At 40.3% G+C, this 71,593-nt stretch overlaps 4 protein-coding genes and 2 long non-coding RNA genes across 9 annotated transcripts; 4 read left to right on the forward strand and 2 right to left on the reverse strand.

Annotated features, from left to right (window-relative positions):
• Nucleotides 1-18,482: 18,482 nt before the first annotated feature.
• Nucleotides 18,483-22,679, forward strand: LOC121995063. Its single transcript, XM_042548904.1, has 7 exons — nt 18,483-18,884; nt 21,034-21,084; nt 21,277-21,381; nt 21,424-21,466; nt 21,573-21,631; nt 21,796-21,897; nt 22,626-22,679. Exons 1-7 carry the CDS (start codon nt 18,483-18,485, stop codon nt 22,677-22,679), a joined length of 816 nt encoding a protein of 271 aa, XP_042404838.1.
• A 2,494-nt stretch (nt 22,680-25,173) lies between these two features.
• Nucleotides 25,174-25,891, forward strand: LOC121994204. Its single transcript, XR_006115635.1, has 3 exons — nt 25,174-25,500; nt 25,577-25,678; nt 25,835-25,891. It is a non-coding gene; the product is annotated as an uncharacterized LOC121994204 (long non-coding RNA).
• A 4,421-nt stretch (nt 25,892-30,312) lies between these two features.
• On the reverse strand, nt 30,313-31,748 carry LOC121994205. The gene is made up of 3 exons (XR_006115636.1): nt 31,293-31,748; nt 30,622-30,669; nt 30,313-30,555 (listed from the first exon to the last, which is right to left on the reverse strand). It is a non-coding gene; the product is annotated as an uncharacterized LOC121994205 (long non-coding RNA).
• Nucleotides 31,749-31,938: 190 nt separating this feature from the next.
• LOC121996972 (RHOMBOID-like protein 9, chloroplastic) lies at nt 31,939-38,161 on the forward strand. Of its 3 annotated transcripts, none has more exons than XM_042551160.1 (7): nt 31,939-32,335; nt 33,010-33,769; nt 35,344-35,572; nt 35,819-35,981; nt 36,446-36,616; nt 37,559-37,713; nt 37,808-38,161. In XM_042551160.1, exons 2-7 carry the CDS (start codon nt 33,172-33,174, stop codon nt 38,025-38,027), a joined length of 1,536 nt encoding a protein of 511 aa, XP_042407094.1. In that variant the 5' UTR covers nt 31,939-32,335; nt 33,010-33,171; the 3' UTR covers nt 38,028-38,161. The 3 variants fall into 3 exon arrangements, with proteins under 3 accessions (XP_042407094.1, XP_042407093.1, XP_042407092.1); XM_042551159.1 differs by having other exon boundaries at nt 31,940-32,335; nt 32,999-33,769; nt 35,335-35,572; XM_042551158.1 differs by having other exon boundaries at nt 31,940-32,335; nt 35,335-35,572.
• Nucleotides 38,162-38,823: 662 nt separating this feature from the next.
• LOC121996973 lies at nt 38,824-48,946 on the forward strand. 2 transcript variants are annotated; one of them, XM_042551162.1, is made up of 15 exons: nt 38,824-39,291; nt 40,447-40,537; nt 40,654-40,738; nt 40,815-40,899; nt 42,945-43,014; nt 43,537-43,606; nt 44,445-44,490; nt 44,566-44,806; nt 46,146-46,212; nt 46,292-46,351; nt 46,438-46,519; nt 47,201-47,270; nt 47,402-47,482; nt 48,361-48,440; nt 48,541-48,946. In XM_042551162.1, the coding sequence occupies exons 1-15, from the start codon at nt 39,158-39,160 to the stop codon at nt 48,617-48,619; spliced, it is 1,341 nt and encodes a 446-aa protein (XP_042407096.1). In that variant the 5' UTR covers nt 38,824-39,157; the 3' UTR covers nt 48,620-48,946. The 2 variants fall into 2 exon arrangements, with proteins under 2 accessions (XP_042407096.1, XP_042407095.1); XM_042551161.1 differs by having other exon boundaries at nt 38,830-39,291; nt 46,146-46,351; nt 46,445-46,519.
• An 11,964-nt stretch (nt 48,947-60,910) lies between these two features.
• Nucleotides 60,911-62,680, reverse strand: LOC121996975 (protein FAF-like, chloroplastic). Its single transcript, XM_042551163.1, has one exon. The coding sequence runs from the start codon at nt 62,494-62,496 to the stop codon at nt 61,171-61,173; it is 1,326 nt and encodes a 441-aa protein (XP_042407097.1). The 5' UTR covers nt 62,497-62,680; the 3' UTR covers nt 60,911-61,170.
• Between the last annotated feature and the right edge of the window lie 8,913 nt (nt 62,681-71,593).

Here is a 71,593-nt window from a genome sequence, read left to right on the forward strand (position 1 = left end):
CCGAGCCAAGCTCTCGACGATGAAGGCTCGAGCCGTTCGGCCGGAGGTATAGTATCCGAGCCAAAGGCTCGACAATGAAGGCCCCGAGCTGCTCGGTCGGAGGTAATAGTATCTAAGCCAATCGCTTGATGTCGAAGGCCTCAAGCCGTTCGGCCGGAGGTATAATATTCGAGCCAAACGCTTGACGAGGAAGACCCTGCGCCGTTCGGCAAGGAGTACAGTATATGAGCCAAGCGCTCGACGAAGAAGACCCCGAGCCGTTCGGCCGGGAGTACGTTATCCGAGCTGGGTGAAAGGTGCGCTAAATGTAAATTTATATACATCTCGGTCGCCTATGTCCTTGTAATGCAGGAAGCGAAATTAATTCAAAGGATGGCCAAGGGTTCCGCCGATCGGCAGTAACGAAGTTAGCCGTAAAGGCCGTCGAGCTCCGACGTTAAATATCGAGAGACGAGCCGACGTCTATAAACGTCCAAGCGGAAGACCGTCGAGCTCCGACGTTAAAAATCGAGAGACGAGCCGGCGTCTATAAACGTCCGAGCGGAAGACCGTCGAGCTCCGACGTTAAATATCGAGAAACGAGCCGGCGTCTATAAACGTCCGAGCGGAAAACCGTCGAGCTCCGACGTTAAATATCAAGAGACGAGCCGACGTCTATAAACGTCCGAGCGGAAGACCGTCGAGCTCCGACGTTAAATATCAAGAGACGAGCCGGCGTCTATAACGCCCGAAAGACCGAGCCCGACGTTAAAAATCGAGAGACGAGCCGCTATAAACGCTCGAGCGGAAGACCGCCGAGCTCCGACGTTAAAATCGAGAGACGAGCCGGCGTCTATAAACGCGCCGAGCGGAAGAGACCGTCGAGCTCGGCGTTAAATATCGAGAGACAAGCCGTTTATAAACGCGTCGAGCGGAAGACCGCCGAGCTCGACATTAAATATCGAGACGCAGGCGTTTATAAACGCCCGGAAGACCGCCGAGCCCGACGTTAAAATCAAGAGACGGCGCCGTATAAACGCCGGCGAAGGAAGACCGCCGAGCTCGACGTTAAATATCGAGACGAGCGCGTCTATAAACGCCCGAAGGAAGACCGCCGAGCTCGACGTTAAATATCGAGAGGCGAGCCGGCGTCTATAAACGCTCCGGCGGAAGACCGCCGAGCCCGACGTTAAAAATCGAGACGAGCGGCGCCTATAAACGCCCGGCGGAAGACCGCCGAGCTCCGACGCGTTAAATATCGAGACGAGCCGGCGTCTATAAATGTCCGAGCGGAAGGCGTCGAGCTCCGGCGTTAAATATCGAGAGGCGAGCGGCGTCTAAACCGAGCGGAAGACCGCCGAGCTCGGACGTTAAAAATCGAGAGACGAGCCAACGCCTATAAACGTCCGACGGAAGACCGCCGAGCTCCGGCGTTAAATATCGAGACGAGCCGGTGTTTATAAACGTCCGAGCGAAGACCGTCGAGCTCGACGTTAAATATCGAGAGACGAGCCGGCGTCTATAAATGTCCGAGCGGAAGACCGCCGAGCTCGGCGTTAAAAATCGAGAGACGAGCCGCGTCTATAAACGTCCGAGCGGAAGACCGCCGAGCTCCGACGTTAAATATCGAGACGAGCCGACGTCTATAAACGCTCCGGCGGAAGACCGCCGAGCTCGACGTTAAAAATCGAGACGAGCATAAACGTCCGAAGCGGAAGACCGCCGAGCTCGACGCGTTAAATATCGAGACGAGCCGGCATCTATAAACGTCCGAGTGGAAGACCGCCGAGCTCCGACGTTAAAAATCGAGATGAGCCGGCGTCTATAAACGTCCGAGCGGAAGACCGTCGAGCTCCGACGTTAAAAATCGAGAGACGAGCCGGTGTCTATAAACGTCCGAGCGGAAGACCGTCGAGCTCCGACGTTAAATATCGAGAGACGAGCCGGCGTCTATAAACGTCCGAGCGGAAGACTGTCGAGCTCCGACGTTAAAAATCGAGAGACGAGCCGGCGTCTATAAACGTCTGAGCGGAAGACCGTCGAGCTCCGACGTTAAAAATCGAGAGACGAGCCGGCGTCTATAAACGTCCGAGCGGAAGACCGTCGAGCTCCGACGTTAAATATCGAGAGACGAGCCGGCGTCTATAAACGTCCGAGTGGCTCGCATGCGAAAATCTAGCGAAAACCCCTTTGAGGTAAGGCTCGAAGCAAAAAATGGTTAAGCGGAATTAAAAATGCGAGCAAGTGAACGAGTGATGTTCGCGCGCCGAGTGGCTACTCAGTCGCATAATGGAAGGCATTAAAGACAACCGACTTGTCTGACAGAGCGTAGTGCCGAGCGGAAGAGTTTTAAAGAACACTTCAGTCGTGACGAGAGAAAAATTTCTTGCCGGAACAGAAGGTGAAGGAACAGAAAAGATTATCTATTATACACTGGGTGAACCAAAAAAGTTGGGCCGAACGGCTGGAATGCAAAAAAGTTCATACACAGAAAAAACGCTTATCACGCGTCAAAGTCAAAAAGAGTGTCGAGAATGGCGCCCATCACGGTCGCGAGGTCCTGGGGGGGGATGGCCAGCTCGGTGGGCAGATGACCCTTGGTCTTCAGGTAATCCACCGCCGCCTTGATCGCTTCTTCGAAAGTGAGGGATATCTTGTCGGTAAACTTCTCTCCGAAATCTTCCGAGCGGAGATACGCCTTCCTCACTTCGTCAGAACGGGCCGACTCCCCCTCTTGATATTCTTTGAGCGCGGCATGGGCAGCGTCGCTGGCGGCTTGGAGATCCTTCAAGTCTCCATCAAATCTTTGGAGATCTTCCGAGCGGCCCTCCTTCTCGGTGGCCAGAAGAGCATCCAGATCCTTGATGCGTTGCTCCAGCCCTCTGATATCCACCTTCATTCGATCCATGTCATCGATGGCCTGGCGCTTCCGGGTGATCGCCGTCTTGATCTCCTTATCTCGTTGTTTGACCATCGCTTCAAGCCGAACGACCTTGCTCGCCAGATCGGAAGCCCGTTTCCGTTCGGCTTCCAGTGATTTTTTGGCCTTCTCCAGAGCGACCGTCGATTGTTGATTGTCCCCGGCGGCTTTAAGTTTTCTCAGTTCATCCTCCAGCTCGGCCAACCGATTGCTAATGGCAATCTGCTCCACCCAGTTCTACGAGCAAAGGTGAATAGGTTAACAACTTAATTCAATTACACGAATAAAGAAGAAGAGCATACCCCGGTGGCCTGTTGGAGGTTGCTGTCGCCGAGCTGCCCGGGAGTCATCGCTTTTATGCGGCGCCGAGCGTCCTCCCAAGCTTTTGCAAGAGGGCCCGTCAAGGTGATCTGCTGCTCGGGGACCACTGGCCGATCAGCAGCGGCCATGTATGCCTCTGAGGGGAGGCGCAGAATGGTCTTAATTAAATTCGAGCCGCTCGGCTCGCTCTGAGAGGCATCGGCCTTACCGGTGGACGAGGAGGGAAGCTCGCCCAAACGCCTGATACGGCGCAGAGTTCTAGAAGGGCTGGATGGCGGCACCTCAGAACTGGCCCTCGGAGAGCCATGTGGGGTCGGAGTGCTCTCTAGGGAAACCGTCCTGGACAACACCGGAGCATCCGCGCCCCGCTCGGGCTGTGGTTCATCAAGTGGAGTGGAGGCAGACGCAGATTCCGGTCGTCGGCGCTTCCGAGTGACTAGCGGAACATCGTCGGCTGAACGGCCCTCCACCTCGGCTTGGGTAGAAGGATCTGTGCCGCCCGCTACCTCCTCTTGAGAGGTAGTGGCTGCTAAGGCTTCAGGGGCATCCTGAGTCCCCTCGCCTAACTCGCCGGTCGGAGCGGCTGGACCAAGGCCCTGCTCGGCGACCTCCTTGTTCGTCGCCGCCTCAATTTGAGCGGCTTTCAATTTGAGCTTTTCGGTTGCCTTGGCGCGCCACATGACTTCAGCTGCAGAAGCAAAAAATAAATCAGTTAGAACAAAACAAACGGTAAGATAAGGGAACTTACTCATGCTGCAGGGCAGATCGGCTGTGGTAGAGGACAAGCCGAATATGTGCATTACTCCCGGGAGGAGTAGCTTGTCAATATGATAGCACTGGTCAACTAGTCGTTCGGCTGCATGAAGGTAGGCCGCGTCGCCTCTAAATTTGCCGAGCTCTGGTTGCGCCGACATCGCCGTCTGCCACTTGGTACGAAAGGTTGGCCGTTCGGGAAAACGTATATAGAAAAAGTGCTCCTTCCAATGTTTGTTGGAGCTCGGCATGCTATCGAAGAGGATGAAACCTATCCTAGATTGAAAAACAAAAGTGCCCCACTCGGCCTGCTTGGGATAGTAGAAGTAGTGGAAAATTTTTGGGTCTAAGGGGATGTCGTTCAGTTTAAACAAAACTATCACTCCGCTCAACAGCCTGATAGAGTTGGGAACTACCTGGCCGAGCGGAATGCGAAAATAATTGCAAACTTGTAAGAAAAACTTGTGAGGTGGAAAATGCAGTCCGGCCAGAAATTGGTCTCGGAAGAAAAGAACGGTGTCGGGCGGCGGTTCATGAGGCCGATCGGCCGGTGTGGCTAACACTATTTGGTGGTCGGTCGGCAGGTCATAGGTTCGAGTGAGGCGCAAGGCATCCTCCTCGTCGAACCGGCTTTCCATGGTCGAATACCAAAGACCCGAAGCACCGCCGGTTGACTGCGAAGTACTAGTCATGATCGAAAGACAGGAATGCGGGACAAAAGGGGAAGGTTCAAGCAAGTAATGGATGGAAACCGACTGAAGGAGATGATTAACAGAAAGAAGAAAACGTTGGGAGCAAGAAAAAGGGTCTTACGAGCAAGAAAGATGATTGACGGGGGCCTGGGGTTGCCGAAGAGTTGAGGGCCGAGGTCGCCGGAGAAAAAAACGGGCAGAGGACCGCCGGAGGAGGATGAAGCAACAATGCGACGGAAACGAAGTCGTGGGCTTTATATTGCCGCCCGGGAGCAACCTCCACCGTCCGATCCAGGTCGTTGATAACGAGGTCATCATCCAGCCGTTCATTTCAAACGGCGGCTGTCCCATCGGAAGTGACGCCACCGCCATACGCTGACAAACGCACGATCGCCACGTGTCAGCAGGATATTGGCCGCAGTTAATGAGCTCCCCTTACCGTGCGCAGCGCACGTGATGGGTAGTAGGAGAGAGCATCGGGCATGGATTCCAAGAGAACACAAGGCATGGACAAGATACCGCCGAACGGATGAGTATCCCCGTGCCTGGCCGAGCGGCCTAATGCAGTGATCATTGCTCGATCAAATCGGCAGTCCAGTCAGTCGGACTTCGCCTCCTTCGACTAGACTCGAGGGGGAGGCAAGTGATCCGGCGGTTAGAACGGGGGACCCTCATTCTGAGGGGTCCCTTCCACGCTGGAGGCAAAATGGCAAGTGGCCGACCGGATATGCAGATCAACCGGTGAATAGCTGAGGCAATAGGCGCCCCGACTAAAGTTGGGGTTCCGACGCTCAATGAAACAATATCTAAGAGCCGAGCGGAAGGCACTCGCCCGGACGTCTCCCCAGCATGTCAACGCAAGCGACAGGCGAGACGTGAGGGGCGTGCCGGCCAGACGGCGCAGGGGATGAAGGCCGTCCGGACGATGGTCTCCGTCCAGCCAGCCGGACGTACGTCCCGACCGGCGGTGGGTAAAGGAGAACAGGAACCTCTTCTGACAGCCGTCAAGTCATATGGCTAAGCCATACGATGGGACTGTTGCAGTATGGCGTCAGGTAAGCTTTCTGACAAGTACATACCGAGGCATGGGCTGTGGACACGTACGTGCCTCGGTAGGCGTGTAGAGGCTCTTTCACTGCTCTATATAAAGAGTCGCAGATTTCGCCGGAGGTACGCATTCTACAAGCTTTGGAGCCCCTTTCTTTACCGCTTGCTTGCCTGACTTGAGCGTTGGAGGGTCGCTGCCGGGAACCCCTTCCCGGCCCGACTTCTGTGCAGGGTCGCCGGAGCTTCGTACGACCAGTCGAAGACCCACATCAGCAACCGGAGAGCGCCACGTGCCCAGCGTCCGTTGAGTCAGCCGTTCGGACAGGATCAGATACATATCCCGATTGTCCACATCAATGGACTTTAAAATCAGGAACTGTTAATGTACCTTGTTTTCTCTGTGATTATTATCCTTCCATAGACAAAAGAGGAAGGTGTACCTTGTGTAAACAACAATGTTGCACAATTTGCCTAGAGCAAAATTTTGATATTTCTATACCAACATCTATAAGTTTAGGACCCCCGAGAAATTTACTCCTTGAGACAAGAATTGCAGTATTAGAAACTAGACTTAATAACCTAGAAGATGAAATCAATTTACTCAAGCCAAAAGACCAGTCACATAAGATACATCAAATAGATAAAGGAAAAGAAATAATAGTCACTGAATCTCAACAAAACTTAGACATGGTATTTAATAAAACACCCAGTGTTTGTAATACCGGTCGTACAATGGACATTCGTGTCCGCTGTTTAGCCAATATTCATGGTCATGAATTTACACTTCATGCCTTTCTAGATAGTGGAGCTACTAACTCCACAATTGATGAAAAAACTCTTCTAGCAATTCTACCCTCCTCCTTCATCAAAACTGCTACTCATCCAATGATAAGTACTCAGTTTGATGGTCAAACCCTAACCAGTACGAAGTTTGTTACCAATATACACCTTCGATTTTATAATAATTGTGACACTTTTAGTCCACCCTTATCACTATCTAAACTTTGGATAAAACCATTACTACACTCAGATATTCACTTAATACTAGGACTCAATTTTCTTGTCCAACCCGACTGTGCTCTCCTGTTGACTAAGAATTATGCTTTTTTTCTCTCAACCCCTATTGTATCCCCTATTGTCTCTGACTATTCAGCATCAGTACAAAAATATGGAGGTACTCCTCAAAATATCCCCGCCTCATCAGCACCACCTCCACCTAAAGTAGTACCTCTCAAAACACATAGTCAAACAATTTGTAATTGTAAAAACCAAAATACGTGTAAAGGCTCTTGCTTAATACACCAACAACCTATTTATAACTTAACTTTCCAAGAATTTCAAGAAGATATCATTTCTGATAACTTATTAGATGAGGAATTTTTTAATTCTCTAGAAATACCAAAAGACTTTTTAGCACCAAAAACATTAATCCAGTTTATTTCAAAACAAGAAAATCTAGACGATATAATTTCTAGGCTAGAAAAACTAGAAATCATAGGAGACAACCCCACTAAATATTTGGATAGAGATAAAATATATTGCCACTTATCAATAATAAACTCAGACTTAACTATAAAAGCACAAGAATTGCAATATACAAATTGGGAAGCTGAAGAATGTAAAAATCACATTCAACAATTATTAAAACTTGGGGCTATCCAACGTTCTACCTCTAGACATAGAAGCCCTGCCTTTATAGTAAACAAAGGATCTGAACAAAAGAGAGGGCAATCCCGAATGGTTTTCAATTATAAAAGGCTTAATGATAACTTTCAAGAAGATGGATATAAAATCCCAAACAAAGATCAATTACTAAATAAAATACAAGACTCAAAGTGGTATTCTAAGTTTGACATGAAATCTGGGTTTTGGCAAGTAAAAATGCATCAAGACTCAATAGAATGGACAGCTTTCTCCTGTCCAGAAGGACATTTTGAATGGCTAGTAATGCCTTTTGGTTTAAAAGTAGCGCCACAAATATTCCAAAGAAAAATGGATAATATATTCAGAAACTTATCCAATTGTACATGTGTATATATAGATGACGTATTAGTTTTTTTCTAGAACAAAAGATGAACATTATGCACATTTACATCTTCTTTTTAACTTATTTGAAACTCACGGATTAATTATTTCTAGGAGTAAAATGAAACTAGCCGTAAACCACATTAAATTCCTAGGAGCCGAAATCGGACAAGGGAAAATAACACTACAACCACATATTACTACTAAAATCCAAAATTTTCTCGATAAAATGGAAGATACAAAAATACTTAGATCTTTTTTAGGTCTTTTAAACTATGCTAGACAATATCTAAAAGATATTGGAAAAATCAGTGGACCTTTGTACAATAAAACATCACAAAGAGGACAAAAATATTTTAACCAACAAGATATAGACCTAGTTAGACAGATAAAAAATATGGTAAAAAACTTGCCTGAATTAACACTACCTCTTGATACAGACTATCTGATTATAGAAACAGATGGTTGTGAAACAGGATGGGGAGGAGCTCTTTACAGAAAATCCAACAAATATGATCCTAAAAATACAGAAGCACTATGTAGGTATGCTTCAGGACAATACAAAGAAAAAGGCCGACTGACTTCTTTAGACTATGAAATTTTAGCTGTAATTTATTGCCTTGATGCTTTCAGACTTTTTATTTGCAGCAAAAGAGAAATCACAGTCAGAACAGACTGTGAAGCTATTGTAAAATATAGCCAACAAACCAAAGGCCTTCGAAAGGGCCTTAGTACAAAAAGATGGTTAAAATTTACAGACACTATTATTAACAAGGGATTAACCATCCAATGGGAACACATTAAGGGGAGTAACAATTCTTTGGCAGATACATTATTTCGACTATTACACTAAACTTTGACATTAGTCTTGCAGACATGGATACATAAAAGAAAGTCAACACTTTTACAATGAAAACTATGAGATTCGGGAATCAAGAACTTCAATAATTCATCCGTTATGAAGAACAATTTCATTTTCCAGCCAGAGAAAAATTAGACCACATACAAATATGTCTTCTGGACAACATATGGAACATTCCCACAATCCCTGGTGGCACAAAGTACAAAATAGTCATAATCAATGCTGTGGCAAATTACTTTCAAACAACAATACAAAAACCAGTTGGAAAGAAGTTCTCCTATTATGTAGTTTACTCAGGATCCCAAGCAGGAGTATATTATGTTTGGGAAGAAGTGACAATTGCTATTCAAGAATGTGCAACTCCCTCATTTCGAGGTTTCTATTCACTAGAAGATGCTTTTGAATCTGCCAGAACAGTCATTGGGCCCAATTTCTTTATCAGTACCTTACTAAAAACAGGAGGCAAATCACCTATGGAAACAGATCAGCCAGAAAAAGCCCAAGAAAGACCTGAAAAGACATATGCACAGGCTATTACAACCTTTTCAAATAAGGCACAGCCTAAGGTTCATAGGCCAAATTATTTAACATTGGGACAATTAAAAACTGTTGCAGCTGCCACCTCCAGACAAAGAAATTCAAAAGCAGTTCTGTTGGGCCTACCCACCACTATTCCAGATGAGAACTCTATTTACATAAGGCATCTTGCAGAGGACTCTACTTTTCAAACCTTTGCGGAGCTATGTGAAGCCTTGAAAATATTACATCAAGAACAAGTCCCAAAGGGGATGGCAATCATCTATGAAGGGGAGAGCAGCCCCAAATTGAAATGCAACAAAAGAACCAAAGCCTGTGAAACTTCAGAAAAATATGGATGCCAATGTCATCTCCTATATGCTTTCCGAAAAGTACATATCAACATGGACACATATGAACCACCAACCATTAAAGGAAGAGTCATTACTCCATTCCTTTTAATGGACTATGGTTTGCTCTACAAACTATGGGTACATGACCCTGACTCTCTCCAGGACTTTCCAAAGAAACTGGGACAAATCATAGCAATTGCCCTAAAAGAGGAAGAAACATTTGTTGTATGCACTTTTTAAAGTTCACCTCCAGAATGGGTAGGTCTAAAAATTGAGCCTGCTAGACACCTTATCAAAATAGATATTGATGACCTCAATGGTCGGCAACCAGAATTGATGATTATACTTCTGATTTTGACATCGACTGGGAAGCTTTCTCACCATTACCAGACCAATTGAAACATTAGAGAGCTTCGGTCCAAGGGGCTAAGTGGTCATGGGATAAATTAGAAGACCCAAATGAGTACCTTCTAGCAGGAGAAACCTATACAGAAAAGATCTACTGGCCAAGAGATATGGGCACCCGATTCCTTCCATTTTTGTTTACAACACAACATACAACTCTACTACAACATTATCAGAAGAAGGCTGCCCGATTCCTTAGTCAGATCACAACAATATGCAGCCCAAGAGCAACATGTAAATACTTCCACAACAAGTCAGGCGGCCCACTCTAGACCTTCAGTCCAACTCCAAGAAGCCCATTTTCAAGAAGCCCAAGGCACAGATTCTACTCCCTCATTGGATTCTATCAACGAGCATAATGTCACCAACATGATGGAACCATAGGGACCTAACCTACCCTATCGTCCTTCTCCACTGCCAAACCACTCTTTTCAGCCCACTACCCTCACTTTCCACCTCCTCTATTGTCCTTCTCCACTTTACAGCTTCTCTCCCTTACTTTGACAGCCATCACTCTGAGTGGACTGGTACGACTCTCACTTTCCAGCTGTTCCCTCTCTGTTCACATGAACAGGTCCCCTCAACCTCTCCCGGAAAGCACGGATTAAAGGTTCCTTCTCCCCGAAGGAACCAACCCCTCTCTCTTCTCTTCCTCTCCTATAAAAAGCCCCCCATCAACCCTGGCTCGACAGACTGCGACTCTCATTCTCTGGAAGAAAGTTTTCAAGTTTTCAAGTGTGCTGCAACCTCTCGTTTTCATTTCTGTAAGTATGTGTGTGTGTGTTTCTTTCCAAGTATGTAAGCAGTCTCTATGTAAGGAGTCTCTATCTGTTAAAACAATCAAGCGTCCTGTATAAACTGTTTGTTTATATATGTTTAGCAGCAGAAGTCTTTCTGTACTATTCTAAAAAAAAATATATCAGTGGTTTCTATTTCTCTGTTTATGTTCTTTTTCCTTCCTCAGTCCTTATATAAGTACCCACAGGTGAACAGTAACTGTATGAGAATCCTTGCGTAAAACTTGTGCTGACTATCTAAGGTTAACGGGATAATCCCAAAAACACCAATAGACAAGTTGGGGTTGCAAGTTTATTTATTCTCTACAGGTGAGGCTCACTGGGAGGAAGAATAACAGAAAACTAAGACAATAAAATCACTGACCTAAATGTTCTGTCTACATTAAAATTACTGTTCATCACAATATTTTAAAGAACAGTAATTTTTGAACAGTAATGATGAACAGTAATTGTGAATAGTAATGATGGACAGTAATTGTGAACAGTAATGATGAACAGTAATTTTAATATAGACAGAACATTTAGGTCAGTGATTTTATTATCTTAGTTTTCTGTTATTCTTCCTTCCAGTGAGCCTCACATGTAGAGAACAAATAAACTTGCAACCCCGACTTGTCTATTGGTGTTTTTGGGATTATCCCGTTAACCTTAGATAGTCAGCACAGGTTTTATGCAAGGATTCTAATACAGCTAATGTTCGCTTATGGGTACTTAGATAAGGACTGAGGAAGGAAAAAGAACATAAACAAAGAAATAGAAACCACTGATATTTTTTTTTTAGAATAGTACAGAAAGACTTCTGCTGCTAAACATATATAAACAAACAGTTTATACAGGACGCTTGATTGTTTTTACAGATAGAGACTCCTTACATAGAGACTGCTTACATACTTGGAAAGAAACACACACACATACTTACAGAAATGAAAACGAGAGGTTGCAGCACACTTGAAAACTTGAAAACTTTCTTCCAGAGAATGAGAGTCGCAGTCTGTCGAGCTAGGGTTGATGGGGGGCTTTTTATAGGAGAGGAAGAGAAGAGAGAGGGGTTGGTTCCTTCGGGGAGAAGGAACCTTTAATCCGTGCTTTCCGGGAGAGGTTGAGGGGACCCGTTTATGAGAACAGAGAGGGAACAGCTGGAAAGTGAGAGTCGTACCAGTCCACTCAGAGTGATGGCTGTCAAAGTAAGGGAGAGAAGCTGTAAAGTGGAGAAGGACAATAGAGGAGGTGGAAAGTGAGGGTAGTGGGCTGAAAAGAGTGGTTTGGCAGTGAAGAAGGACGATAGGGTAGGTTAGGTCCCTATGGTTCCATAATGTTGGTGACATTATGCTCGTTGATAGAATCCAATGAGGGAGTAGAATCTGTGCCTTGGGCTTCTTGAAAATGGGCTTCTTGGAGTTGGACTGAAGGTCTAGAGTGGGTCGCCTGACTTGTTGTGGAAGTATTTACATATTGCTCTTGGGCTGCATATTGTTGTGATCTGACTAAGGAGGCTCTGTAGGCTCTGGAGGTCAGAGCAGAACTTGTCAGCCTGTTAGTGGCCCATCGGTCAGCCTTCTTCTGATAATACTGTAGTAGAGTTGTATGTTGTGTTGTAAACGAAAATGGAAGGAATCGGGTGCCCATATCTCTTGGCCAGTAGATCTTTTCTGTATACGTTTCTCCTGCTAGAAGGTACTCATCTGGGTCTTCTAATTTATCCCATGACCACTTAGCCCCTTGGACCGTAGCTCTCCAATGTTTCAATTGGTCTGGTAATGGTGAGAAAGCTTCCCAGTCGATGTCAAAATCAGAAGTATAATCATCAAATTCTGGTTGCCGACCATTGAGGTCATCAATATCTATTTTGATAAAGTGTCTAGCAGGCTCAATTTTTAGACCTACCCATTCTGGAGGTGAACTTTCAAAAGTGCAGACAACAAATGTTTCTTCCTCTTCTAGGGCAATTACTATGATTTGTCCCAGTTTCTTTGGAAAGTCCTGGAGAGAGTCAGGGTCATGTACTCATAGTTTGTAGAGCAAACCATAGTCCATTAAAAGGAATGGAGTAATGACTCTTCCTTTAATGGTTGGTGGTTCATATGTGTCCATGTTGATATGTACTTTTCGGAAAGCATATAGGAGATGACATTGGCATCTATATTTTTCTGAAGTTTCACAGGCTTTGATTCTTTTGTTGCATTTCAATTTGGGGTTGCTCTCCCCTTCATAGATGATTGTCATCCCCTTTGGGACTTGTTCTTGATGTAATATTTTCAAGGTTTCACATAGCTCCGCAAAGGTTTGAAAAGTAGAGTCCTCTGCAAGACGCCTTATGTAAATAGAGATCTCATCTGGAATAGTGGTGGGTAGGACCAACAGAACTGCTTCTGAATTTCTTTGTCTGGAGGTGGCAGCTGCAGCAGTTCTTAATTGTCCCAATGTTAAATAATTTGGCCTATGAACCTTAGGCTGTGCCTTATTTGAAAAGGTTGTAATAACCTGTGCATATGTCTTTTCAGGTCTTTCTTGGGCTTTTTCTGGCTGATCTGTTTCCATAGGTGATTTGCCTCCTGTTTTTAGTAAGGTACTGATAAAGAAATTGGGCCCAATGACTGTTCTGGCATATTCAAAAGCATCTTCTAGTGAATAGAAACCTCGAAATGAGGGAATTGCACATTCTTGAATAGCAATTGTCACTTCTTCCCAGTCATAATATACTCCTGCTTGGGATCCTGAGTAAACTACATAACAGGAGAACTTCTTTCCAACTGTTTTTGTATTGTTGTTTGAAAGTAATTTGTCACAGCATTGATTATGGCTATTTTGTACTTTGTGCCACCAGGGATTGTGGGAATGTTTCATATGTTGTCCAAAAGACATGTTTGTATGTGGTATAATTTTTCTCTGGCTGGAAAATGAAATTGTTCTTCATAACGGATGAATTGTTGAAGTTCTTGATTCCCGAATCTCATAGTTTTCATTGTAAAAGTGTTGACTTTCTTTTGTGTATCCATGTCTGCAAGACTAATGTCAAAGTTTAGTGTAATAGTCGAGATAATGTATCTGCCAAAGAATTGTTACTCCCCTTAATGTATTCCCATTGGATGGTTAATCCCTTGTTAATAATAGTGTATGTAAATTTTAACCATCTTTTTGTACTAAGGCCCTTTCGAAGGCCTTTGGTTTGTTGGCTATATTTTACAATAGCTTCACAGTCTGTTCTGACTGTGATTTCTCTTTTGCTGCAAATAAAAAGTCTGAAAGCATCAAGGCAATAAATTACAGCTAAAATTTCATAGTCTAAAGAAGTCAGTCGGCCTTTTTCTTTGTATTGTCCTGAAGCATACCTGCATAGTGCTTCTGTATTTTTAGGATCATATTTGTTGGATTTTCTGTAAAGAGCTCCTCCCCATCCTGTTTCACAACCATCTGTTTCTATAATCAGATAGTCTGTATCAAGTGGTAGTGTTAATTCAGGCAAGTTTTTTACTATATTTTTTATCTGTCTAACTAGGTCTATATCTTGCTGGTTAAAATATTTTTGTCCTCTTTGTGATGTTTTATTGTACAAAGGTCCACTGATTTTTCCAATATCTTTTAGATATTGTCTAGCATAGTTTAAAAGACCTAAAAAAGATCTAAGTGTTTTTGTATCTTCCATTTTATCGGGAAAATTTTGGATTTTAGTAGTAATATGTGGTTGTAGTGTTATTTTCCCTTGTCCGATTTCGGCTCCTAGGAATTCAATGTGGTTTACGGCTAGTTTCATTTTACTCCTAGAAATAATTAATCCGTGAGTTTCAAATAAGTTAAAAAGAAGATGTAAATGTGCATAATGTTCATCTTTTGTTCTAGAAAAAACTAATACGTCATCTATATATACACATGTACAATTGGATAAGTTTCTGAATATATTATCCATTTTTCTTTGGAATATTTGTGGCACTACTTTTAAACCAAAAGGCATTACTAGCCATTCAAAATGTCCTTCTAAACAGGAGAAAGTTGTCCATTCTACTGAGTCTTGATGCATTTTTACTTGCCAAAACCCAGATTTCATGTCAAACTTAGAATACCACTTTGAGTCTTGTATTTTATTTAGTAATTGATCTTTGTCTGGGATTTTATATCCATCTTCTTGACAGTTATCATTAAGCCTTTTATAATTGAAAACCATTCGGGATTTCCCTCTCTTTTGTTCAGATCCTTTGTTTACTATAAAGGCAGGGCTTCTATGTCTAGAGGTAGAACGTTGGATAGCCCCAAGTTTTAATAATTGTTGAATGTGATTTTTACATTCTTCAGCTTCCCAATTTGTATATTGCAATTCTTGTGCTTTTATAGTTAAGTCTGGGTTTATTATTGATAAGTGGCAATATATTTTATCTCTATCCCAATATTAAGTGGGGTTGTCTCCTATGATTTCTAGTTTTTCTAGCCTAGAAATTATATCGTCTAGATTTTCTTGTTTTGAAATAAACTGGATTAATGTTTTTGGTGCTAAAAAGTCTTTTTGTATTTCTAGAGAATTAAAAAATTCCTCATCTAATAAGTTATCAGAAATGATATCTTCTTGAAATTCTTGGAAAGTTAAGTTATAAATAGGTTGTTGGTGTATTAAGCAAGAGCCTTTATAGGTATTTTGGTTTTTACAATTACAAATTGTTTGACTATGTGTTTTGAGAGGTACTACTTTAGGTGGAGGTGGTGCTGATGAGGCGGGGATATTTTGAGGAGTACCTTCATATTTTTGTACTGATGCTGAATAGTCAGAGACAATAGGGGATACAATAGGGGTAGAGAGAAAAAGAGCATAATCCTTAGTCAACAGGAGAGCACGGTCGGGTTGGACAAGAAAATTGAGTCCGAGTATTAAGTGAATATCTGAGTGTAGTAATGGTTTTATCCAAAGTTTAGATAGTGATAAGGGTGGACTAAAAGTGTCACAGTTATTATAAAACCGAAGGTGTATATTGGTAACAAACTTCGTACTGGTTAGGGTTTGATCATCAAATTGAGTACTTATCATTCGATGAGTAGCAATTTTGATGAAGGAGGAGGGTAGAACTGCTAGAAGAGTTTTTTCATCAATTGTGGAGTTAGTAGCTCCACTATCTAGAAAGGCATGAAGTGTAAATTCATGACCATGAATATTGGCTAAACAGCGGACACGAATGTCCATTGTACGACCGGTATTACAAACACTGGGTATTTTAATAAATACCATGTCTAAGTTTTGTTGAGATTCAGTGACTATTATTTCTTTGCCTTTATCTATTTGATGTATCTTATGTGACTAGTCTTTTGGCTTGAGTAAATTGATTTCATCTTCTAGGTTATTAAGTCTAGTTTCTAATACTGCGATTCTTGTCTCAAGGAGTAAATTTCTCGGGGGTCCTGAACTTATAGATGTTGGTATAGAAATACCAAAATTTTGCTCTAGGCAAATTGTGCAACATTGTTGTTTACACAAGGTACACCTTCCTCTTTTGTCTATGGAAGGATAATAACCACAGAGAAAACAAGGTACATTAACAGTTCCTGATTTTAAAGTCCATTGATGTGGACAGTCGGAATATGTATCCAAGGCAGGTGATAATACCTGTCTAAGCATCATATCAAATGGTTGATATATCTCATCCCATTGTTCTTCTAAGTCATTTAAATCTTCTTGTAATGTGTCTGTAGTGAAATTATATTTATTAATTTGTTTTGGTGATTGTAAGAAAGAATTTATTAAGGTATAGTCTGAGGATGATGAGATTTCTTTTATGTCGTCAATTGAGACTATTGAATATATTGAAGATGTGTCTGAAACATCTGGTTGGATTTCTACTAAATCCATGTTTGTGCTATTTATTAACTGTGCTTCTCTTGTATAAAGGTTTTTCTTTGTAGGACATGCTGAAGAAAGATGTCCTGGTTCATGACAAGCGAAACATGTGATGGTATTTGCATATGTTTTCTTAGGTTTATATTTTCTTACATGTTTATCTTTATTTAGGTAGCGTTTTCATTCATTACTTTTTCGGACAAAATATGTTTTCTTTGGTTTTCCCTTATGTCGTGTTTGTATATTAGGTTTATGAGGTTGTTTTCCTTTTCTTTTAATTTGTTTATGTGGATTAGCTCCGTATTGTTGTGGAATATGAATTTGACTACAAAAACCGTAATGTTGGTTTTTAAGTTATTTTTGTATTTGTATGTAGGTACATTTTTCTTTCAGTACTGCTATAATGTGTTGTATTCTTATTCCTATGTTATCGTATTGTGGAGGTACTTTCATATCTGCCCATGCTTTATGGATTTCTTTTCCTAAATCTCCTGGTAGTTTACTAAACAGCCTTTTTCCTAATTCAAGATTACAATAATTTCCTGAGATTGCTGTTAGGGCCAAAAAATCATTACAAAATGGTTTGATCCAGTTCCAACTTAGAAGCTGCAATTGATATATATATATATATATATATATATATATATATATATACAAGAATGATATGCTGCGCGCCTGCCCAGTGCGCGACTGTGCGCGACTTGCCGTCCTGAACCTCCTGATCGGTCTCTGGACCGATCAGGGAACCTCCTGATCGGTCCAGAGACCGATCAGGGAACCGATCATTTTCTGATCGGTCTACAGACTGATCAGGAGGTTCCCTGATCGGTCCAGAGACCGATCAGGAGGTTCCCTGATCGGACTGGTGACCGATCAGGAAGGCAAGTCGCGCACTTTGCAGGCGCGCAGCATATCAATCCTCTATATATATCAATGGTGATATCCTGCGGGACTTCATTTCCGCGCTTGTGCGCGACTGCAGAAAAGCAAAGTCGACGTGGCTTATTTTATTTCTTACTTGGCTTTGCTTTTTCACAGAACGTCCCGCACAACTCTCTTCGGCAAGGAAAAACGACGAAGCTAGGGCACGCCGTCCTCGCCGCGAAGCTGTTCTCTCGGCCGCGAAGCTTCGCCGCGAAGCTGTTCTCTCGGCCGCAAAGCTTCGTAGCGAAGCTAGGGTAGCCTGGCGACGCTCTCTGTGCTCAGCAACTCTCAAAGCGACGAAGCGAAGCTCTACATTCTCGCCCCGACGCTCTCCACATCCTCTCACAGCAAAGCTTTCCCTCCCTGTGCGGTGTCCTCTTCCCACGACGGGGAAGCTTCGTAGCGAAGCTAGGGTAGCGAGGCTTGTGCAACAAAGTTTCTCCTTCATTGTTCCTGCTCACCGTCGTCTCCTCTCTAGGCATATAGGGTTTTCTATCGACTTCTAGCCCTAGTTTCACCCCTCTATGTGAGACTCCTATACCTCATTTCTATTTGCAATTCATTTTTCTTGACATGTATCTAAAGGATCACACTGTTTCTATTTTCATGTGACTTTAGAAGATCCATTTTTCTTACCCATTCCTAAATGAAATGATTCAAAGCTTAATATTAAAATTTATGTTTTTGTTTAGCAACTTGACAGCTAATCACCATGGCAGATAATTAATAGTAAGATTCAAGATGAGTTTGGGCAATCCGGTGGTTAACAACTGATTTTGGTTAACGATTCAATTGAGATTTTTAGCTACTTATAATTGGGGAAATGTGCAATTTTATAATATTTCTTTTTCTTTACTAAGAGTCCTTACATCAATTTGTATTCGTTATATAAAAAGTCACATATGCTTTTCTAGCAACTGATTGTGTTTTTTTTTTTATGTCTTATTGTTATCTTTGTGTTTTTGTTCGGGTTGCATGCATGAGCTTGAAGTATCACTCTTACAATGTTTTTTCTGGCTATTTGATAATGATATGCAGAATTTCATTTCATCTACATCTAAAATTTCTTAGCAATGGGTGAAAATCATGGTGAAGATCAGCTATACATTCCTCAAGTTGCAGATGATCTAAAGCCAAAATATGGGATGGAATTCTCATTAATAGATGAGGCTTTTTTATTCTATAACCAATATGCACGCAAATCTGGATTTAGTGCCAGGATAAATAGTAGCAAGAAAAATAAGATAACAAATGAGGTTGTGTGGAAAACATTTGTATGCTTTAAAGAAGGCCATACGGATGATCAACGGAATAAACAAGCAAAGGGTGATCAACGGACAAGGGAAAGAACACGTGGTGAAGTTAGAACTGGTTGTAAGTCAAAGATTTCACTTGTCAAGAAACAAACTGGATCTGCATGGGTTGTCACTAATTTCACAGAAGGTCATAATCATCCACTATCGACTCCTTCAAAGGTGCATTTGCTACGCTCACATCGTACTGTTTCAGCAGCAAAAAAAACATTGACTCAACGGTTTTCAGAAGCCAATGTGCCAACTTGCCAACAAATGCGATTATTAGAGATAGAATATGGAGGGCCCGAGCAAGTAGGATGTACAGAAAGAGATATTAGAAATTTTGAGAAAGAGCTAAGGGATGAACAAAAAGGTATCGATGCTGAAACACTAATCGAGCTATTTGCATCTGAGAAAGAGAAAAATCCAGCTTTTTTCTTTGAATACCAGACTGATTCAAATAACAGATTCAGTAGATGTTTTTGGGCTGATCATGTATCAAGAATAGCATATAGTGTATTCGGTGATGTGGTTGTATTTGATACAACATATAACACCAACAAATATGGGTTGATTTTTGCACCATTTGTAGGAGTGAATCATCATCACCAGACAATTATTTTTGGTTGTGGCTTTATAAGTGATGAGAAGACTGAATCTTTTGTGTGGCTGTTTAACAAGTTCATAGAAGCCATGCCTAAAGGTGCACCAAATGTGATTATCACTGATCAGGATCCTGCTATGACAAAATCCATTGCCCAAGTTTTCCCTCAAACAGTGCACCGATATTGTCTGTGGCACATACTGAACAAATTTCCAGAAAAATTGCATCCTTTGACTTTTCGTGACTACTATCAAAGTATAAATAATGTTATTATAAATTCTACAACGCCTGATGAATTTGAGAATTCATGGGAAGAGGTTATCAAGTGTGCTAATTTAGAGAAAAATGATTGGTTATCTTTGATGTATCAATTGCGACATAAGTGGGTGCCAGCTTATTTTAGTCATGTATTTTGTGCTGGAATGTCAAGTAGTCAGAGATCTGAAGGCTCTCATGCTTTTTTCAAGAGATATGTCTCAAATAAAAACTCATTGATGGACTTTATCACTCATTTCAATAGGGCACTGAGACACCAAAGACACAATGAATTAGTTGCAGATCATATTAATATGAATGAGCATCCTAGGATTAAGACAAACTGGCCAATGGAATCTCAAATGGTTAAGTTGTATACAAAAAAAAAATGGGTGGAGTTTCAAAGTGAAATGAGTGAGAGTCATGGTTATTATGTGCAACAAGTATCTATAGGAGTCGACTCAGTTGTTTATCATGTGATGAATTTTCAAAGTTGTTCTTCCTCCAAACCAAGGGTTCTCACACATGACAAACAGAGGGATAACATATCCTGTAGCTGTAGGAAATTTGAGTTTGATGGCATTCCATGCAGGCATATGTTAGCTTTTTTTCGTATCAACCAGGTGTTTCATTTGCCTAATAAGTATATACTCAAACGATGGACACGAGATGCAAAGGTTGGAGCAATATATGCTTTGGGGGTGCAAAATTTTATTGATGATCCAGATAGGGTTTTGATGTCAAGGCACTCAAGGTTATCTTATAAAGCTTCAGTATTAATTGATGATGCATCTTTAACAGATGAGGGGACAAACTTCTTGGATGAGCAATTAGATTGTATTTACAATAAAATTCAAGAGATGAATAATAGTAAAACATGTGGCAATAGAGGTCAAAGGAAGAAATCTATGGATGAGTCCCCTAATATTATTGATCCTTCTTTAGTAAGAACAAAGGGATGTGGGAAGAGATTGAAATCATCAAAGGAGAAGTCAACCTCAAAGTCCCGGTTATGTCGTGGATGTGGGCATCGAGGTGTGTCACATGACAAGCGCAATTGTCCCATTTTACAACAAGGGTATGTGTCGATTAATTCTCCATTTGTATAATAATTTTATTTGCAAATCATCTTTTATTAAATATGTATATTTGACATGGTGTTGATTGTCAGATCAACTTTGGATAATCATCATAACAGCGATGATGACACATATGAAGAAGAATTGGCATCTATAGCAGGCAAGTACTATCAAAGTTTAATTTAAAGTTAGTGGTTGATTGATTGAGATTTTAAAATTAATAATTGTCTTTATTATTGTAGGTTCTAACAATATTCGTTAGCAAATAAGAAAGCAGGTAGGCATCATTCTACAATTGGTACAATTGGTTTGTCCATGATGTTTTTTACAAGGATTAAATATTTGGCATTATTTAGATTTGGCATAATCAATTGTTGATTGATTGATGCAGAAACAGAAACAAGCTTCAGTTGGTGATGCAGAAATAGAAACATTTGAGCGGGTTGTTTTGAACTCTTTACTTATTTCTTATTTCTGTATCTATTTAAACAAGCGTCATACTTTTCACCTTTGATTAGACTATTGTGAACTCTTTAAGCATTTCTATCTTTAAGCATTTCTGTATGGAAATTGGATGTTGCTATTTAAATTTGTCAATGTAAATTTCATCAAAAATTGCTCCAATTGTTGTCAGTCTTTGCAAATTTATTTTGAGACTAGTAGATTAATAGCAAAAGGTAACTCTATCTATACCCTGCGGGACTTAGAGAATGCGCTGTGCAGACTGCTGTGCTGGCAGGTATGAATTACATTGATTAAAAGTTTTTGAGATCTATAGCAGCTGAATTTGTCACTGATTAACAATGACAATGCTGTGCTGGCAGGTATGATTCATTTTCTCTTCCAAACGAATACTTTTGTTGTTCTCTGCTTTGTCCATGTCTCGAAGCATATCTGTTGCTTTGTTATGCTTCTTCACTATCATTTGAGGTGATCCAAAGGCTGCCAATTTTTCCCTCGCCTCACAGTCATCCAAGTCAATTGAAGATGTTGGTAAATTCATTTTTCTCTCCTATTATTTCCATCCAAGTGGACACGGTTCAATTATTTTTGCCTCGTCTCACTGCCATCCAAGTCATTAGAATCATTATATACTTGTCCAATGCTTTCATCATTTTCACACTTCTTTTCCTGTTTCTCTGTATTCTTGTAGCATTACTATGAATGCGCTGTGTGCGATCTAGGAGGCAATTTGCTTTGTTGTGATAGTTGTCCTCAAACTTGTTACCTTGAATGTCTCAGCCCACCTCTTAAGGTAATTCAAATTTCTTTTATGCTTCATTTGCTTGATTATGATGTCTTTGCTGGATGCTGATTGTCATTTCTCTATCTTCCCTGTTTCTTCAAGTGTGTTGATTTTCATTTGCTTCATTTTGCTATAATTGGCGTTTAGCATAAGGTGGCAACTTTTCTTTTATCATTCTATTTTAGTTATTCCTATCTAAAGCTTTGTTCTAGTAGGTTATGAGCTAATCAATTTATTATACCGATGTCATCTGAGCAAGCAAGCCTGTTTTCACAAGATTTGGATGAACAATGCACACAATTACACAACATAGAAAAGCAAAATGTGAATTCTTGGAATGACATTCAGCAGGTTTAATGCTTCTTGATTTCTATGATGAACTGTAAAATTTATTATGTTATGTTCTTAATTTTCTTATTTGTCCATTTGAAAGGTTGATCCAATTTGGGGATGCGGTATTCGACTGTAAGTGACCGGGTGCTAGTGGATACACTCGTGCTTTAGTGATCAAAGCTGAGGGTGCAGTACAATTTGCCGGAGTCGCTGTGTTGCAACTGCTGCGTTCATTTCTGGTGCGATTCCTGCACCTTGTGCCAGGAATACCGAGAGCTCCAGGCATGAGGCCCGTGGCTTCGACATGACCATCGGTAACCTTATTATTTATTAATTATGAGCAACCCATTAAGTTAGTTAGTTTAATTGCTGAGTTAATCGATACATATATTTAATGGATGCAGGATGACATCTTAACATGGAAAGAAATCAGCAGGCAGGTGGAATGGTCGGAATGATGCGACCACCAACAAAGCAAGATGGGATGATGCGATGAGAATACAATCGACGCAATGCAGTAGCGTAAAGCTTTATAATAATTAATTGGGCGTATTTTTTAATTTCCATGTTTGTTTTTCTCTATGTAATGTAATGTGTGTTGCAAGGATATGTTACGTGACATATATAAAAATATGTTCACTTTAGAAAATAAATGACATTTAAGATCTGATTGATTTCTACAGTTCAAATCATCTAATTTTTGAACTTATCATGAGTTAGAATGGCAGCTATCCAACTAATCCACATAAACAATAACAAAGATGTTGCTTTATCAAAAACTAAATTACTATTGCAGAAATCTGGATTTATTAAAATTTTGCTAAACTGATTACTGTAAAATCTGAACTTAATATTCTAAGTGTACCTAGGAGTTGTACACATGCTAGGGAAAATAATCTATGCCTCTCGGATGTCCTACTAGCTGTAATCAGGCATTTCAATCGATCCATGGATCGATTGGCCTGTCGGATCGATCCAGCTTGATACTGGCACGGAGAAAAACTCTGGATCGGTCGGCTGACCGATCCATGGCACGGAGCATTTCAATCTGAACTCAATTGCTTCTGTATGCGGCTGGATCGGTCTACCGACCGATCCAGGAGCACACTGATCGGTCGGTAGACCGATCCAGTGGATCACTGATCGGTCGGCTGACCGATCAGTGAGCTGATACTGGCACGGAGAAAAACTCTGGATCGGTCGGCTGACCGATCCATGGCACGGAGCATTTCAATCTGAACTCAATTGCTTCTGTATGCGGTTGGATCGGTCTACCGACCGATCCAGGAGCACACTGATCGGTCGGTAGACCGATCCAGTGGCTCACTGATCGGTCGGCTGACCGATCAGTGAGCTTCTGTACTCTACGCTAACTCTCTATTCGCGACTGGATCGGTCAGCTGACCAATCCAACTCTCTGTTCGCGACTGGATCGGTCAGCTGACCGATCCAGTGGCACAACCCAATTCTGATCGATCTGTAGATCGATCTGGTTTCTGATTTCGAATCAGAACCCCTGATTTCAGCACTAGTTCGTGCCAAAATCTCATATAAGAGTTCTAAAATCAATTGAAATAAATTCTAACATCTATTAACTAGCATTCCAACAAAATCTCATAATTTTTACTTCCGCTATTCTAAAATTCCGGAAAAATATCTAGAAATTCCAGAAAAATCATACAATATTTCTAATTTAGTTTTGAGAATTTTCGGGCGTTACATTATAACTTTCTTCGGTTCACATAATCCTTGACCATTTAAACTAATTCATTTTTTCATAAAATTGCTCCTTGACTCTCGTTCAAACTCCATGCCCAGTGGTCTCTAAGGCTAGTTCTTGTACGAGTTCTTTGAAAACCATGGTAAAGAAGGAGAACATACCATCACTACAACAAAAACATTAAAATACAACGGTTAAAAACCGTTGTTGTAGGCCCTTTAAAACCGTTGTAACTGGCAGTGTTGTTAAAAGTGGAGGCTACGACAACGGTTTTAAACCGTTGTCTTTTGAATGAAAAGACAACAGTTTTGCAACGGTTTTAAACCGTTGTCTTTGAATGAAAAGACAATGGTTTAAAACCGTTGTTGTTTAGAGCATTTTTTATTAACACTACTAGTTTACAACCGTTTTTGGGGCTTTGACAACGGTTTTTAACCGTTGTCTTTGAGGGTGATAGACAACAACAACAGTTTTAGATCATTGTCTTTTAAATTATTATCTTTTAATACCAATATATCATATTTCAATATAAATATATAATAAAGAATCATAATCACAAAAGAAAGAATATTTTCCATATCAATGTCATTCAAAATGTTACTTATACAAGAATTATATTACAATCACAAAAAAAAAAACATGTCTAATATTCAAATAAAATTTATCCCAATACAAATAAACAAATAAACTTCATTTACAACTAATGAATAATTGTCAAAAGACTAGAAACTTGTGATTGTGGTTCATGCCATGTAGGATTGCAAGTAATTATTGTCAACTCAAGCCCCATCAAAATCTTCAACTTGTAGAATTTCATCGGACTCCTCTTTCTCACTTGCTGATTCTTCCATATCAACCTTTTCCAACATTCTGGATTTTTGTGAATCAAAGTATGTGAGCAAAGCACCAAAATAAAAGGGAAGAATATAATACCTGTAGAAGACGTAAAACAGGGTTGATAGCTAAAATTTGGAGAAATGTAGTTGCTACAATCACAATAACAGATTTGATAAATCATACTCTTCAAGTACCCCATTCATATCGGCAAATAAAACCACAACATAAAACTTTGTCAATAGAACCTGCAAAATATAAACATATATTAGAAGAGTTCATCTTTATCTGAAGCACTAGTAACTCTTGACCATATACAATTTTTGATACAAGGAGAAAGTTTCATGAAGGTTTATCCTAGACCTGCAAATGAAGCTACTTTTTAGTGTTGTATTAATGTAAATGGTTTTCCAAGTTTTGAAGTATTAATAAAACTCGACTTAATGAAGTTAAAGCTTATCCTAGAGCTCAATAAGTTTCTCATGTGACCTGCTGTAGGAAATTCTAAGAAACAACATAACAAGCCTTCTGGCAGTACAAAAACGAAGTCTGCTGAAACAGAAATTTCTGTCTCAAGACTTGACATACCTATTGGCCTCATCAAAAAAGTTCAGAAGCACCCAGATGCAGATTCACTCTATGTTGAAGAAATTGATGTCGGTGAAGAATCCCCTCGAACAGTTGTTAGTGGCCTCGTGAAATATATTCCTCTTGAGGAAATGCAGGTTTATTTTGCTTCCCTTTTCAAATTTTCTTCCATTTGGATGTGAATTTCCTATGTTCTCTAAATCACTGGTGCAGAATCGGAAGGTTTGTGTCCTTTGTAACTTGAAGCCTGCAACCATGAGGGGCATTAAGTCACAAGCAATGGTCTTGGCTGCATCAAACGATGACCACACAAAGGTAAGTCGTTAACTCTGCCTCCATTCTTACAAGTCTTTGCTTTTACTAACCTGTTAGTTTTTTAGTATTATAATATTGGTTGGTTTACCTGGGAAATTATCAGCTTTACATGTGATCATTCATCAAGAATGACTAATGAATTCATTTTGTTTCCAGGTTGAGTTAGTTGATCCACCATCATCAGCCAAGGTTGGTGAACGAGTGACCTTTCCGGGATACTCAGTCGAACCAGACAGCGTCTTAAACGCCAAGAGCAAAGTTTGGGAGAAGCTGCAGGTTGATCTGCAGTCTAATAAAGAGTGGTTGCCTGTTATAAGGATGTGCCTTTCACAACATCTGCTGGTGTTTGTAAAGTTTCATCTATCACAAATGGAGCCATAAGGTAGACAATCTGCCTTTTTACATTAAGGTCCAATGCATTATAAACCAAAAATTATAACAAGTATGAGGTCAAAAAAGTATTGAACAACAAACATAAATCTTAAATGAGTTTCATATGCTAAATAAACTCCATCAAGAAACTACTACTTGATTAAAGGATAAAATTTCTAGTCTTAGTGAAAGTGCAGGCTCAACTTGCAACTTTAATCAACTTATTCAAGCAATAGCGAATACAACTTGATCAAGGGCTTCATGTAATTCCCACTAGTGGGTGATTCTTAATCAACAATTATTATCTTAAAGGAGAGATCAAGGGATTCTCGGATAAATCTATTGTAGCATTGCATAAACTAAGCTAACTAAGCTCTGACAGATCTTGTTTCGCCATCAAGTTTCTAGAAACAAAATAAAACCATTAGTGTGTTTAAGAAAACAAAGACTTCTAATCTACTTATCTGTCAAGCGCCCAAGAGGTATGCATTTCATCAAGACTAATAATCTGTGAATAAAGTCAATAGGAGATTAAGGACTAAGATTAAGGGCACTTTCAAAGAGGAACAATTATAACGTCAAGCATAAGGAAAAATATAGAATTAAGTAAATTATACAGTAGCCCAGCACAAGTGACACAATAGACTTCTTCCGAGACAACTAAGATATTAACAGACTTATTTTGCACTCATTTCTATCTCAAGAATATTCCATTAAGAGGGAAAAAGCTAAACTAGATGCAAACTAACCTTTCCATTAGGCATTGCAAGTATTTCTTTGATTCGCTCGATCTCTACGATTAGAAAAATGAGAAGGCAATAAGAAATAATCATAAGAAATCTAATACATAAAGGAGTATAAAAGAATCTGACAATGTTTACTCGCATTGGAAGAATAAATTATATCATTGGATTATAGCACCAGAAAAACATGCTAATTACATCAATTTTTAATCTCTAAAGTCAACACAAGGATGTCACTAGATGCTAACCAATTTGCACTTGTCACTAGATGCTTGAAAGATCTTAAAGTGAAAAACTATGGAAAATTGGCAAATATTAATCAAAGGACTACATAATGGAGAGAAAGAATAGCAACATCTAATAGTTATCACACATTGCAATAAACTATGAGAAAGGTAGCACACAGATATAATTAGAAATTCTTCACAATTCTAACATGCTTAAAAAAAATCAGTATGGGGAAGTATTAGCAAATAAAGGACTAGATCTAATTAAATGAGTCAAAGAAATCACCTTCTCACATGTCTCTCGTTCTACTATGAAATCTTACAGCATAGTTACACAGATCTAATGGATCAGAGCCAGGTCAAAAATGTAGCAGACAATCTTAATTCATTACAGGAAAGATGTGTGATGAGAACCATATCCACTGTGGGTCTCAATTACTTCAAGCTGGCGGAGGGCAATCCAAAGCACTCGCTTAGCTCTATAATTCAATATTCCAAGTTCGCATATCTTGGATGTTCTAACATCTACACCTAGAAGATATCCAAGCATAACAGGTCAATGTCAATGCATATTGAAGCTAGAAATTAGCTGTTTGAAAGGATAGCAAAGAGATTCATCATGTGCATTGAGCTTGTTAGCACTTCTAAGGTAAAGGTGCCACAACAATAATCTTTTAGTCTATACCATGAATCCAAACATACATCTTATAGGGAAATTGAATCTACTTGGAGCTTATTCATGAATAAGCACCTGTTGTCAACAATAATCATATTGAAGCTTTGGAAGCATCTTATACATACACAAACAAAAGGGAAATTGTAGATGAATTAAGGCATGCTTGTACTATAATACCTTGTCTTCAGGCACATGATCATGTGAGTGATCTCCATGCCCTTCCCAAGGATGACTCCAACCCTGAATAGGTGTTTGTACAACAGTTATATTGAGATGACCAAGGTATAGGATGATATTCATAGTAAGGTAATTTACCAAGACTACTGGTCCATCTTGCTTGGCCCTATAAAGAATCCAAAACCTGCAAAGGAATGTATATTCACATGGATCATCATGGTTATGTTTGAAAAAAATGAAAGCATTATTTAGAAAAAACCAGCATTTAAAAGACATTTTTTTAACCTGTCATTTGATTTAATGTTTGCAAGGAAAAAGATCTCGGCAGAAATATTATTGTAGAAATTGGATGAAAATTGTTATTTGTTTCATCATATTTGTGTCAAAGTCAGTAAAAGTCGTGAGGTGTTGAATTGAAATGCCCACATAGTAACCCATAGGGAGAAAAACATGTCAGGAATATATTAGTTTTGCAATAAGATAAACACCAGAACTATCTCTCCACTTGAGCATATTAACAAACATGATCTCTGCCTTAGACATGTTGAAGTTCCGCAATCACAAAAATCTGCAGAGAAGAATAGAAAGCTATAGCATCAATAGTAAAATTCTTTCACACTATATAGAACTAGGACATGTATGATCAATATAATAATAAGAAGGATTCAAAAAGAGAAATTTCTTCCAGCTACTTAACAAATGTATTCTAGCCATACCGGAGAAGTGTATGGTAGTCATCATACTTCTCAGGTAGCTGACCCTTCGATAGTAGTGTGTCCCTCAACGACTTCACCACTTTCTCCTCATTCGGATCGTGGATGCCTTGGAACATCGTTGGAAATGCATTGCTTTTGCTGACCTTAGTGAGCGATTTCTACAAGGACCTGAAGGTCAATTTTGAAGTCAAAGGGGGCTTCTTCTTCTCGGGCTCCGGAAAATGCCAATGTGATTCCAAAGGTCCGTAGAACGTGTTTGTCCTTCTCGTCTGCTTCTGTTCCTCAGTGGTCATCGAATTCCTCCTCGAAGAGTCACCATTGGACCTGGCTGTAGGATAGTTACCCTTCCACCAAGAACTCATTTCGCTTACCAGCTTTCTTTATCTCCTAAATTTCGCAGAATGCCTAGTTTTGACAGAAGATGGAGGTGGAGGTTGGAGGGAAAAGCCTGGCTTCCCTGGAATAACTTCAAGCGCTGAGTGGAAGCCATGGAAAGGAGATCACCCTCCATCTTCAAATGATCTGTAGAAGAAAAGGAAAAAGCAAAGAATATGAAAGCGTGCGATGGACAAAGGAGCGATCGAGTCGAGAGAGGAATAAAACAGAAGTGCTGCTTGATCTTAGCAGTGCTCCAAGGTCGTCGAGGTCGCGGTTGGTACAATCCGTGGCTGCAGATCAGAGGTATGCGATGAGGTTTAGGATGCGTCGACAAAGATCGCCACGCATTGAAAACCTCTAAGCCTTCCATTCTACTCCAATCCCACAGTTGTGCGCTCACCATCACCATAGAAAACGAGAGAGCAAGTGAGAGGTTTTAGGGATCGAGAAGGTAAAGGGGCAGAATGCAGCGGCAAAAAATTTCAGAGAGAGGGAAAGACAAAACGCAGCAGCGGCAAAAAATTGCGAAGGGGAAAAAGCGGCGAAAGAAGAAAAACAACGCTATTCAATAACACTTAATAGACAACGGTTTTCAAAAACCGTTGTCGTAATCCCAAAAAAAGCGCACATAGATAACATTTTTCAAAAAATGTTGTCGTAGCCTTTAAAAACCGTTGTCGTAGCCCCAAAAAAACATAAATAGACAACGGTTTTTAAAAACCGTTGTCGTAGGCCAAAAAAATTGCTAAAAGACAACGGTTTTTGTTAAAACCATTGTTAAAAGGTAAAAAGACAACGATTTGGTATAAAACCGTTGTCGTTTGAGTGTTGTTGAATGCAGATTTTCTTGTAGTGCATGGTAAAGAAAACCATGTCATTAGTTGCATTAATATGAATGATACCAGGCCACAATCTGGAGTAAATAAAAGCTGCGATGGCTAAAACTATTTCCAGATAACATTTCCAATTGCAATCCAGATAATATTTTCATATAACATTTCCAATTGCAAGAGATGATTATAACCATCAAGTAAACATACAGTACGCTAAAACTATTAGCATTAACAATATTTTGATGCAAATCATTAATTCTCAAGGTGCATAGCAACTCTACCATAGCAACAAACCACATCATGAAACCAATTAAGCTTAAAGTATCATTTTGATTTCGATACAACACTTGCAACTACTCAAAATAAAATTAGTGTTTGAAATTCAACTCATACAACGACTTGAAACAACATGCCTAATCATCATCATTATCATCACTGATCATAAGAGAATCCAACTGATGTTCTAGCTCTTTCAATGCATCTTTCAACTTAATAATTTTTTCAGTTTTTGAAAGTTTTTTCTCTAAATTTGAACTTGAACTTGAAGTTGCACATGATATTTCATTTCGACTTGGTGCAAAGGAAGTTGGTGCAGATTTTTTATCTACGTATGCCTCAAAAGCTTTTTTTGCCTCCTCTCTACTTTTGAAAGATTTGTGTATAGCGCCCTTAAAGCGAATAACATGATCAGAAGCTTCTGCCCATGTTTCATAAATTCCCGGTTCACGTCCAACAAATACAACATATGTTTTTCCCTACATTTAAAACAACATTTAGAATCTTATAAAGACAATATATTAGAACTTAAATGAAATGATTACCATGGATTGGATATAAATAGTCGAAGTTTTGCAAGTTTCCTGTAAAATCTAGAACCAAAAGAATATAAGTTATCAAAGAAAAAATATTGAAATCCAAATGAGACATGTCAATTGTAGAGAAATTTCATAAATAACTGATTGGTATAATATTGATGCAACCGATAGACAAAACATAAATTTTCAATTTAACATTTCGCTATTATTAACTAAACTTTATTCATAACACTTCATTTGACTAAGGAACCATATTTATAACACTTCATTTTTGGAAGGTAAAAATAAATTAATAAAGAGGTTATAATTTGTTCATGTAAATAAACTATAAATATTAGATCTCTAACATGTGGCCATTGTATTGTATGTTTTACCTAATCAAATTAAAACAGTATATTGTGACCAAATTATTAATGGTTAAAATATACGCAACAAAAATACTAGTGCCATTAGAAAAATGTAATTATATACAAAGATCCATGTTGTTGATTTTCTTGAAAATACTAGTGGTTATTATAGCTGCAACAAATAAAAGGCAAAGGTACTCCAAGAAAAAACAAGACAAGATGTATGTGACAACAACCTACCTTTCTCAATCTATCATCAAGTTAGAAGATTTTTTAAACAAATAAAGCTTTCGAGATAACAAACTGGCCACAAAGATCATTTAGCCTTACATAGAGGTGTCCTCGTATGCGCGAGGCGGTGACGAGCTCGATCTGGAAGCTTCGTGCCCTGGCTTCGCGTCGGAGGTTTGCCGACAGAGATCGCCCTAGCTTCGTGCCCTAGTTCCGCGTTGGCGAGGCCGGCGTGCCCTAACTCTTCGTCCCTTTGGTGTGGCGAAGAGAGCTCGATCTGGAAGATTCGAGAATGTAGAGCTTCGCTTCGTCGCTTTGAGAGTTGCCAGGCTACCCTAGCTACCCTAGCTTCGCTACGAAGCTTTGCGGCCGAGAGAACAGCTTCGCGGCGAAGCTTCGCGGCCGAGAGAACAACTTCGCGGCGAGGACGACGTGCCCTAGCTTCGTCGTTTTTCCTTGCCGAAGAGAGTTGTGTGGGACGTTCTGTGAAAAAGCAAAGCCAAGTAAGAAATAAAATAAGCCACGTCGACTTTGCTTTTCTGCAGTCGCGCACAAGCGCGGAAATGAAGTCCCGCAGGATATCACCATTTTATATATATATATATATAAACGTTACATAATTACTCGTTTGCAGACAAAAACAAGGAATAAAAAAAATACTAGTTTCAAGAACCGTATCCACGCAAGATGGCCATCTTTTTATTCTCCAACCTGTTTATGTATGGTCGTAGAAGACTCCCCAAAAATGGTACTCTCCGCCGCCTTGTCTGCGTGTTATTGGTGAAGCAGACGGCGCTTTCCCGACCTCGAAAGCAACTCCTGATCCTCCCGTTCCAAGTGCCTTCCTCTCCTCCAGTCAGCAGGGGCGGTGGGATCCACGAGCGCCTAGTAGGGCTGCGGGATTGGGCTTCCTGCGGATAAGGCGGCCCACTTGATTCCCCGTCGCCCTCGGTCGTCCTCCGCCTTCACCTTCTTCCTGGCCTCCCCGACCCCTTAAACCCCCCTCGCCGGCCCAGCAGTTGCGCGCTCGAGAGGATCGTCGTTGCTGTTATCGCGGGCAGCGAGAGTGCTGAGTTGAATCGCTCTTTGTGACGCATTGGGTAAAGATCCTTAGAGGTGCTTTATCGATCTCAATCGAAAAGGTTTGCCTTTTTCTGAACTTCCGTTATTCGATTTGCCATATAGGTTGGAATATAATTGTCGTGGTGTATTTAGTTTAAGGATAATTCGCTTGAAGATGTAGGTTGATTATTCAGGCCAAGCAAAAGATTTTCTTGTCATGGATTCCTACTGAGTTGGAATAGTCATCCAACTATCTGGTGAATTTTAAGTGATTATTAGGAAACTTTGTGGTTAGTTTGTTCTTGTCGATGGAATTGAGTCTCTATTTAACCATAACTTAATGCAAGGCCTAAAGGAATGGAATGGTAAGGGATATATGTTTTATAGTTTTATGCTATACAGTTAAGTGCTACTGATGGTGAAAATATAACACAGAAAAGCCATCGATTAGGAGGTGAAACAGAAAAAAGTAAGCATCTTGCCCCTCAATCCATGTCATTGTATCAATTGATGAAATAAGACGACAATTCATAAATCATGTTCTTACACTTGACATTCTGAATAGAAATGATTTAAAGAGAATTCATGTTATGCTCAGTAGATTTCAAATGCATGTACTGATATTTCAGAAAGTTCTTATGACATGAACCTATCTGGTCTACTGCTGCTGGAGATAACAAACTGATTCTTAGTTTCTTACATTTAAAAGGTTGAACAGTTGCTGGCAAGTTTATTGAATCTAGTATATATGCAGGAAGCTGCTTGTGGAGAAGGCAAAATTACTCATGCTTTTTGTCAACTATGGCCACAGATCCTGGTAGCTTAAATGGCAGAAAAGGGCTTTAATGGATTGAGGGACATGGACAGAAACTTTACTTACTGTTAGCCTGAGCATATTTGTTGGCTCGCATTTACCATGGCGTCAGTTTCTATATGTACTTTGTACTGTAAGGATGGGATTCATGTTACTAAGAAAGTGCTCCAACCGGTTGATAAAGGCAATTCTTTTCTTCCAGGACATTGGTTGTGCTCATCTGATTATATAGCTAGTCAAATAGATATTAGACAAAGTACAGTGTATCTTGTAGCCAATATAACTTGGAAAGGACAGAGAAGTGAAACATTCAATTCATTCAACATAAATTGTTTTTCTTCAGTTCCATATATGAGTTCCAATGAAGTTGCATCTCACAAGTTTAACTGTATGGGTAGTCGAAAGTCTGATTCTGAAAGTGGCCATCAGAGAGACCAGTATGGTTCAGATTCCTCTCTATCATCATCATCTAACATTAAGAGACAACTTACAAAACTGGACTTGTATTTTAGCAAGCTGAAACATATGAAGGACAGACAACTTGGAAGTAATTCTCAGACTCTTCTTGAAAGAAGGATGATTAAGATGGATTCTTCAGGAGGACTAAAGGATAACACTACAAAAACCATTGACACAAGCTGTGATGATAAAAAAGAGACTGGATTGAGTTCTTTGGAGCACTATTTTGGCCGCTTATCTGGTAGTTACTTTTGTAATTGGTCCTGAACTCATTTTTACAAAATTACTTCAATGAAAAGATCAAATATCCACATTTCAATGAAATGAACAATACTCATTTGCTAATATAAAATTTCAAGATGTCATTTAATCTACATGTAGTGGTCAAGTCAGGAAACCTGGCTTCCTAGCTAGTTTAGCTAAGTCAGTTCATGATATAATCTTTACAATCAATAGGTTTAACTCAAGCGTTACTTCAGTCAGTTGTTTCTGTAAAATCTTGACAGAACTGTTTTATTTCAAACCATGCTAGATTGGGCATTATATCATCTACAACTACATCACGTGTCTTCTTGTGGAACTAAAGAATATTTTAGTTAGGTTCTGGAGAATGAGACAACTTACAATAATTTTTCTTTGCATTTGTGCTTAACCAACCACCCGACTTGATGCAAATCATTTATATGTCAGGCTTTAGTGGCTTGTCATACTAGATTTTCATGTCATTATTCCCAGTAATGTATGTAGCGAAAATACATTTAGAATAATTCCTAAAACTTCTACATCTCTTTCGTAGAAAATGTATAGCCTTGTTGTTCATTGATTTCTTATGATCATCGTCACTGCTTGACCGCTGCTTGATCAAGATTCTCAGATGTGTTTGGCTCCTGAAATCATAGTTATTCTTGATTCATTGTTCCTCAAAAACCTAAAACCTGAGAAGTCTTCTCTTTTTTAATCTTTTTTCAGGCTACTAATAGAGGATCCACTTTAGTAAGTCAACCATTCTTCATTTAGCTATTAGCTTGTTCTTGTACCAAATACATATCCGTAATTTATTTACAGAATCTAATAGCTGAATGAAGAATGGGTTGATGATCTATAACTAAGGTGGATTACATACATGAATTGTATAAATTCATAGCTTTTCATTAATAATACAAGAAGTCCTCTCCTCTTCTAATCTGATATAAGTCCAAATTCAAAAGCTCCAATGAACATAATCCCTCGCATTCGACTCACCATGTCAGAAACTTCCACTGCAGAATGCCAACCCACCACCCTTCCGACAACAGGAACCCACTCTCAAGTCACTTCTTTGATAAATTTCAATGTAGCACAATTCTTTGCTACATCTTTCAAGTTTCTCAGACATCCTTCTGATATTTCAGGGCATGTCTAGGTTCCAGTAGTAGCCCAGAAGAGTGATACTCTTTTATGGACCTATACTATTATCTCAGTTTATAAATGAAGTTTAGCTGACAAAGATACTTCTAAATGTTAGCATGTGAGGCAATCTCATTTTCTATCATTGACGCTCATCTTTTTGAAACTTGATTGTAGGATAGTTATTTGATAGCTTCAACTGTATGTCTGACCAATCAGTCAGTCCCATCTTCATCTAAATAGGTTCTACAGGAATCCTCATATGGCATTTGATTATAGAGCAATATTCTCTCCTCTAGTTCCTTATTCTTCTATTCTTAACATACTAAAGCTTCATCTAACTATTCTTGTTAAGCTTTGCAACTTGTAAGATCTATTCATCTATTCTGTGAATAATACTATTAGTAATTTGTTTTTTAGCTAATATAGACTCGGAAAAGAGAAGTTTGTCCAGCTTCCAAAAAGGTGTATCAGAAAGAAATTCTGAGAGAACATCAATTACTGGAATAGGAGAAGGCAATGAAAAAGAAGTAGATTTGGAACCATATACAAATAAAGATAAAAAGAACTTGGATGATAGAACAGATTCGTTGATTTTTGGTACCAGAAATATCCAAAGTCTGCCAACAGAGGATGAAGCTTCTGATCTATATCTAATGTGAGTTTTCTTCTTTTCAACCCGACACATAGTCTGCTCCCATTAATATATTTACTTGTGAATAAATAGCAAAAACCTGCAGACTGCAATTGGTAAAGTATTTTGCATCATTAGCATGATTCATTTGTAGGTGCTATATTTTCATCCAAGACGTGAGATTCCAAAATTTATTATCCTTTTTCTGCAGAACCTTCTCCTGAAGTTTTACTAGTAGATAATTAACGCTGGCATTTTTTATGAATGCAGAAGTTTATTGGCTGCAATAGATATTGCTGTATACTTATTTGAAATAGCGAGTCCAGTTAACTCGGAGATAGAGCACTTGTCTCTCCCTTTAATCTATGGAGCAAAGATAAATAAATTGATCCTTCTGGGGGAATGGTGGAGACTATTAACTCCAATGTTTCTGGTACGTTGTTTAATTCATTATTATTGGCCTTCCCCATCCAAGCAAAAGTAGCACATACAATTTGATTATTCAGCGACTATAAACTACAGTTTGATTATTCAGAGACTCAAAATAAGGTGAGGCTGCCAAGAGTGTTTGTATTCGTATCAAGCACTAATGATGGAGTAAGAAATGAACTGGAAAAACATAGGGCATCTTAGATTCCTTCTGAGCCTGGCAAATATGGCCTATATGTTAAGTTGTTTTTTTATTTACTAATAGAACTGCAATTTGGTGGATAATTTTATTGTTTACTCATTACAAAAACTCACTGGTTTAAAGATTAATATTGTGTATTCTATGTTTCCACAGCATTTCAGTTCTATTGATTTAACCAAATTTCATCAACTTTGGTTCATATTTAAAATCTAGAGTTTAACGCCACATTAAAGTTCTATTTGCGATGTTCTGTCTTTCCTTTGCAGCACTCAGGATTCCTGCATGTTGCCCTGAGTTGTTGGGTTCTTCTTACATATGGACCTCGAGTTTGTAAAGCCTACGGCCCTTTCACCTTTTTCCTGATGTATATATTGGGAGGAATTTGTGGCAATTTGACAAGCTTTCTTCACACTCCTGACCTGACAGTTTGTGGTACAGTATGTCCTTTTGAACCAATGTTCCTGCTTGATGTCTTACAAAATATGCTTTTGTTATTGGGTCAGTTGATTTTGCTTTTATTTTTTCCTTCAATAGTTCCATAAACATGCCTTCTGTTCTTAAAAGCATATGTTTTCTGTTTTCTTTCGAACTAGTTTAATTAATATAACATTATTCACCATGATACCTAAAGAGTTGGAATTGTTAATATTTTTGGTAGTATTAATTATCAGAGGTACAGAGGTATTCCCAACCTGATCCTTTCTGAAGATTCTTATTTCCAATAACTAATATTTGGGAAGCCAAAGCAGCGGAAGTTGACTTCATCACATCTATATGCAGCAATGATGGATTTATTAAATTAATTTTGTATTTCATCCAACAATATAAAAAACAAAGTGAAGAAAGTTAAAATCACTAGGATATATGCAACTTAACTAATGGCATACTCAATGTTTGAATCCTATTTTTGTGAATGAATGGTATTACAGGGGATGTTAGCTTGTATTCACTCATCATTCAATGCTTCCATTTAGTGTCTATTACTTAGAAGTAGAGAAAGTGAAACTCAATTTGCATGGCAGCATATTCATGATTTGGTCGGTCTTTTTAATTTCTTCATCCAAATTATTGTTATGCAGCCAAAATGAACTTAAAATAGAGCATGATTTAGTATATATGAATGTAGAAAAACATTTTGTTTCCATATCTTGTATTAAGTCAGTTTACTTGAAGAGAAATGGGAGGAAAGAAATAGTTAATTATGCACTTATTTGAAAAACAATTGAGGTATCATTCAATGCCCTAAAGGTTATATTCAATATAAAGCTTGTCCAAAATCAGGAGAAATTTAAGAGCATACTTTCAACAAAGTTTTCACTGAGCATGATTCATTTTTTCCTGAGATGTTCTTATTGTCAAGGACTAATGTGTTTAAACAGGGTCCAGAATTCGCCATAATTGGAGCTTGGCTCGTCCACCAAGTCCAGAATAAAGAAGTCGGACCAAAAGAAGTTTCACTGAACATGTTCTTGAAAGCAGTAATCGCCACTGCCCTGAGCTTTGTCTTGAGTAGCTTTGGAAGAGTCGACAACTGGTTTGTATTTCCTGTTTGTGCATCCATTTCAATTGCATATCCTTTCAAACTAATTCTTGTGAAAGGAGGCCTTTGATGATTCCTCTGGCTGCAGGACTCATGTTAGCGCCGTCATTTCGGGCATCATATTTGGCTTTCTCACATCTCCAACTTTTGCATTTGGAACAAAGAGCGGTCGGAAAGAGGGAATTACTCTCGTTCAGAATCCATGGAAGTCACTTGCCACCTTCGCGGTCTCTATACTCGTGCTGGCTTCCTTGTTTCTTCTCTATGCACCAGAGCTCCAGCTTGTGGAGCGGGATGACTTTTTCTAGCAACTCCACCGAGATCAATTATTACTTGTTCGAGGAATTCGCTGTTCAAATTTATGTCAAACTGTTGTAAGTCGATCGGGAAGAAGAATCATCTCTCGAGATAGTCAATTAATACGATAGACATAATTCATCAACACAGTTTAAGTCGGCGAGTTTGCAAGCGTATCTACGCAATTTGGGTTGGTGCCGGCCATTCTCAACTCAATTAATTAGTAGGAATAAATTTCGCTGTCGGTCGTTTTCTTGAACTTGTTCATATAAATAAACGTCGACATCAAACTGTGCACGCATCAGAGGACACAACATTCATGCACAGATCGATGCTGACATTAATTTGGGTGGGCTTATCGAGGCGATGCACATGCGAAGCTTTGCCGAGGCACGGCAGTCATGGAATCTGCTTTTACGCTCATTTACGCCTCAATAGATTGCCGACTAAAAGGATTTGATCGTCTTCCATCAGCATATTGGGTGCCCTCCAACGACCGCGCACTCGAGCAATGCAACAATACAGACTCAGCACAGATGCAGGAAGAACACTGTCTAGCTTGAGCGTGAGGTCCTTTTCGATACGTTATTTATCGTTTGCTCAGTGAGCGTGTGGTCCCATTTCGGCTGTCACGCAGAGTCGCTCAGCTCGTGCCTTCCCCAATCACTCAGATTTGTCCTGAACAATCAAGTTGCATAATTATATTTTAATAAAGAATTATATATAAATAGTTAACTTGTAAATCAATTATTGATACAGGGAGTCTCTTTTGTTTGCGAAACAAGAAAAGAAGTTTGTTGGGAGGGATCCGATCCATTCCAATCCCATCCAATCCAAACCACCGTTGACTCGATCGACGGCGGCTCCGATTTCTCTACAGGGGGCGACGTCTCTCCTGGAAACTTACCGGGGTGACTCGACCAGCTTCCTTATCACTCGTAGAATAAAAAATCGCGAAGGCAAGGGGGCGGGGGTGGTATGATCTGATGACCTTGGAAGCTCGCCTGCGTTATCCAGCTCAGCCAGAGAAATTCGGTTAGAGAGATCGCCAGACAGCGGTCTCCGTGGCGCCGCTGGTTCGGATACAAGGAGGGAAGAGAGGAGAAGAGGAGAAGGGTTTGGGAGAGGCGGGGCTGTGGCTATGCATCGACAGAGGGCCATGTCGTGGAGGAAGGTGGGGAAGGCGGCGCAGGCACTGGCCGCGCACGCGCTTCTCTTCTGCTTTACCCTCTTCCTCGCCCTCAAGATTGACGGTCGGACGCCCTACTCTTGGTGGTCAGCTCTGCTTTCGCTTTCGCCCCTTTGTAATTTGATGCCCTTTCCCTGGATTTAATTGTGTTTGCTTCCGGATTGTTTGGTGCGAGCTCACCCATTCCTTAAAAAGATGGCACTTTTAGTTTTTGAGATTTACGGGGGCGTGGTTGATTTGGCTAGGTGGGGGTTTTAGGATTTGGGGTGGATAGAAAGGATGACTGAGATGAGTTTTGTTCTATACAGCTTTCTTTCACGTTTCAATTCTAAACCTTTATTTTTGAAAAAGGAAAGCAGGATTGGTTGTCTGTGACATCGAATTCCCTGCTTCCGGCTCTTCATATCTCGCGACTTTCCTTCTGCCACGTTCATTTGAATTATGTTTCGTTTTAATTTTCTTGTTTTCTCTTTCTAACTTTCTTTGATTTTTTTTGCAATTCATATTATCTCGGGAAAAAAAATACTTGGATTTGGTGGTAGTTATCATTTGGAAAATTCCTTCAGCAACTAAAATCAGGAGATTACTAGTATTATCGTGAACCAAAATGCAAATGCTTATTGGTGATTTTTCATGTTGCTGTCATTCTAGTGATGCTCTTCCAGTAGTCACAATTAGATGAACTTTTATAATGGGAATTATCCTCTTTTTATGTATGTGTTACAGCAATACTTGCCCTGGGAAAGTGACATTTGTGGGTTTCTAAAATTTAACTTGGGCCATGGTATTGTCTCTGACGCTGAACTTGGTCACATGCTAGGGATGTTGTTTTCTCTCACCAACAATGCGTAGTAAAATGGATATGTCACACAAGTTGCTTTGTGAAATGCAATCTGAATGAGGATTATGCAGTATAAGACATGTGATATATGGTCCACCTTATTTTAGTCACCATACTGGTCCAGATGTAGCATGTATCTTTAACACAACCACTGACAGAATTATACTTACCATTGAACAAGGGAATTACCCCTCATAATTTTCATGTCTCTTTTGTAACTTTATTGATTTATAGATCTCTATCGGCTAGGTGGTATTGTTTTGTTATATTCCAAATTGAATTTCAATAATTTTTTTTCCTCCATCACCAATTGTGGACTCCCATTATGCTGTGAGAATCTACATAAATCTAGTGCTTCATATATTTATGATGTTGATCTCATTTTCTCCTGATGTGCTAGGACAATATTTGTTCCTCTTTGGCTATTTCATGCTGTTACAGCACGAGGGAGGTTCTCCTTACCTGCTCCGTCATTGCCTCATGATCGCCATGTATGATTTAACTTCTAATGTCTATTCAAGCAAATGTTTTTGTTCTGTTGTTTACAGTGTGGCTAGTAATAATTGTCAGTTCAGTAACCTGGCCTGATATACTTCTTTTTATACAGTGGGCACCTTGTCATGCTGTTGTTGCAGTACCTTTGTTAATTGCCTTTGAACTACTTCTTTGTATATATCTTCACAATATAAGTGGTAAGAGTGGACACAATTGCTTAGCAGTCAATTTATATGAACTCTACTGATAGTTCTTATTTGAAATTTCATACAGTTAATGCTGGACGTTATATCAACCTAAAGGTTGTGTTCCTTCCACTTTTGGCCTTTGAGATAACCATTCTTGTTGATAATTTCAGGTAAATATATTTATCTTTGTATTTAAACTATCTTAGAGGGAAATAACAGGAGAATATTCATTGATAATTGGATATTTTACCTTGTTATTAGCACCACAATACCACATTCTGGATATAAAATGTAAGTCTGGCTACAACTGAGAATTTTACTAATAAAACTAGAATGGATCTTTAACTATAGACACTTTAAGCTAATTGTCATAGCTTATCCAGTTTTTAGTTTGCCAGAAGCTTGAGTGTATTTGTATTCTACATAAGCCGAAGATCTATTGTCTGTGAGTTCTTGTTTATCAAGTTTGTTTCGTGTTATTTTGCACAACTTACATAATGCCTACCCAGTCATTGTTACTAGGGTTGGAAAGAGACATCTTACTCTCCTTTCTCTCATATCCCTTCGGCTCAAATCGGGTGGAAAATGATGGAAACTGACTCCAACCAACTATATTATAAAAAACATAGAATTAAGTTTTTATGTCATCCAATTATTATTTTGTTTTTCAAGTTTGATAAAAAATGAAATAAAGAAGTTTCTTTCTATCCTCCTCATGTTCCTTCCCAAGCATATAAGGAAGAACCAATTTCCTCCCACTTTTTCCTACCCCTAGTTCTTTCCCTCACTCTTCCCAAGGATGCCTTAATGCTAGGTTAAAGTAGCCCTTTTTCCTCCATGGGAATAAGTTGGTTCTTGAGTACAATCACAACAAAAACATTGGTTTGGACTAACTATTATCAGTAACATCCATCAATTTCAATTGATATCCAAGCCATCTAAAATTAGTCAACATGGGCTTAGATTTCTTCAGCTGGAAGGAGGAACCCAGGAGAAGGTAGCAGCAACAACTCGTTTATGGGACAAGTCTTGATGTTCATATCGATCCATTATGTGCTTTTTGAATCTAGCATTGGGTAGACCTCATACAATAATTATCCTAGTTTTGGAGGATAGAAATACTAGGGTTTATAGCTTGGTGGAATGGTAGAGTTCCAATGCATATTGACCTACATGTTTTTGCAGGGAGATTATGTTGTTTGATATTGATTAGAAGGGGCTGAAACTTCTTCCTCATCACCTCAGCCTAGGTTCCTCTAGTTTGTCGTCGTTGATAATAGCTTCATTGTTGCCACCAGTCTAGTGTTGAATCTTTGTCGTCCACCTTTCTTGTGAGTTCTTTGGCCAGCCAAGCTTTTGTCGGATACTGTCTGCCTATGCTGCCAATTTTTCTAGATGCATTGATGCTAGTGTCTCCCTGGATCTGGATTGAGGGAGACAAAAAAGAGTTGAAACCATGATAAATCCTATTCGTCTCAGTCAAACTGGTCCAATTTATCCTATGGTAGATGACTTTTGAAACTTGCTTATATGATGGTACTTCTATTCAGATCAACTTCCACATACTATAAGTTAGGTACTGTTAAGATAAGTTCTTTTTAACAGCGCCGTTTTGAATTTACAATGTTTAAAACCATGATAAAGTCTATTTGTCTCGGTCAACTGGTCCAATTTATCCAATGGTAGATGACTTTTAAAAACTCACTTATAGGGCAGTACTAAACTACTAATATTCAGATGGACTTCCAGATAATATTGAGATAGGTGTCATTAAGATAAGTTATTTTTGTTGATCTTGAACTTAAGTTTTTAATGTGTTTTTGAATTGGAGAACAAGAAGGGCTGGGTTGCAAGTGTTCATATAAGTAAGATTTTAGAACACTTATGTGAGAAAATGGTCTTTTATGAGTAACACAGTTACTTATAAAATCATGTATAAAGAGGCCTTTGAATATACAAAAAAACACACAAAACGAACTAGTAACTTCCTTAAGAACTATCTTCAAAATTGGTCACTACTCTTTTTGTCAATTCTGTTAAAATAGGACGAGAGGCAATCATAGTAACTGTTAAAATTAACAATGGTACATCTGTAGACACTAGAAAAAGATAAAAAGACAATAAGAAGAAAAAATCCATCACATATTAGAGTTATCACATCACCCTGAACTTCTCTGGGCATTTTGACCTCTGCAACTGGCACTCTAATTTTCAGGATGTGTAAAGCTTTAATGCCAGGAGATGAAGAGAGCATGAGTGATGAAGCTATCTGGGAGACACTTCCTGTAAGTTCAATCGAGTTGAATTCTTCAATTCATCACTGTTCTGATGAGTGTATGGATTTCGTAATGAGAGATAACATTAATCTAGCATCTTATAGGAGCTTGTTTTTGAAGAAGAATTATAGATGTTCATGTAGGAAATTTTTGCTAGTAATTGCTGCATAACGCTTGTTCTTGCATATGTAATGCAAAATTTTATAAATCTATTACAGCTTTCTACTTTTTCGTGCACCTATCTACTTTTTATAGTTTCAGCTCATAAGTTTGTATTTTTTGTAGTTCACGTGAAACTCGTATGTCTTATTTTTTTAATTACCTAATCATTTGTCTTGTCATAGTAGCAATTTGGGCATTGAGCATGGTACCAAAGATGCATGACTGATAAAAGTAAAAGGAACTTACATCAATAGGCCATCTTGTCCTTTTTTGCATTGGTGTCTAAGCTAGTATATTTTATATTACAATACAATTTTGTTTTTGACTTTCTCAAGTTTTTTATACTGAATCTTGTGACACTTGTCTTAGCACTTCTGGGTTGCAATCTCAATGGTGTTTCTCATAGCTGCTTCCATATTCACCCTTCTTAAGCTATGTGGTAAATTCCCTTCACCTTTGTTTTCTAAAGCTTTTTATAACTTTTGCAAGTATAGAGCATTGGATTTTATTGTACATATGAACAATAAATTTGTTGCTAAGCATATTCATGTGCTATTTTGTTCTTTACATGTTCTTCGGAAAAATGGATCTAAGATCTTTTTCAAGGAAAAAAAGGTATCTACATTTAGCTAGAATTAGGACAATCAAATTGTATTTCTGAAATAGGAAGTTCATTTAGACCTGCTGTGCTTTACCTTTTAAGCTCTATACAAAACCAAACTGCAAAGATTGTTAATTTGACAACAAGTGGAAATGAATGAAATTCTGTCAGTATTACTATCATGCGGAGTTGTGGACCACTCATATCTGGAGTCTGGTTCTAATAAAAATATAATTGATAGATAATCAGAGCCTGACTTGGTGTCTTCGCATATATTTGTACTGTGATTATTCTGATCCTTTTTTTTTTGGTGAACTTTATTCTGTAAATTCATGTTGGTGAATATACACATTTGATGTTCTTTCATTCAGATGCGTGAATAATCTGTATTCTAATAACTTGATATTTGGATAAAAAGGGTCTAGATATGCAAAGCATGATCTTTTTTCTTATTTGCACTAAGGAAATACATTGTTCAAAGTGTGCATTTGAATTCCTTATCTCCTCTCTTCTCCTCCATCAACTATCTTCTTTCTTCTCTTCTCCTTTCCCTGTTCTCCCTCTTTCTGATTTGGCAATGAGTATATTACAATATCTGTTTTTTTCTTTATTCTTATTTGTAATATTTGGATAAGCAGTTATCATATAATTATGCAACCTCTTTTTGTCAATGCAGGTGATGTTGATGCTCTTGGTTGGTGGGATCTATTCATAAATTTTGGGTAGCACTCCCTTTTTTCCCCTTTAATGGTTTTAACAATATCACTAATATCTTCTGATCTACCTACTCTTTTCAGGATTGCAGAGTGTTTTGCTTTCCTTGTGTCTACAAAGTGGTCTAATCCAATGATCCATAGACGTTATCATGGCGAAGCTTCTTCTTCAACTGCAATTAGGTATCGAGATTGGAATAGTGGTCTTCTGCTTTCTTCCATTGAGGACCATGATCAGGGGGTTTGTAGTCTGCAAGACATTGGAGGCCATATAATGAAAGTTCCTATTGTGGTTTTCCAGGTTTTGTTTTGCATGCGCCTCGAGGTATGATGTGCAATTGTAGCAACTTTACACTACAATTTTGCTTTTTCTTCCAACTCATGGATCAACATGCTTCAATGCTTGTTTCTTAAGTAGCTCTTTCTTGGCTAAGAGTAGTATAAAAAATTCGATATATCATTATACAATGAAAACCCACTAAAAGTTGCTTGAATCATGATTATTTTTTTGACTCTGATGGTGTACTCTGCTATCCACTTGTATGTGTGAGTAGATGCTGCCAATATAACTTTCCTCTATAAAATTAGATATTTGCTTAACCTCTGCCAAAAAAATGATGCTCATTTGGTGGCTATTACATCTTTTCATTCAAGTAGAGGGAGAGTAACACAAATAATAGTGTTCCATGCTTGTCCATTAAACACACATTGCATTGATAGAGTGCTTCAAAGTTTGGAAGATTACCATTAGGGCCTTTTTCTATTTTGCTGTTGCAGCATTCAAGGGCATGGAATTAATCACCATGCTCCTACGCGCATATGGCACTATTCTAACCTATGTTTTCAATTTGGAGTATATGTAACTTATTTGGGTATGGATCTAGGTGTAGCACACATCATTTACCAGGTGTCCAACTCACCTAGTACCTGTATGTGTTGCGTTGACACAGGAAAGGGGTATGTGAAAAGTTCACTTAACAAAAACTCTAACTAATTATACTAATTCATGGCCAAAATTTTAGATGAAGAATGGTGCAATCATGTCCTTGTCATTGTGCTAATTCTTATAACTTATAAGGTAAGACAAGTCTAAGCAATAAAACTTTAAAGCGAGGTCAATGTTGAAGAATTATCTTGCGTTTAAAATTTTAACACACTATATAATTTTTATTGAAGTGGGAATGCATTAATATTGCAAGTTTTGTTAACCAAATTTCTAAGATACTTGCAAATGGTGACTGTATGAGTATAGATATTCATAACCTTGCATCAATAAGCTTTAAGTTCTAGTTCAAACTATGTAGGAGTCTATAGATAACTTGTTTGTTCAAGTAATGGCAAATGTAATCTTGAAGAAGTCAAACCTTGAGCTAATTATTTCAATTTATTTTGTTGATTTTGAATGCTGGGCATATCAGTGTTTTTTTCTATTATTTAATTCTTTTTCATTTAGAAATTAGGATTGGATATAGTTCAAAACAAACATGCTAAAAATCATGCTACTCAAGAGTTTGTTTAAGCAAGATATTTGATTGACTATTGTCTTTCGAGAATTTGCTTCTATGCCACTTTTTTCTGCATCTATATCACTAGAAAGTGAGATATATTTATTTCGTGTTTCATCATGCCATACTGAGATGTTTAGTACTTCTTTGCTGGCTCAGGGAACACCTCCTAGTGCTCGACATATACCAATTTTTGCACTTTTCTCGCCATTATTTATTTTGCAAGGTGCTGCTGTCCTATATGCTTTTTTAACATTGGTGGAGAAGCTTGTTCTTTTACTTGATTTTGGAACTATTGATACTAGATATCTCAGAATTTCATCAAATGTTCATGACTTCTTTGCTTTTGTGCATCATGGTTCAAGGTACTATTTTACTTGTTCACCAGTTGAATATGTTATTTTGGGTAAGAAATTAGCTCTGTTCTTTATTTGATTATATCTTGTCCAAGTTAACAGATTGCTTGGTTGGTGGTCCATTGATGAGGAAAGCAGAGAAGAGCAAGCTCGCTTGTTTTATACTGAAGAAACTGGGTATCTTTTTCCGCTTCGTTTACTCTCTAGACATTTATCTGATAGGATGAATAATCAACTTTTATGCTTGAAGAAAAGTGAACTAGCAGAAGCTGTTATGGCAATTCGAGATGCTCCACATATCACTTCCATTAGCTGCATGATAGATATTAGAGTCTATTTGTTGGCTTTGTTTGTCTCAGTGTTCTCTTTACCATGCACATGTATCTTTGAGTTTAAACAATGGAAAGCATCAGTTCCCATTAGTTAAAAATCACAGAATATGCCTTAGATTCTCTTTGAATGATTGGTTTGATTTCCAAATCATATCTAATCAGAATAATAACTAACTCTTGACCTTTTAAGAGATGATACTTTCCTTTTAGAGTGTTTGCCTGGCTGTGGTTTTTTATGATACTTGCAAGTCATTACGTGCTATCTGAAACACACAGGAAAATACCATTGGCCTGGTTTATTGTTGAAGATTAGTATATTTTCTAAAAGCAAAGATGGGCAGTGTCTGCCTTCTCAACAAAATGTTTTGAAACATGAACACAAAATTCAAGATGTAAGTCTCATAATATAAAGAGATTGCTCATCTTGCTAGGAGATAGGATTGGGATCAATGCTATAAATCACTTGTATTGAAATTGACTAGTAGAACAACTAGTATCTTTCTTCTAATCAGTCAGTTCTCTGCAGGTATAACACTTTTTGTGGTTATCCTCCTGAGGTTGTAAAGAAAATGGCAAAGAGGGATTTGGCTGAGGAGGTGCAGTGGATTTATATGCTTGTGTGAATCACCAAGTTGTTGTCTATTTCTAGAATTTTAGATACTGCATAGCAAGCTTATGTACTGCAATATTATCTTTTCTTTGATCTCCATCTGTATTGGTACCTCAGGTTTGGAGACTACAAGCAGCTTTGGGGGAACAAGCTGAAATAACAAAGTATAGCCAACAGGAATATGAAAGGCTTCAAAATGTCCGTATTCAATCTAAGTTTTTGGTTAAACTATACCTAATGAATATCTAGGATTCTAATTCTTGTGTCATGCATTTTTTTTAAAAAGCGGTTATACCCTATATGTTTTCTTTCACGGGCTTTCAATTTGGACCAGTTATGTATGCATGAAGATTTTATTCGTTTGAACGCCCCAAAACATTGTACGACAGGGAGTTCTGCTCATTGTGGTCCAATGGTTTTGGTAAAAACAAAGGACGTGGCTCACAGAGAAAGCATAAAACTCAATACACTTTTAATAAGTTATGAATTAGCATTATTGCTAATATACACACAGAAGCTACCCTGTTATTTTGGAAAACTATTTTGAGCAGGAAAAAGATGTCATGCTAGTCACAATTATGCCTCTTAGATTGAGTGTGCAATCGATAAATAGAAACAAAGTGAAGTTGAAATTATTTATTTAGGAATAAACAGGCATTGACTATCATCATTTTTATCTCTTGTATGAGACGAGCTGCACCTTAGGTGATACGACACTGATATTGAAGTCAGAAGGTGGTAAGAATATAAGCACCCAATATTTTACGCATATTGTTTGCATTTTATGGTAGACTTAAGCTGTTCCTTGCATTGCATGTCCCTACTATTCTCTGCGTGCTGTTTATGGTTTTTTTACATGACCTTAAGCACTTTTTGCTGGCATTGCTGACCATGCAATTAGCTCCATGTGACTCCCGTGCTTCCACTATGGATCTACATTAATGCTATATCATTTAGAGTTTATTTACTTCTGCAAGGATTCGCTTTCTTCATTTTTACGGTGCAAATATCCTTTGCTGAATTTCTGAAGTATATGTTCCCTGATCTTGGCAAATATTTTTGTCGGTCTGTTTCAGGAGAAAGTGCTATGTAGGATTTGCTTTGAGGCAGAAATATGCACGGTCCTCCTTCCATGTCGTCACCGGATTCTCTGCAAGTAAAGTTTTGTGTGTGTTTGTTGATATGCACTACTGCTGCTTCTAGTAATCTTAAGAGTGAATTTCTATCTCAAATCACTAACTCCACTATATCAACAGGTCATGCTCGGAAAAGTGCAAGAAGTGCCCTATATGCCGCGTACCCATCGAGGAGCGGATGCCTGTATATGATGTTTAAGCTCCCAACACTATACATACACAAGTAATTTTAAAAATTCTCTCACTAATTTGTGTTCATAGCATGACTGATGTATGTAAGTTAGAGATTTTTTGGGTGTTTTAACTCTGGGCATAGTGGCGCATACATGGGATAAAATTCTAATCAATATACGTGAAAGTCCAAATAGGTTTTCTCAAGAGCGTGATTGTTTTACGAGTGTGTTACTTTTTGTTGTAGTCTTTGTGATCCAGAATTGGAAATATAGGAATCTGGGCTTTATTATTTGGGAATGTGTTTTTGTATCAGTAAATATATTTAAATTGTCCTGTGAAGGTTTTATTAATATCAAACTATTTTCAATTTTTTTATAGGCTTGTTAATAAAATCTTATAGGTGTTTTATAAAAATTATTAATTGAAAATATTTTTAAATCAAATTATAATATCTACTTACTAATTATTTTTATAAATATTTATATTATTCAATTTTTTTCTCTTTATCTTTTTAGAGATGATTAATTATTGTTAAATAATTATGATGGTAAAAAATTAGAGTTGTCAAATGGGCCAACTTAGGGTGGGATGGGTTGACTCGTGGCGGGCCAATCATTTGGCGGGGTGGGGCAGGTCAACCCGTCAACTTGGTGGGTTGGGAAAATTTCAACTCAATTTAAGGTGGGTTACGGGTTTAGCAGGTCAACCCACGGATCTATCAATTTTTTAAAAAAAATTAAAAAATATTTTATATTTTCAACATTTTACTTCGATAATGTTTCATCAAATAAATGTATCCATAAATGTGTATTTTAAATATAAATGAACACAAATGAATAGTTATGTGGGATGAAAAGTATTATTTTTATTTCAAAATTATAATAAATAAAGATAATAAATTGGTAAAAAATTTAACTTATATGTGTTTTTCAATTCGCGGATCAACCCAAGCTCATCGCGGGCCGATCCACACGGATCGCGGGCCTAGGCAGGTCGATCAGTGACAGGTTTGGATTGATAAAATTTTAACTTAATTTACTTAAATTATTTGACGAGATGGATCAATCCGATATACTTAACTCAAATTGACAGTTCTATAAAGATGAAGCAGTAGTTGTCTCTCCGGGACCTTTCATATACTTTAGAAAAGGGAAATTACGAGGAATTATTTAGTATTTTTTAGAAGGGGATATGAAATAATCCGATGTAGTATTTGTATATAAACTTTATTTGAGTACCAATTCAATTATACCTGTGGGATAAATAATTATAACTCTAACATTAAATGTGAAGTGTATTAATTGTGAATCATGCTTTGTGGATTTTTTTTTAATTGGGCCTTGGTCCAATTAATTTAAGACCACCGGATAAATGGAAAAGGGCAAATGGATATACTAACATAACATCTTAGTGTTACTTATGATTCGAAGTCCCCATATGTTCAAAAATATCCAACATCTTTATTGCTTACCATCACACCGTGTCCTAAAAAATTCCCACGGATTCAACTTTTTTTTGTTATGAGAATCATCCGTCGCTTACCCCGATCATTCCCCGGAAGAAATCCTATGGATTTGACCCGTAGCGGATCCAGATAAAAAAAGTAAGGGGTGCTCAAAAAAGGAAGCTCGAGCTCGTCTTCCTTCTTGTTGTCCCTCGTACTACATTATATTAGTGAAAATTTTCAAGAGCAAGGAGGTATTCCAGCACACCCCGTTCCTCTAGATTCGCCACTGGATTTGACTTGTAGGTGCGTTTTTATTTTTCTATGGTCGAGGAGTTGACCATTTGCTGAACTCATCATGAGTCAATGCTTTGGTCATACTTGCTAACAGTTTAACCAAATCCCCCAATATCTCGTTGAAATTGAGAGAAGATACTCGTAAAAGAAATTGAGAGAAGATACTCGTAAAACTAAAGCCACATGCATATTATATATATATATATATATATATATATATATATATATATAATTGAGACGTTGCATTATTATCCGGAGGCAGCTGCTTTTTTGACTTTGTGGGCGTAGTGTTTTTAATGAGCATATGCATGCCCAGCATTTTCGTTGGTCGTTGTGTAATATCTTTCAGGATCTTCCATTTCGGCCTCCCACCGAGCACCACTACGAAATTGTTCGCACAAGTCAAATGGTGCGTGCTGCGTTACAAGATCACAACAACCTCATGCATTATTTTGAATTAAAGCAAGCGATTAAGGGAGGGTATGTCTGGTGGTGTTCCATCCGGGTGGAGCCCGTCCGGACTGGGGCGTTACAGGGCATGCCTTGCTTGAATACATCCATGTAAAGCATCTTTAATTCGCTGAATCATGTAAAGCGTTCGTTGGTTTCGAAGGAAGGTCACGTTTGGCCTCCAATTTCGTTCAGCGACAGAAAGGATAGACAATGGCCAAATAGTTTGACGCCGCCTTGTTTTTCTAGACATCTTTTGAATGTTTTTTTGTTTTTTAAAGAGAGGTGGTGGTAAGGTCTTATTAAAATTTTTATCAATTATCAAGATAAATCAGCAAAATGTATAACTCCAGACATTATGTCCCAGCTCTCAGTAGTACGAGCACTCAGAGCATCTGAAAATTTATTGTGGGGATCTTGAATCCCCACTGCTTATGTTACTGCCCAACCAACGTGCCAAACCCCACTACAAGAAATACATAGATTAGTGATCGACATTTCCCTCGCGAATCGGTCATTAATTTCGGTTAGCGATCGATTAGCAATGGAAATGTTGGTTTGTAAAAACTTCCATCATGAATCCATTTAAAGACAGATTTATGAGTTTCGTAGCTCAACTTAGCTAAAATTACAACACTACCCTTTCGATTAGCAATGGAAATGTTGGATTGTAAAAACTTCCATCACGAATCCATTTAAAGACAGAATTTTGAGTTTCGTAGCTAAATTATTGCTAAACTTAGCTAAACTTACAACACTACCCTTTCATTGCGCGATTTAAATCAGGTTTACATGTTCACATCCAAATTCATGATATATGATCCGATGGTAAGGTCGGACCTTGCCCTACAGAAGGTCACTGTCACGCTAGAGGTCAAAGTCATGGTAATCAAGGGCCTCTTGTCATCATCCGATCGGGCAACCCACTTGCCCGGTCGGAATAAGGAATGTCTGATCCGATATTATTACAGCTCGGCAACACACCGAGCTTCCGACGCTCAAAGAACCAAAGTAGCAGCAAAACAGAGGTTGAATGGTTATCCCGCTCAGACTTGCATTAGGTCTTGAAACCAGCATACGACCTTCCAGCACGACCATCCGTTTGTCACGATAAGGAGCCCGATTGGCGGATAGACGGTCGAGCAGTCATTCCGCTCGCCCCGAAGACATCAGGATAGCAAGGCGGTCGGGCGGTCCTCCCGCTCGGCCCCAGAACAGACAAATTAGGGATTCGACGACATCCTTTTGGGAACCCGTGCCATCAACAAAGGGCATGATTGGCGGTATGGACAGGAAAAGAATCGTATGGTGGAAGCTTCCACTGTCATATCAGAGATATGCTCGGGTCATTGAGATATGGTGTCAGGGACGCTTTCCTGACATGTCTTTTAAGGGGAAGCATTGAGAAGCGTGCACGCATCGAGGAGCGTGCACGTGCTCCCTCGGAGCCCTATATAAAGGACCTCAAGCTTTAATGGAGGTATGAGACATTTTACTATAGCTATTGTTACTCTGCTTCTTTGCTTCCTCGCTTATACATCACCGAAAATTGACTTGAGCGACGGAGGGCCATCGCCGGGGAACCCCTCTCTGGCTCAGCACTGACGCTGTTGTGGTAGCAAGTTCCTTCGACTCGGAGTCCGTCAACAATCAACAGGAGCGCCACGTCCCCCAGCGTCCCCCAGCGTCCATCGCCGCCTCGACTCTCGGACATGATCAAATTTGGCGTCATCTGTGGGAACGCACCTGTATCCGAGCCGAGAAGATGGAAGAAACTGGATGACTTCACACCGTGACGCTCACTCAAGAGAAACTCGATATGTTCGTGCAAGATCGGGCAACCAAAATAGTCGAGCAACAATAGCAAAAGACGCTAGCTGATTGGCTGGCACAGCAAGCAACATCGGCGTCCGAGGGTCGAGCGACACAAGAGGACCGACCGGAGCAACTCTCCATCTGGGGGCAAAATAGAGGGTCGACCGGCACGCAAGGAGAAGCACCCCCCGCGCCAATACCATTCCATCGGGCTCTATTCCAGACGCCCTTAGAAATCACACAAGCGAATCAAGAGCGGGGATCTTCTTCGGACGAAGCACCCGTTCGGAATGCTCGGAAAGGCAAAGCGTCGCGAGCCGATGTGTCCCCTGAGCGGATCAACCACCAGTTCTCTGAAGCGATACTGAAAAACCCTCTACCAAGACACTACGCTCCACTGGCTATTAGAGAATACAACGAGTCGACCGATCCAAACGACCATTTGAGCAAGTTCAACAACACGCCCAACCCTACAGAAGGATGCCGCTCGGACGATAGCCGCCTACCTGTCTTGCAAGAGATACCATAACCTCTCGCACCGACCGACCGAGGAGATGAAAACGCCCACAGTCTCTTGCCCGTTCGATCAGTGGAGCATGGACATTGTAGGGTCGTTTCCTGTGACGATGAGTCAGCGGAAGTTCCTGCTCGTCGTGGTGGATTACTTCTCCAAATGGGTAGAAGCCGAACCACTGGCAAGAATAACCGAGCAGATGGTTATGAAGTTCATCTAGCAGCACATTATTTGCCAGTTCAGCATCCCGCGCAACTCGTCTCTGATAACGGAAGACAGTTCGCCGGGAAGAGACTCAGGGAATGGTGCGAAGGATACGGTATCTAGCAAGCTTTCACCTCTGTAGGATACCCTCAAAGCAACGGGTAGGCTGAAGTCGCCAATCGGGAGATCTTGCAGATCCTCCACGCTCGGCTCGACCATATGGGAGGCAGCTGGGTAAATGAGCTCCCCAGTGTACTGTGGGCGCTTTGCACGACTCCCAAGGAAGGGACCGGGGTAACTCTTTTCCACCTGGTGTATGGTGGCGAAGCCGTCATCCCCGTCGAAGTTGGAGTTGAATCTGATTAGATACAACACTACAGTGAAGACAACGCCGAGCGGAGGTTGTTGGAACTGGACATGGTGGACGAGGTGCGCGCTAAAGCGACAGTACGACTAATGGCCTACCGACGAAGGATGAGGCAGAACTACAATCGAAGGGTGATCCCAAGATCGTTTCAGGTCGGCGACTTGGTGTGGAAGAAAGTAAAATCGGTTGATGACGTCTCGAAGCTGGAAGCTCCCTAGGGTGGGCCTTTTAAGGTCGTGGGAAGCTCCGCTCGGGTGTCTACTACTTGGAGGACGAGGACGGGAGAGGACTGGAACAGTCATGGAGCATAAATCATCTACAACCCTACCGAGCTAGATAAGAGGTGCACTCATGTAGTAGTCAATCTTTGTATCCCGATAGCCCTGTACTCTGGTTGCAGGATAAGTAAAAAAGAACCCAAGGGTTTCAATGTTCCGAGTCGAACGACTCACTAAATTGTCAAGCAGCGATGTTAAACCCTAGTCTCCACCAACGGTCGAGCGGTGACCTTAAACTCACATCTTCACCAAATCGTCGAGCGGCAACGCTAAACCCTAATCTCCACCAATGGTCGAGCGGCGACTTTAAACCCACATCTTCATCAAATCGTCGAGCAGCGACGTTAATGTTGGTGCGGGAAGTATCCGACGATCGTATCTTAGTTTTGATAATGGCAAAGAGATTCAAAGTTAAGATTATTTGTTATCTAATATGTTCATGGAGCTTGCAGGAAAGTCCTAAATGATACTTAGGCAAAAGTCCTAGCTGCGGTTAGGTAATGTGAAAACCCTAGGGGTGGTAACCCTAGGTGAAAGAAAAAATCTAGGGGGGGGGTAACATTAGGTCCTATGGGGTGGTAACCCTAAGTGGAGAAAAACCCTAAGGGGTGGCAACCTTAGGTCCTAGGGGGTGGTAACCCTAGGTGGAGAAAAACCCTAGGAGGCGATAACCCCAGGTCCTAGGGGGTGATAACCCTACGCGGAAAGTCCAGTTAGTCTGGAGGACCAGACTGACATCAGGTAACTCTCCTGAGTGGAGTAGGTGAAGACGCGTTCCCCGTAGAGGGAACAATAGGCGTCGGGTCGACCTAGGGTTTCCGGTCGAAAATCTGAAGTCAAACCCGGACAATTCGGAGACTATCATTTACTATCTTTACTATATTTTATGTGTGCTAATATTTGCCTTGCAGTGTAGGTTATTGTTTTGGAGCTAACACATCTTGCAGGTACAAAAATCAAAGTTAAGCCTCGGATGAACAATGGCCGAGGCGCCTCCATGGAGCTTGGAGGCGCCTCGGGTGCAAGCCGAAGCCAGCTGTCCAGAGGAGCTAGAGGCGCCTTGGACCAAGGCTTGAAGGCGTCTTGAAGAGGCTTGAAGGCACCTTAAACCAGATAAGGTGCGACATGTTCTATGTTGATCCACGCGTGCGACTCGGCGGCCTGGAGGCGCCTTGGACAGGCTTGGAGGCGCCTTCAGCACAGTATAAAAGATGGTCTCGAGGCAAAACTCAATCAATCAAGTTCTAAGCTTCCTTTCTTCAACGTGCTGCCAACGAGACGACCTAGAAGTGCTTCGAATTGACACCGACGACCCGGAGCTCCGAATCTTCAGTTTTTCCTACTTTCGTTGGTATAATTTAGTCGCTTCTTTTTATCATTGTACTTTATCTTGTAAACACATTTACGAGCTTATAGTTGTTGCCCACCGGAAGCGATCAAATATCGCGGGCCTTGGAGTAGGAGTCGCCACAAGCTCCAAACCAAGTAACTCCTCGAGTTCTTGTGTGATTGTTTATTTTATTTCCGCTGCGTTATTACTCGATTTTTGTGATTCTGAAACGAGTGAAAGTCACGAGGGCTATTCCCCCCCCCCCCCCCCTCTAGCGCTTTCGATCCAACAATTAAACCCTAATCTCCACCAACGGTCGAGCGGCGACCTTAAACCCACGTCTTCACCAAATCATCGAGTGGTGATGTTAAACACTAGTCTCCACCAACGATCGAGCGGCGACCTTAAATTTACGTCTTCACCAATTCGTCGAACGGTGACGTTAAACCCTAGTCTCCACCAACGGTCGAGCGGTGAACTTAAACCCACATCTTCACTAAATCGTCGAGCGGCGACGTAAACCCTAGTCTCCACCAACGGTCGAGCGGCGACCTTAAACCCATGTCTTGACCAAATCGTTGAGCGGTGACGTTAAACCCTAGTCTCCACCCACGGTCGAGCGGCGACCTTAAACCCACGTCTTTACCAAATCGTCGAGTGGCGACGTTAAACCCATCCGTTCAACAATGGTCGAGCGGCGACCTTAAACCAAAGAGAACAGTTGAAGTCATCTAGGGTCAAACGACAACCCAAGCCCTCGAATATTCCGCCTGCTCGGGGCCATGTTGTCAAATGCTTCGATGAAGGCAATGGGAGACTAGCGCTTATCGCTGATCGGAAGGAGCGAGGGCAAACATATAAGGAGAATTATAAAATGAAAGCTCACCGAACCGACGAATATCCATTAACCAAAAAGGGACATCGTCGAGCAGCGGGCATACATTCAGACTGGAAAAAAAAACTTTTACAGGACTACCTCACTCAAGATAATCGAAAACATCATCGGGCATCGAATCGTTCAGCTGGCTACAGTTGATGATGACATCCGTCAGGGCTTCGGGGAGGTGGCCGCTCGCCTTCAGTTGATAAAGCGTCCCGTCGATCGCCAACTTAAAGGCTCGGATGATCTGATGGATGACTTTGTCGGTAAATTTGTCTGAGCGGAGGTACTCCTGCTTCATCATTTCAAACCGGCTCGGCTCAGCCTTTTGGTAGGTCTTCAGAGCAGCGCGAGAAGCCTCCTGAGCATGTTCGAGGGTCTGCACTTGCCCCTAAAAAGCAGCTTCCCCAGCCGAGCGGTCGTCTCGCTCAGTGGTCAGTAGGTCTTCCGCCTCCTTGAGCTTTTGGGCGAAGGACTGGGCCTCCTGGTTTTCAGCTCCAGGTCGACAATGGCATAATTTTTTCTAGTTGTGGCTAGCTCGATCTTCTTGTCGTAAGTCTTCACCTGCCCCTCGAGCTGGCCCAACATGATAGCCTGATCGGCGGACTTCTTTCGCTCGACCTCCAAGAGTTTGTTGGCCTTCTCTAAATTGGCCTACAACTAGGCAAGTGATGGCCCCTGGGAAGAGGATGCGCCGCCTGAAAGCTTGAACTTTTCATCTCATCCCCCACAAAAGCGAGTCGTTGGAACATGGCTACGCTCTCCACCTAGTACTGCAAAGGAACAGAAAAATGTTAGTGTCGATCAGAGGTAACTAGTGAATAGGTAGCGAAATGCGTATCTCAGTGGACATCTACAAGTGACTGTTGTCGAGCTACCTCGGGGATATTGTAGCCGCTCGGGCTCTCGCTTCCTCCCAAATAGCGGCAAGTGGCCCGCGGATCAGAATCTTATGCTCGGGGATGGTCGGGCGGGCACATTGCTCAAGGTAGTCCTCGGTGGGAAGGTTGATGGTCGTGGTCACCGATCGTCGGTTGCTCGGGTCCGATGAGGAGGAGATCGCCGGACCAGGAGCAGCAGTCGACGCTGGATCGATTTTGGACCGCAGTGGCCTCAGCTGGGTTCGGGACGGAGGCAGAGACGCAATCGGTCGCGCGGCGATAGGCTCTGTCGGCAGATCGACCAAGGAGGGTGTCTGATCGGATGAAGTGACCTCCACTGTTTCAGGGACGCCCCGCCGCAGGAGACGATGTAACCCCTCGCTCGGAGGGTCTCACGGCCGAGGTGGTGGATCGGGAAGGTGTGGTCGTGCGACGTCTCTTGCGCCTGATGAGCGGCTCACCATCGCTGGAAGACCTCGAGCCTCCGGTCTGGGCGACGGGTTGCGCTCTAGAGGGAAATGGATCACCCGCCATCTCTATGCTAGCCGTCCGACCGGTGTCGCCTTCGCCCACAGTGGGCGTTCCCCCACTCTCCGCCAGCGTGCCTTCGTGGGAGCCGACCGACGTCTAGCCGAGGCTGGCTATTTCCTTTCCTGCAACTGCCTCGATTTCAGCGTCCTTGAGCTTGGTCAGACCGGCTACCCATACTCGCATCATGATTTCAGCTGCAAAAGAAAGGAAGAAATCAATTAGATTCTAGGGAAAAGGATAAGAAATCTCATACCTAAGCCGCTCGGGAGCCTCGCGCGAATCGGACTCAACCCAAAGATATACATAATACCCTCCAGCAGTAGCTTATGGATGTCGTATTTCTGACCGGTAAGTATGTTCACTGCATGAAGATAATCCAGTCTGCTCTTGTACTTCTTCAAATCCGACAGAGGGGGTAATCCGAGCACTCTCGCATAAGACGCCAAGGTGGAAGAGGAAGTCGACACTACGACTTTATAAAGATCGGGCTCGGCCGACCGGAGTCGTCCAATCTAGGTCGCGAAAATCGGAGCACAAATCTAGGCGTAGAATTCAAATTGCCAGACGTCACATCATTGCCTATCACTTTGGGCGTGCGACGGCGGCGGTGGCGACATGTGGCAACCCCCCACTGGTTCGCATTTAAAGGGCGTCATTACCCGGAGTGGGCACGTGCTCGGCTTTAATGGAGATGATTTGTACGAATCCTGAAGAGATTCGGATGGCGTCAGCATTAACCGCACTTATCTAAGGACGCCATCGAAGAAACCGCGAAGTGTCGAGCTAGCCGTAGGGTCGGTCCCACGACCGACCCACTCTTCGGCAAACCTAGCGGAGTCTGATCAGTCTCATGGTCGATCGACCAACCGATCTCTAGACTTAAATTGTCCAATCAGTCGGACTTGCAGCCTCCTTCTACTAGACTTGAGGGGGAGACACGTGATACGGTAGTGAGGTCGGACCCCGCAACACAGAAGATCACTGCCACGTTGTAGGTCAAAGTCATGGTGGTCACGGGCCTCCTGTCATCATCCGATCGAGCAACCCACTTGCCCGGTCGGAATAAGAAATGTCTGATCCGATATTATCACAGCTCGGTCATACACCGAAAAATTAATTCTATCACTAATTAAATCATCAAAATTAATGACAGAATTTAAATTATGTTGCTAAATTAACCATCAAAATAGTTTTCGATACCGACTTTAATTTCCATCGCTAAATTATCCATGCAGTGCAGGTCGATAAGATCTTAATTACTTTCAAGTCTTCGCCTTAGAGATTGCTTAAGTTATACTAAAACACTTCACTCGGAGCCACACATGGAATCTTCTAATCACATACACAGCAACATGTCATAACAATTGATGCAACGTACGTCGTCACTGCAAATAAACTAACAACTGACCTTTATCGACTCATTTCCACGATCCACCTACACCATTGATGAGATGAAGATGAAGTTGATGATGGCGACCTCGATTGAATGTTGTCTCACTTGTCATCACTGAGTGGAGATGCAGAAAGCAGAGTGGTTCTGGAACAATACATCATCACGTATTAGTTAACTGGCTATACCTTCGTGTCTAAGCAACTAAACAAACAAACAGATGAGCAATACTCTTTAACAACAAGAAGAAAGAAATAATTTATTTAATAAAAAGTACCTTTGTGAATCGGACGGTTAAAGTCAACCGACTAAAGAATAAATAAATAAATAAATAAATAAATTATTCATGTGTAATTGAAAGAGAATAATTAAGTTTTCTGAAATTATTGAAAGAGGGAGGCAAAAGGCATCAGGTGCTCCTCCTTTCTAACGCCACTGTGCTGGCTCCTTTTTGCTTTTTGCCTTTTTGCCTTTAAGCATTGTGCTCTCTGCTTTACCTTCCCTCCTATTACATCAGTTTGCATGCTAATGGATGAGGCACTAGCCGGACACTGTAGATTCTAACTCCCAGTGATTAGTATATGAGATAGGGTAATACTAAATGATCAAAATTTGACTGGTTAGAATTTATATATGTATAAGGATATTTTGATAATATCATATGTATATATTAATTACATGCATGTATTATGATTGGAAAATAGAAAATTCTAGCCGGTCAGATTTTGGACAACAAGATTTTACATATAGTTTTTACATGCATATATTATGAGGCACTAGCCGGACAGTATAGATTCTAACCTGCAGTCCCTATTGATAAATAAAACTTTACATATAATTTTTATTCATGAAAATCTTTATTTTCACTCTCCAATCAAACATCTTTATCTAATTGCCCATGATATTTTTAGGTACAAAAAGTCTAAAAATCAGTATAAATCCTCTTAAATTGAGTATATTAACTTAGAATGTAGTATATTTTCTATCAAATTGAGTGTGATTCTTTTTTCACCTCAAAATAGACTCGATTTTAGTTTAATGTGCTAGATTTAATAGGAATTATACTCATTTTTAGACTATTTATACCGAAAAATATGAGAGTTAATTTCGATAGAAAATATACTCGATCTTAGTATAGAGTACTAGATTATAGTGTAAAGTGTTGAATTTAACATGAATTATACTTATTTATAGACTTTTTATATCTAAAAAAATAAGAGGGATAATTTCGATAGAAAATATACTCGATTTTTAATATAAAGTACTGACTTTAAGAAGAATTATACTCAGTTTTGGACTTTTTATACTCAATTTTAGAATTTTTATACCTAAAAAATTTGAGGGGCAATTTAGGTATCAATATTTGCATGAGGGAGTTGAAACAAATAATACTTTGTATGCAGGGAGTGAAAATAAAATTTTTTGGACATGGACATTGCATGCAAAGTTAACATTGTGATTAGGGATTTTTTTCTAATTTACCGTAGATTCTAACTCTAGTGATTAGTATATGAGATATTATCATTATAAAATTTAGATTTCAAATTTAGACATAATCAAGATAAATATCTCTTTTATATATCAATCATTATTCTAAAAATTAACAGTAATAAATTTTTTTTTTAACATCGTACTACACTCCCAATAAGTCAACGTCCAAGAATCTACGTGTATTCCAAACACAGAACAAAAGTCGGCTTAGGTCAAACGCAATGTTGCTATTGGCTCTCCTCTCCCTGTCCAATTGCTATTTATGCACTCCTTTAAAAAAAACACAGGTTGACTTTTCGAACAATAAATCATACCGTTGCGTGGCTTCTGTCGTTTTGGTGGTCCATGTCTACCGGTTCCATGGGCAAGCGTAGAAACACGAGCGGAAGAACATTCCACAGTCCTTAATTGATTTGGTTATTAGTATTTGTTTATAGCTAAGGCTAGAAAAAAAGAGCTGTCCTCTGTTCATAGATGCCAATCAGGTTCCATGACCGAACAAGGAACAATACCGAAGCAATCCAATCATTACATTAGAAAATTGAATCAACGAAGGGAGGCAAACCAAACAGTGAAGATTTCTTAATTTGACCTCCAATGGTCGTAGCAACTGTTCTTGGTGGTAGTAGAATAAGCAGGGTAGGATCGGGTTAAGCAGCAGTCGGAGGATAAGATGGAGCTGTGTGAGGCTCCGGTTGGTTCGGTCAGGAGGAAGTCGCAATGCACCACGGTTCCCAAATGAACAACGGCTGCCAGAGCTGGCTGCACCGCCTCATGTCGTGCAGCAACCCTTCCAGGTTCTGCCGCTTGGCGGTGAAGAGCAACTTGGTGTCCGGCGCCGGAATGTGGTCCTCGCCGAGCCATAGTCCTCTGTAGCTGCCGAGAGTGGACGCCGCTGCCGCAGCTGCTGCCGCTGCGGAGGTGGTTGGCGGTGAGGCTCGCCTGGGTAGTAGGTGCGTAGGTGGAACAGTGTGTTTCGGTTTGCTTTCGTCGCGGCTCGGGTTGTCAACAATCTCCGGAGTTCGGACGCGGTCGGTGGACGGCATGCCGCCGATAAACTTGTTGATGACGAGGGAAGAGCGATGAACTTTCATGGTGCCGGTCTGTTTCTGGGGCTGTGTGCTCACCTTCACTTCCACCATGGTTCCTCTGTCCACCACTTCCACTTCCTCTTCCTCTTCCTCTTCCTCTTCTTCATAGCAATCCTTCTCCTCTACTTCTTCATAGCATTTCTCTTCATCTAACTCTATTTCTTCTTCCTCCTTAATTTGTCTTTCTTTAACATCATGTTCTTCTTCCTGTCCTCGAGGCAGAGTGCTTCCGGTGGTAGCCTGGGAGGCATCACTGAACTCATCATAACCAGGCTCATCTCCATAGGTAGCTTCGATGAAAGAGAGGAGGAGGCGGCCATCCACGCGCTGGGCGTGAAGGTAGTTCTGAGAAGGAACAGACACGGCCTCGACGACGAGGCGGCCGTCGCGGCGATGAGGCCGCATGTGGATGCACCGCCCATCGCGCTGAGAGATGGAGGGGAGCGGCGGAGGGAACGACCTCACCGGCGACCGCATGCTGATGGAACAATGGTAGTTCACCGACGTCAGTTCCTTCCCTCGGGGACGCTCCGCCGCCTCCTCTGCGGCAACAGCAACGGAAACATCCTCCACTTCCTCTTCATTCTCATCCTCTCCGAACTCGAGGTCGAGGTCGCTACCGTCCCCGAAGGAAAAGAAGTCGTCGGAGCCGGTCTCGGAGCCGAGACTCTCCGTGCAAATCTTGAGGCTCCTCTGGCTCAACGAGCTCGAGGACCGCCGCACCAGAGGATGAACATAAGGAGCCGACACCGGAGCTGCCTCATCCTTCTGACATTGGATGGCGCTCCACACCTCCATTTGTCCGGGCTGCTCCTCATCGCGCCCTGGAGGATCAGGGCAGTCGTCGTCGCTGATATATTTATCCGCCGGCGTCTGCCAGCCCAGCCTGTCCAAGAACGAGGCAGCAGCAGGAGATCTCTGCATGACAGCCAACGGCATCTTCGAATTGCACAGAGATGTGTTATTTTAACTGTAATTTTTTATTTCACTGCGACACAAAAGCAGAGTTGATGACAGACGGAGTCGGAGGAGGAGGAGGAGGAGGAGGAGGAGGAGGGAGCAGAGAATGGGGTGGATTGTGCTTGTGCTTCTCAGAAGAGGCAAAGACTGCTGAGAAGCGAGGGAGGAGAGGGAGTATTTGTAGCTGCAGGGAAAGTCATAAAATTCCTAATCTCTGGGCCCTCCTCCATCCCTCAGCAAACGCACCTTCCTTCTGCTTTCCGCCTTTTATATTTTGTGGCTTACGACTTTCTCTCCCACAGAATTTTCCACCAAAAATAGTTAATACCAAGTGTTCTTAAATGTGCCATTCTCCATCAAGTGGAATTATATTCTGCGTAGTTTTCCAAAGATTTACTGAGGCAGGGATGCTGACTACTGCCTGAAGCCAGGGACCTCGAATATATGACGAAATCCCTTCTATCTCGACTCATCCACTAAATTTCATTCACAGACTCTGCTCCTTATGGATTATTCTCGCTATTCATCTTTATCCGAGCTCCACCACAACAATGTGTTGCTGTAACACACTCGGGAATATGGTTTCCAAAAAGCTTCGATTCCCAGTCTTTCCCGGTACTCACTCAGAGAACAGCGAGCCACACTAGCGACTGAACATTCCATTGCCATTTGTCTCCGTCACTCCGTGGTACTATCTCCACTTTCGTTCCATTTTCAGATGGCAATCGATACTGAAAGAGGCGAAACAGGAAGTGGGGGGAAAAGATTGAAGGAGACCGTCCGTCGACATGAATCACATGGTGGAAACGATTATGATCGTGTTGGGAGCAAAAAGATGAAGTTTCATAAGGATATATGATAAGAACAAGTTTAGCACTTAGAAGATGCTAATTTCCTGTGAGAGGATACATGGCCGTATGCATGTCCTTGCAGGACATTTCAACTGTGACAGTTATTAGAATTGTTCAAGAACTGTGAAATCGCAAGTGTTATAACTAACTACTACGATGGTATATGATAGTTATTATAAAAAAAATTTGAAATAAAATAAAATATTATTTAATAATAAATAATAATAATAATAAAAAAGATCAACTCTTAACCGTTTTAGTAAAAAAAAAAAAAAAAGACGCCTCTGACTTTTGAGCAAATGGTCTTGCAGATATCAAAGATATTTAAAGCATGTGTCTGACATTTTACGCCGGCATCAGGATTTTGCTGAAAGTGAAGTGGCGGACATTGCCATCGGTGAGATTGGACCATCCAATGGGTCCCTCAGTTAGATTGATGCAACCTGACATCATGGTTCCTCACGATCCAAGAACAAGAACGAAAAACCAATATAAAAATCAAGATTTAGATTAAACCCAAAGCACAAGATCACAACTCAAATTTGAGTTATCTTATTTAAAATTTAAGATAAAATTTTTAGATAGGATAATTGATATGGATGCTGTAAGTATTTATGAGCTATTGTGTTGATTACTTGTCTTCTCACTGTGTTGATTATCGTGGATAATGACAATTATAAATACGTGTTTCACTCATCCTACGCTAGCAATTAGTTGTGATATTCAAATCCAGGCAGATATATATGTGATAAGGATGCCTGATAGACGTGGCCATACCAAAGCTTCAGCTAGTACATGGAAAATATAAGCCAATAACGTGTTGACTATGACCTAAATTGTGCAAAGATGTATGGTTGTGAGCTAATTCATGAGGTTTAAGATACATTTTATGGTAGGAATTTCATGTACAATATGCGACAAAATAAAAACAAATCAAATTTTAAAGAGAGAAAAAAATATGAGAGTATCGTGTCACCGGCCACATTATCCATTGGGTTTGGTCATGTTGATCTTTAACAGCTTGAATGATGCTTCTTCCACCCACAGATGATCACAATCGCCAGAAGAAAAAAAAAAGAGGAATGGTAGCATAGTATTCCTATAACTATCATTAAATGTAATCAAAATTTTGAAATTGAAAACAGGTATGACAACGCAGATGCATGATCGAACTGGACAAAAGCATCATCATTCACGCACTCGCCTAAAGGAATAGTTTCATTATTGGGTATAGAAAGCTCATCAATTCATTCTAACTTTCTGGGCCTCGATGAGATCACCTCGACCGCCCATATGAACCCACTTTGTACTGCTAACACTAAGAATTAGCTCTATTGGGCACGAGACAAGCACTACTTCAACTAAGCCTTTGCCACCAAGTTATCGCACCCTACCATTGTCAATAAAGGTGTTTTTTTGTTTTTCGAAATTTTGAGCCACAGCATACCAATCTCCGACATGCAATCTGCAAAGGATCCAATTCCACCACAGACAAGGACTTGGAGATCGAGGGCAGATCTCTTGCTTTCTTTTGACTTAGGACCACTAGGATGTGTGCCTCAAGGACGGTAGGAAAGGAGGCTCTTTCTGAAGATGAAAATGAAATAAAAGTAGGGCAGCTCTTTGGAGGAATAGTTGGGTAGGGGCCCATGAAATGGACCAGCTCCTTAGCTACCCCAGAGCTACATTGCAGCATAAGGATGTAAAATTATCATCCAAAGATTCCCAGCGCATTTGCAAAGATTAAGATTTTTCTTCCAAATGAGACGTACAATCATGAAATAATGGACTTTCGGGCCACGAGCACTTTTCAATTTTCCCCGACGGCCAGTAAAAAATTTCTATAAAACTAGCTTGGTCATCCAAATTTGATGTTATCTGTTTCAATATTTTTTTTAATGCGGTCATAAAGCCATGTTGCTTGCATGTTGTCAAGCACTTGGGTTCACGATGATGGTACGGAGGACCAACAAGGGACAATGTGTGGAGGATGAACTGTCTGAATTGCAATTGCGTGTAGGTCGACAGATTGAATTGAGTTAATCTGCATGATAGTAGATGATCACAAGCCCATGAGAGTCGCATACATGCAAGTATGTGAATGTGGGCATGCCACTCTGTGATTGAAAGGAACGCATGTGGTTGCATTACGAGCAGAGTACAGAACAAGGAAAATGGATATTTAGCAACTCTAATTCAGCCAGATTGCATATTCTGCTTACGTGTGTGCTAACTATATACAAATTTTACAACACTCGTTTACTGAGAAACAACAAATTATGACAGACTACCAGGATTAACCGCATTAAGCAGCATATCCAGAAGCCTATGATACCTAAGGCTATCATTGCTTTCTCATGCATAGACACGAATCAAAATTGTGACAGACTAACAGGATTAACCGCATTAAGCAGCATATCCAGAAGCCTATGATACTAAGGCTATCATTGCTCTCTCATTCATAGACACGAATCAAAATTGTGAAAGACTACCAGGATTAATCGCATTATGCAGCATATCCAGAAGCCTATGATACTCTAAGGCTATCATTGCTTTCTCATGCATAGACAAGAATCAATGAAGAAAGAAATCGATGATGAACAGGAAATAATGCAAAGATAATGAAGGTCTTATTGATGGAGCAAAAAGTATTCACACTGATATTCAGTCAAAAATTAAACCTAAAAAAAAAGGAGCATTGACATTACCAGTCATCCAATGAAAAAAGAGGATGCCATAGAGGATTCCCAAGTCGGATTCCCACCAGATAAGGCCCCGAATGGACTAAAATATTCTCTTGAAATCCCCTTGATGACGGCACTGCCACTGCAAGGGGTCTATCGCCGAGGTCAAGTGCGTGCAACCCCTAGTTGCCATTGCTAACACCATCTGCATGATAAGAACCATCATCAATGCCATTCATGGGGAGTCAATCATGTCGGAACCTAATATAAGTTAGAGTGAGTCACAATGTTGGAACTAAGAAGAATAGTTGAACCCAAGAATAGTCAACCGACGCTTGAATTGGCATTGGGATGTAGAAGCGGACACACAAGAAGCTGCCAGTGCTCTTGGCACGTGCCAGATGTACGTCATGAAACCCAACATAGTACCGATGGCAAGTCACTCTCGCTATTTGGCTGCAGACCTCATACAACGACCAGAAAATGGCTGAAATTGATCATAAATTACAATCCACATGAATGGATTCCCTCGCATATGGCATTGATGATAGATCTTATCCAGCAGTTTGCATGGACGACACTAGAGGTCGTCCATAGCAACAAACAGAGGCAATGCCCTTGACCTCGGCAATGGACTCTCCCAAGGCAACGGCAATACCAGCAACATCTGCTGCACTGTCCCAAGCTTGGGGAATTCAAGCTGAGAGTATTTTTATCTGTTCAACCGAGGGGGCGCTATGCTAGGGGAAACATAAATTTGGAATTATATGGGAATTACTAGGGCTCTCTTGGTGCAATCGCTCTAAAAAAAAAATCTCTGTAGTAAAACAGCAAAAGCTTGGCAGCAAAACTTAAATAGCTGGTAAAACCGAGATTCCTATAAAACTGGAAGTACCAAGCAAGTCAATTCGTAAGATGGAAAGCACCATGTGAAAGTTCCTGAAAAGATACCTTTTACCTGATTTAGACAAGTTGTCGTAGTGCCACCACCCTTTCATAAGAATCTCCACAGCATCCATGCAGATTTAAGCACGTTTTAAAAATTTATAAAAACAAAAATGCCTAATAACATGAGACTTGTCTAATTATACAGAACATATATTACTAAAAAATCAAGAACCATACCCTAAAAAATCCACATGGTAATACTAGCAAGGATCATTCAAATGTTTTAGAGATAGAATGTGCCTGCCTCCATCTGTAGATTTATTATCAAATCAGATAGTATTTTTCCTAATAAAATTTGCTAGGATCAATAGCTCAAGCAACAAGTATTAATCAAATTGAGACTGTCTGAATCTTTTGCAGTAAGCTTCACTGTAACATGATTATACACGAGTTTAGAAGGAAACAAGAAAGTGCAGAGGCAAAAAAACAAGTCAATGACAGAATAGATAAAGAAGACCTAAATTCAGATAACATTTCTATTACTTTTCAACATAATAAAAGATAAAAAAAATTAACAATGCGTTTTTGAGCAGATTATGATGGTCAACGTCACTCTCTATAATCAATGAAAACATCCAAGTAATGGAAGGAATTCAGAAATATTCATGTCAGAGAGAAATCATGCAATGTTCTTTACATGCTCATACGAGATCAAACTTCAACAATAACCATGCCCATCACAGGTTGTCCTAATCAACTCTCCCATTGTATTCAGTCTCGACTCTTGAGAAAGTATCTCACTAGTATATTATCCACAGACATCTCATATACAAGCGTATATTTCTATTCTCATACCCTCTCTACGCCTGAACCAGATGATACCCATAATTAATCATAAGGGCATTTCACTCCATCTACATCAATTAATTCTGGAACTTCACTGAGAAATATACACAGAAAAAAGATTGATTTCACCTACCATATCACATTTATAGGAAAGGGCATCAGCTACCAACCAGTTATTTCCGTAGAATACACAACTCAGTAGAAATCATTTTCTAGCATTCAATTTCAGAGAACAAAAATCCTACCTTTCATGGCACCTGACACTTAATACTAGTAGTTCAACCCTGCAATCTGAATACACCTGTACCTTATGAGACCATCAGACCACCTATTGAATGTCTTCCTAAGCTTTCTTGTTATATGCACAGTTCCTGCAATAAGACAGTTCCCTCCGGTGCAGTGACTTCACTGATGCCCATGATTAGCTAGCAATTCAAATTTAGAAGAATACAGCCATGGGCGAGAATTCCTGCATTCAGGCATGCTGCACCTGCCGAGGGGATTCACCATGGTCCAATTGAACCAAAATGTATGGAGTTATCCAGTAGCTGGTTGGAGATTAAAATTACAAGACAAGTGCAGTTAATGAAATCAATTTCAAATTTTGCAAGCTCTTTCAATTTACACAAATATCTTCAATATTTTGAGAAAATCCCCAAAAAGGATCTTACATTTCTGCTCTATTCCTCAAAGTATTCTCTTCCACCACAAAGATATCTCAAACATTGTGCATATCCATGTTTTTTATTTTCCCAAACCCTTAACGCACTAAATAATCTTCTCCATATCGGGCAGCAGAAGGATATCAAATATATAGAGGTTATTTGATTCCTCCTATTCCCAGGAAATATAATCCATTACAATTGTGACACTACAGAACATAAGAATGGCAAGAAAATCGAGGATTTCCATCAATGATTCTATAAAACCTGTTGGTCACACTTTTAAGCTGACTTCAATGGTGTTTTCTATTGTTTCAAACCATTAATCATATCTTTCAAGCTAGTTAGTGTTCAAGTAGCAAATATAGTCCCGTATAGCTGAACAGGCTTGACTGTACCTCATGCATCTAATATAAGCCTTATTGATGCCGCGTATAATGCCTCATTTTGGTTAAGCAAACATTTCTATAAGACAATTCGCAAAGCACAGCATTCGTCTGTAACCAGCACACTTCTCATAGGCCAGGAGCATCTATAAAATCAATGTCCACATAAGTCCTTCCTAAAAAAGCCATTTTTACCCAATTTTTCTTTATAATCAAGTCCCAAATGTATATGTTATGGACCAAGCCCATGCAACAAAAGAGAATCTGAAGCTCATCAAATACAAAAGATACACACACAACAGATTTAAAAAAAAAAAAAGAGTGCATATCAAGAGAATTAAATCAAGTATCTTTTATTTTCAGTAGAATTAAGTTTAGTATCTTTTTATTTTTGATAAGAATAAATATGTCAAACCACACAAAGCTCCACATGGTTTTTCATGTGTCCTCTTTGAAGAAATATCATGGCAGCATCCCTTTCTTATTCGGTGGTTGTTTTCTTCCTTCGTTGGGAAGGAACTTCAAAAGTTGTATTTAAATGGCTTAAATAATACAATAAAGATTATGATTGAGTTTACAAAAAAGAAATCAAATTCATAGATCGAGAGGTTCTCTAATCCCCCACGAGCCTCAAACTCTCCCTACCACCATAGGCCGTCAAGGCCGTCAAGGTCATAAAACCAAGAAGACGAAGATTGATCCCGTCGATTAGCCGGTAAACCGTCCCATTACATGATACATATCCAAGGCGCATAACAAATTAGTATCAGAGCTCGTCGTAATGGGTGACTCACAAGCACTTCAACAACGCTTTGATGTGTTTCTCAAAATTTACGAGGACAAAACTGGCAATGAAAAATGACAGAAGCTCATCCATGCTCAACTAGAGGAATTGCCGAAAAACTTTTCTAAACTACACTTGCACAACAACCATCCGGGTGAAGAGAGCAACAACCATCCCGACCCATAAGGGCACCGCTTGAAAAGGTATCGTAGCCATGAGGAGGGATTTTCATATATATACCACGATATTTGAAATTGGATTTCCCACGTTATGATGGTTAGTCTGATCCTTTGGGATGACTCAATCGTTGCGACCATTGTTTCACCATCAACGCACGTCGAAGGAAGAAAAGGTTGGCCTAGCCTTGTTCCATCTTGAGGGAGATGACCAACTATGGTTCATCAAACTAGAATGCGATCGACCTCATATTCAATGGAAGGAATTTAAAGATTAGAGTAATTTGAGGTTTGGGCTACCTATTCACAACAACAAATTGGACGAGCTTGCAAAACTTCAACGATCAGGATCCATGGAGTCACCAGTAAAAGTTTAAACAATTGACGACACAAGCGAGTTCCTTAACCTCATAACAAGAAGTGCAAATATTCATTAACAGGCTTCCAAGATCACATTGATGTGGAAGTCGAGCTTAACCACCCAGAAATCTCACATTGATTATGAGTTTTACCCGTCTTTATGAATTCCGCTCGAAATGATTTGGATCGATCGTCACACCGCGGTGCGCCCCCATCCATCCACCAAAGCAACCATTTATCAAACGATTAAATCGGGCAGAAAAGGGCCTTTGTTTTAATTGCAACGAACTTTACACTCCCGGTCGCCATTGCAAATATCTTTTTTTTTTTTGGCTTGAGGGATTAGAAGATTCTGATGAACAGGACCACGTCAATGATGTTGAAATTTCCCTCAATGCGATCATCGGCCACCGCAATCATCGGCACTCATGCTCCTCAACCCATGTGGATTCAAGGACAAATTAACCACACCCCCTTGCTGGTCCTCATCGATTTGTGAAGTACTCATTGCTTTCTAAATTCAGCACTTGCATCCATCTTGGGCTTACCTATTGACAAACGTCCTATGCTTTGGGTGGCAGTAGCTAATGGCGACGACTACAATGTCTTGGGGTCTGCAACGTCCTAATCCATTTGGATGATCACAAATTAATGTAGAATTCTTCATTCTACCATTGGGAGACATTGGAATACTGTTGGGAGTAAATTGGCTTCACACCCTTGGTCTCATCCTTTGGGATTTCTCCCAGATGCGCATGAGCTTTCAACATGCTGGCAACACCATTTATTTACAAGGATCGGGTGCTACTCTAATAGCGGAAGTGGCCTCCCTCGCAACAGCTACTGTCCCAAAAATTCATGAAAAGAAACCACGACGAAAAAGATATTGTAATTTTTGAGGAACCTAGCTACCTTCCACCTTTCCGCAAGTGTTGCCACAAAATTTTACTTGAACAATGTACCAATCCCATTGTGGTGTGTCCTTATAGATACCCCCATGTGCAGAAAGATGAAATCGAGCATTAATGCAATGACATGATTGCCAAGGGCCTGATTAGACAAAGCACATCTCCTTTCTTTTCGTCGAATTTATTGGTGAAAAAAAGCAGACGATACATGGCACTTTTGTGTGAATTATAGGGCTCCCAACGAAATGACAATCAAAAAAACGTTTCCTATCCACGTGTCATTGATGAATTACATGGATCCTTTTATTTTACTAAGTTGGACCTCAGATTCGGATATCACCATATCCAAATGGAACCGACCAATATTCCTATGACGGACGACTTTTTGTAATGACCACGACCATTTTGAGTTCATAGTAATGCACTTCGGACTCGCCAAGGCCCCCTTGACTTTTCAAGCTCTCATCAATAATATCTTTGGCGATTTTATGAGGAAATTTGTACTTGTCTTCTTTGATGATATCTTGGTTT

Source organism: Zingiber officinale, chromosome 6A (assembly GCF_018446385.1).
Source record: "Zingiber officinale cultivar Zhangliang chromosome 6A, Zo_v1.1, whole genome shotgun sequence".
In the NCBI taxonomy this organism is placed as follows: Eukaryota; Viridiplantae; Streptophyta; class Magnoliopsida; order Zingiberales; family Zingiberaceae; genus Zingiber; species Zingiber officinale.

Bases quoted from the DNA above. Each gene is read 5' to 3' on its own strand.
- LOC121995063 (XM_042548904.1), top strand. From the start codon at position 18,483: ATGGGTGAAAATCATGGTGAAGATCAGCTATACATTCCTCAAGTTGCA. The intron at 21,467-21,572 runs GTATGATTCATT...CTATCATTTGAG, and splicing joins TGACAATGCTGTGCTGGCAG to GTGATCCAAAGGCTGCCAAT. The intron at 21,898-22,625 runs GTAATTCAAATT...TAATGGATGCAG, and splicing joins GTCTCAGCCCACCTCTTAAG to GATGACATCTTAACATGGAA.
- LOC121996973 (XM_042551161.1), top strand. From the start codon at position 39,158: ATGCATCGACAGAGGGCCATGTCGTGGAGGAAGGTGGGGAAGGCGGCG. The intron at 40,739-40,814 runs GTAAGAGTGGAC...AATTTCATACAG, and splicing joins ATATCTTCACAATATAAGTG to TTAATGCTGGACGTTATATC. The intron at 46,352-46,444 runs GTACTATTTTAC...CCAAGTTAACAG, and splicing joins TTTGTGCATCATGGTTCAAG to ATTGCTTGGTTGGTGGTCCA.
- LOC121996972 (XM_042551159.1), top strand. From the start codon at position 33,172: ATGGCGTCAGTTTCTATATGTACTTTGTACTGTAAGGATGGGATTCAT. The intron at 35,982-36,445 runs GTACGTTGTTTA...TTTCCTTTGCAG, and splicing joins TATTAACTCCAATGTTTCTG to CACTCAGGATTCCTGCATGT. The intron at 36,617-37,558 runs GTATGTCCTTTT...GTGTTTAAACAG, and splicing joins ACCTGACAGTTTGTGGTACA to GGTCCAGAATTCGCCATAAT.
- LOC121996975 (XM_042551163.1), bottom strand. From the start codon at position 62,496: ATGCCGTTGGCTGTCATGCAGAGATCTCCTGCTGCTGCCTCGTTCTTG.